General features: G+C 49.5%; 1 protein-coding gene and 1 pseudogene across 1 annotated transcript; one reads left to right on the forward strand and one right to left on the reverse strand.

The window, feature by feature from the left end:
• Window positions 1-1,877: 1,877 nt before the first annotated feature.
• NEURL1B (neuralized E3 ubiquitin protein ligase 1B) lies at window positions 1,878-26,906 on the forward strand. Its single transcript, XM_065873742.1, has 6 exons — window positions 1,878-2,093; window positions 6,267-6,381; window positions 8,253-8,798; window positions 23,346-24,065; window positions 26,166-26,291; window positions 26,662-26,906. Exons 1-6 carry the CDS (start codon window positions 1,878-1,880, stop codon window positions 26,904-26,906), a joined length of 1,968 nt encoding a protein of 655 aa, XP_065729814.1.
• Window positions 16,269-17,000, reverse strand: LOC136121659 (cleavage and polyadenylation specificity factor subunit 5 pseudogene; annotated as a pseudogene).
• Window positions 26,907-71,373: the final 44,467 nt, after the last annotated feature.

Raw genomic sequence — 71,373 nt, forward strand, 5'->3', positions numbered from 1 at the left:
AGGCCAGTCTGACAGATGAGGGGGAGAGGGAAAAGAAAGCTGGATCTTTGGAGAAGGAAGGAGAGTGGGAGGGGCACCCTTGAGTCACTTCTCTGTGGGCCTCAAAGCCAAACATGGCAGGGAAGGAATCTACTTTAGTTGAGGACCTACTGTGTGCCAGGCTCTGTTCCTTCCCTGTAGGGATAACTTCTACACTTAGCCCAAAGCACCCATAGCATCTTCTTCCTAGCCTTGGGAGCCAGGCTGGTATGGTTCTAATGCTAACTCCGCCACTTCCTGGCTGTGTGGCCTTGGGCAGCTCTCCCAGCCTCTCTGATCCTCCCTTCCTCACCAGCAGTGGGTCTGGTAGCAGTCACCTCCTTCAGCACTGTCAGGAGGATCACAGGAAGTCCGGTGGCTCCGGATGGCCCCCTGGGAGGTCTGCCTCTCTGATCATGCCCCACCTCCAATGCCCTTTTAAACCTTGGGGACATTAGGCTCTGGGGTTCCATCCCCCTGCTATGATCTGCCACTGCTTTCCTTTCTTTAGATGCTGCTTGTTGTTCCTCCCAAGTTCTGCCAACCTGCGGCCTTTGAGTCGCTCAAAACAGGCTGACTGATGACATCCACCACCACACCTGCCCCTCTCTGAGACCAAGCCAGGGTCTCCACCTCACTCCACCTCTGTCCCAGGAGGTGGCTTATGCCTCTTGTACATAGCCTACTTTTTTCTTGTAGGTCAGGGGGTAAGCGAGAGACCTTGGGAGGAATGAGGCATAAAACAGGAAGGATGCAACCTTCAGGGTCAGACGGGACCAGATTCAAAAACAGGCACTAGCCTCACAGGCTGGGTGGTCTCTGGCCAGGACGTCCGCCTCTCTGGGCCTCAGTTTCTTCACTTGGAAGCCACCTGGCAGGGTGAGGCCATGAGTGAACGGGCCGTGTGGTGAGCCCCCGGCACACACTGGGAGTGCCACAGAGGTGGGCTCCTACCCCTCGGGGCCAGCAAACACCACCCAGCCGTGGGGTTTGTGAAGAGCATTTCCTCAGCTCCAGAGGTGAGAACAGTTGGTGTTCTAGGAGAGTTTCCAGCTTCTCTTGAGCCTGAAAAGCAGGGCCAGTGGACCTATTGTTTCAAAATTGGGACAGGGGCCCTGAAGGTGCCCATCTAGGGCTGAGGAGAGTGAACAGCCAGGCTTCTGGGCACCACCCAGGCTGGGGGAGTGGCTGCTATCAGGGCAAAGAGAAGGAGGGAGCTGGCCCATCAGCTGGCTTAGCAGGCAGCTGCCAGAAGCTACCTGGAGGAGAAGCAGATGCCAAGGGTCAGGACCGTGCCAGCGGTTAGACGCTGCGTTTGAAACCTGGACTGGTTTTCCCGCTCCAGCTGTGCCAGATCGTTTTGATAGGCAGGGAAGAAAGGAACGGGCAGTTTCTATGGGAAGGCCCAGGACTTGAATCTCATTTTTCAGAGAGACGGATCCTCAGAGGCTCTTTCCCTTCTCCAAACCCTTCAGTGGCCCCCAGAGCCTTCTTGAGGACCTTAGCCTCCTCTGCTAGGCCTTTAAGACCCTTTGTGTTGTAGCTCCTGACTCCCTCTCCACCCTCCCCTTTCCCTCCTACGCTCTATGCCCTGCAGTTCCCCAAGGGCGCTCAGCTTGTTCTCACCTCCAGGCCTTTGCCTGTGCTGTTCCCTCTGCCTGAAACACGGTTCCCCATCCTTTATCATGCCCCACCCCCAGCCATTTCTTTCTCAGACTGCAGAGTGGCCCCTCTGAGAAGCATCCCCATGGCCCCAGCCCTCCGTGCTGACCACCCTGTGCAGTCATGGTGTCTTGTGTCCACGCCCCCTGCTGGTCTCTCAGCTCTGGGGTCAGGGACTCTGTGTGACTCGTCAGTGCATGCGTCCCTGCAGCCAGTGCGGCCCTGGCGTGGAGCAGATGCTCCTTAAATGTCAGATGCAGGAGGAAGTGATGTACTTGAAAAAGAATGAGGGCACGTTCCCCCCCACCCTCTGCAGCAGTGGGGTCCTAACCCTGGGAGCCGGCGCTTCTGAAGTTGGAGCTTCCTGGGTCCCTTTATCAAGAAGAGACCTCGACCGAGGGGCCCAGCAGAGGGTCGGAGCCGGCTTGGGAATCCCAACTCTGCTGAACATGCTTGGAAGGGGCGTTGGGATGACCTCACTCCCTGGGAACTCAGTGCATCTGAGCCCACTTGAGCCAAGAGGGCTGCCACTTAGACCTGGAAGGAGAGGGCTTTTCTCCCAACGAGCAGTGTCGCGTGACCTCCGGCCTCCCCCCTGGGCCTCCTTGCAGCTGCTGACAGGAGTGTTATGCCTTTCCGGCTCTACTGTGCTGACCAGGTTCTGTTTGCAGAGAATAGGAGCGGGGAGGAGCCTGGTGGCAGTTTCCAAGTGTGGGCTGGCCCCTTTCCACCCTGGGTGCTGGCTGACCAGGCCTCTGAAACAGAGAACAAAGTCCTGTTAGGCTGGAGTCTGTCTGCTGGATGCATGTCACTGCCCTTTTTGGCAGAGGTGAAGGAGGCTTGGTTATTTTTTTCTAATCCACTTTCAAACCCACCAATAGAAAAGTTACTTTCTGTTGCCAAAGGAGACTGATATCCCCGCCCTGCTTTGGGTGACGGGAAGCCTTGCCAAATGCCAGCCTTGCCTTTTCCTCTCTAAAGCCCGCGTGTGCACACACACGTGCACCCTGTTGCTTCCTACCTCTGTCACTTGAAACAGAGACTTGTTACTGGAGGTCCACAGTCTGAGTTGGGATGTTGTGCGGGTTCAGAAAGCCCCTGAAGTTGTACATCGGACTGTGTGAGTGGAGTGTGGGTGTGTTTCGGTGGGAGAGGGGCCGGTACAGCTGTCATTGTGCTCAGCAAGGCACACGACCCCCGCCCCCAAAGGCCACAGGCGGCCGCCTTGGAGAGGGGACAGGGATGGGAGGAAGGGCCCGAGCCTGGCCCTCTCCTGCCACTGCCCAGCTTTGCTGCCTTGGTTTCCTCCTCTGGAAAATGAAGGTGGTAAAACCTACCCTGCAGGGTTGTAAGAATGTAAACTCAATACACAAAGGCCTGTGCCGGCACATAACGAAGGCTCAGTAAAAGGCTAGTTAAATCCTCTAGTGAGAGGGAGGGGGTAGAATAGACTGTCCTCGCAGTTGGCAATTCCCTTTCCCGGTGGAGCGGAATCTGATGAAAATTTCAGCCAGAATGCCATCTGCTGAATGCCAGCAAGCTGGAGGCCGTCATCTCGGCAGCCAGAGAAGCTGGAGCTGTTGCTTCCTGCCATCCTCCTGGCAGTAAATGCCATTTCCTTGGGCTCTTTTTAGATCAAAGGAAAGGCTGGGTTGGGGCGATGAGCGGGCATCGTTCAGGGGTGGCACAGTGCACATTTGGGACGCTGCTGGGATGGCTTAAAAATAGGCCTCTGTCCTTGGACACCCAGGGAAAATGACCCTGGGGTTTTCAAAAGGCCTTTCCTGGCCAAGGTTACCAACCCTCCATGGGAGAAACATTGCAGGATATAATCCCCTGACCCTACAAGTAGCCATCTTCGACCCAGGAGTAAACCTTTTCTCGGCAAAGACATTAAATAAGGTAACTAAAGGGGGTGGGGGGTGGGGGGAAACCCAGTGTTAAGTGAACACCTACTACGTGCCACACACCGAGTCTGACCAGCTGGCCTCATTCGTCCTCAGAGGAATCGTGCAGGGTGGAGATGACTCTTACCAGTTTTCTAGGTCTGGTTAGGGGGCGGGGCAGAGAAGTTAAGCATGTACCTCAAGATCACACAGCTACGAAACAACAAAACCAGAATTTAAACCCCCATCTGCCTGACTCCAAGCCTGTGCTCTTTTTAACCGCCTCTCACATTGAGATTTAGAAAATAAAAGTGTGGGAGAGATGGAGTGAGGGGCTTACCCAGGGGTTGGACCTGATGTTCCCTGCAGGGGAGGGAAGGAACGTTGAGTGCACATCCATCGTGTGCTGGGACTCCTGCTGGGAGCTTTCTGTGCTCTCATCGCTCCTCCCAGCAGCCTGAGATGAGGCTCTGCATTCACACACTATTCACAGATGGTGACTTGTCCAAAGGCCCCTCAGACAAATTAGCAGCAAAGCATGGGTTCGAACCCAGAGCCCGTGAGGGCCGTTCTAAAGCACTGATGTGAGTAAATCACAGAGCAGCAGCCCGCGGAGCAGTTCTGATGTCCCCCCGCTTTCCCGAAGTACTAGCCCAAGGCTGGCAGTGGCAACATTTGTTTAGCCAGAACAGAGCTCCCTCCTCCCTGAATACTGACAGCCACTCATCACCCACCCCCCAAAATCTATACTCGTACGTTTTCGAGTGGGGCATTGCTTCCTTGCCTAAACGCTGGAAAGACCCTTCCCTCTGGTCTTGGAGGGGCTGCAGCAGCCTTTGGTTAACCATGAGGGGTGGGCCAGGACTGTCCCCTCCTTCCTACACACAGGAAGAGACTACAGAGTCTCCCCTCGGTTCCCACCGCATAGAAACTCCTTCCCCCTGCCTTGTTCTTAAGAGTCTCTAGACCGAGTTCCTGGCCAGAGAGAGGGAGGCACACCCGCACGAGGCCAGTGGAGACTCTGCCTTGCATGGGAGGAAAGGGTCTGGTCCCTGGTGTGGGCTGGGGGCCCCTCCCTGGCAGAAGGTGACACCTTCTCACCAGTGACAGGGTGTCCATTTAAATCTGGTCCTGGCACCAGCAGCCAGGAACCTCTGTGCCCATGGACTCAGCCATTTGGGGGAACAGCTGAAGTCATCTCCAGGAGGGGAACAGCAGAGGACATTTTGGCTGTCAGTGGAATATTCTGCAGTGGTGAAACAGAACAGTGAATGCTTGGGAGCCATGTGGGAAAAGATGCTTTTTATATAATGTTGAGTTAGGAAAGAAAAGGCAGGAGGCAAAATTAAATGTGTGCTCTGGTTGCAAGGAAGTTAGAAAAGGTACTCAGTACTACTTAGTGCTCAGTACTTTTGTGCTACTTATGGAGGAAAGACAGGACAGGAGGAAAGAGTGCTGGTTTGGGGTCAGACAGAGCTGGGTTCATATCTCCTTGTAGCCGCAGGAAGTTTTTTTTCCTGGAAAATAAAGACAGTAATCCTGTGGGCGAGGATTTGTATTGAGAATTAACTGCAACCTTGTATCAGAAACATCCGGCCCAAGACATGGCGCCTAGTGAGGGCACAGCCAGTGGTTCTTCCGTGGATAAGGGCCAGGCAGGATAAAGGCCAACATGAAAAATGCAATGTGAGTTAAGGTGTGAATGTGGGGAGAAGAGGCGAAATTTTCTCCTTCTTCCCAAACTTTCTCTAATATGGCTGTAGTGTTTATTGCTGTAATTTAAATGACAAAGTTCAGGTTTTCCATTGACGTCCCTGAACTAGCATGTTCTCCGAGGCCCGTGGGGTCCATGGCCACAGTTTTCTGTTTCGTGTAGAAGCTGCTTTCCCTGAGCTGAGCTAAAAGCAGACGCTGGTGTACAATTTGCAGATTGCTTTTTGTTCTTTCATTTTGAGCACTTTCAATTTGTGTAAATAACACATCCTCTTAGAGACTTTTTCACTCTGGTTTTCTTTATCTCACATCAGGACTCCGGCCTCAGAGGAGGGAAAAGTAGTGTTTATCCCTCATTCCCTGAAGGAAGTTGGATCATATAATCAAAATTAAACAAATATGTAAACTTCGCTGGTTACTTGGCTGCCTTTTATCCTAACATATAGCTGGTTTAGCAGGAAACATCCCCTTGTAGTAACAAAGCAGTATCTCTCCACACCCCAGCATCCATCGAAATCGCCAGGCCACTCTGAAGGAACAGTTGCTTAGGATCCCCAAGCCAGTTTTGTAAAGAAAGTCTCTGATTGAGAGGTAAGGTTGGAAAAACAACGGTGATGGGAGCTGAGATAAAAATAATCAAATAACGGTGGCTTGTGGTCTTTGGTGCTCTTGATCTCTAGTCCTATTTAATGTTTCCGGGAGAGGTTGCCAGCGGCGGGGACCTTGGAGAGAATCCGGCCTGTTAGACACAGGAGAGACTGCCGCCCAGGGTTGGGTGGCTGGTACAAGGCCACAGCGTGCGTGGAGAACACAGGCTCTGCTGTCCTGGGCAGCCTGTCCGGATGGTTTATACCCGGGCAGTATTTCCCCCATTCGTCTGATTTTTGTCCTGCCAGAATTGCTGTCCAGTGGTCCCTTACTCTTATCTTTGTGGTTCCGGAGATGGCCCACAGCCTGGCTCTGTGTCCACCCTCCTCTCTGCCTTAGGGGCCCCCCCTAACAGGCAGTGCCGGCCTGTTCCACCGGAGGCCCCTAGTGGCTCCCTCTCCCCGTGGTGTGCACTCTGAGCCTCCCAGGCTGGCGTTCCAGGCCTTCCTGGCTGGTCCCTATGATGCGATGGCACCCTCACCCCTCACCCCTGCAAAGCAGTGGCTGCCCAACCTCAGATACCCTCTGTCACACCTACCGTAGTACTTACCCTCCCCTCCAAGTCCAGCTTCCCCCACCTCTGCCCCTAGTGTTCCCTCTGCCTGGAATGTAGACTCCCTTAAGACCTGGCTCTGTGGACATAACCCCCTGCCCTCCGGCCCCTGGCTGAGTCTGGGGTCTCCTCTGGGCCTAACAGCCCCCCAATGCCAATGCCTAATGGGGTCTCTATTGTTATTATCGGTCCCTAATGTTCCTGTCTATTCATCTGTGTGTCTTCTCTTCCACGGAGAGACTCAGATCTCCACAAGGGCAGGATTGTATCATCACCTGTGCTCCCTCAGTGCTTCACACCAGCAGACGCATCTGCAGAAAAGATGGATGGATGGGTGGATGGATGATGGACAGATGGATGGATGAATGGACAGGTGGATGGATGAATGGATAGCTGGATGCATGCATGGATGGATGGTTGGATGGATGGATATGTAGATAGAAGGATGTATGGATAGATGGGTGGATGGATGGATGGGTGGGTGGATGGATGGATGGATGGATGGATGGATGGATGGATGGATGGAAGGATGGATGGATGGATGGAAGGACGGATGGATGGATGGAAGGATGGATGGATGGATGGATGAATAATGGACTGAGCATTTTGCCTGCAGCCCTCCTCCACCAGTTCAATGCCTAGCAGGCCTGCCTAGGGGTACAAGGAATCAACAGGTGGCCTCTGCATCCCTCTCCTACGTCAGGGGTCTACAGCCCAGCCCTTCTGTCCATCCTGTGTTGATTCCTAAACAGCAGAGAGAATAAGGTAAAATGGCTAAAAAGGCAGGACGGAGGTCACACAAACATGGCTTCAATTGAAGCTCTGCCTTTAGTGAAGCCAGCTGTGTGACTTCAGGCAAATAAATCAACCTCTCTGAAACACCATGTCTTCATCTGCATGAAGGGGATAATGGTAGTCCTTCCCTCATACGGTTATTATAAGGATTAAATGAGGAAATGCATAGTAAGTAACCAGGGATGGAGGAGGAAAGGTGGGAAGGATGATGCCCCCACCTCCAGATGGGGCCACCTGGGTTTGTGGCCAGTGTCCAGATCCTTTGAAAGGAGACTATCCCAAGATTCTCCAGGTCCTTTGGGGCAAAATTCCCATGGAAATGAATTATGAAAGGTGTATGTTCTAGAAAAGCCAGGCTTGCTTATAAAGAATGCCTTCCTCTTCTGTGGGTAATGGGGAAGGGAAGTCAGAATCCTGGCTTGGGTGTCCTTTGGAACCTCAGTATTACGATCATGTTATTAGTTGCTTATTAACCATATGCTCTGTGCCAGGCAGTATTCTAGGAACTTCATCCACATGTTCATTTAGCAGCTGTGTGAGTTAAACAATGTCCCCATTTTACAGGCAGGGAAACAGGCTAGAGAAGTGATAGGATCTCCTGCATATCACACAGCCAGGAAGTGCCAGAGAGCTGAGATTCCAGGATGCACTAGGGATCCCAAGAGTGCGCCCCAATTGCCTTGCTTTTTAATAAAAATTACACAGAGAAAAGCAACCAAAGACTCCCCACTACTCCCCAAGAATCCAAGGCCGCTGTTCCCTTTAGAGGGACTTTGCAGCCCACAAGCGGCTTTTGGAGGAAGCCTCTAGATGTGGAGGGATTTGATGGGGATGGAGAAGTCAGTTGACCCCAGCCTGGCTCTTGTGACCAGCTCATCGGTGTTGGCCTGTCTGGGAGTGAAACAGCTCTGAACAGTTTCAGAGGGGCCTAACAGTTTGCGAGGGCGCCTAACCCTCCTGCCTGTCTCTTCCCGCAGACTCGAGCCCGCCCGCGCGCCTCCTGGCCACCCGGCCTTGCTGCGGCCCTGGCCCGGAGCGGCGCCCGGTCCTGGGCGAAGCGCCGCGTTTCCATGCACAGGCCAAGGGCAAGAACGTGCGGCTGGACGGCCACTCGCGCCGGGCCACGCGGCGCAACAGCTTCTGCAACGGGGTCACGTTCACGCAGCGGCCCATCCGGCTATACGAGCAGGTGCGGCTGCGCCTGGTGGCCGTGCGCCCGGGCTGGAGTGGGGCGCTGCGTTTCGGCTTCACGGCGCACGACCCATCGCTCATGAGTGCCCAGGACATCCCCAAGTATGCCTGTCCTGACCTGGTCACGCGGCCCGGTTACTGGGCCAAGGCGCTGCCCGAGAACCTGGCGCTGCGCGACACTGTGCTGGCCTACTGGGCGGACCGCCACGGCCGTGTCTTCTACAGCGTCAACGACGGCGAGCCCGTGCTCTTCCACTGCGGTGTGGCTGTGAGCGGCCCTCTCTGGGCGCTCATCGACGTCTACGGCATCACCGACGAGGTGCAGCTCCTCGGTAGGTCGCGGCTCCCGCTGGCAGGGGGATAGGGCGGCGCCGCCAGGACGAGGCAGTGGGTCCCCGCGCGCATGAATGTGTATTTCTGTAACATTCATGAAAACCGAGGGCTCACTTTGCCAGGCGTCTTCTAAGCAGTTGACACATTTCAACTCACTTCTTTCTGGCGAAAACCTACCACCCCCGTTTTACCGATGAGAGAACTGAGGCACGCAGTGGTTAAATGACTTGCATTGCAAAGCCAGGATTGGAACCCACACGGGTGTGGTCCAGAGTCCATGGTCAGGCCCAGGTTCGTTCACCTGCTCCTTCGTTCAGTTCCATGCCCATTCACTCATTCTTTCATTCATTCCTGTGCTCATTCCTTCACTCCCTTGTTCACTTGCTTGCACACTCATTCATGCAAGTATTTGTGCATTTGCTCGCTCATTCATTCACTCATTCATATATTCACTCACTCACACGTGTTTATTCATTTGCTCGTTCATTCACTCACAATCCATTTACTGGCACAGCAGTCAAACATATGGCCTAGTCTTCCAGTATTTACAGTGCCCAGGCAGTCGGCAATATTTATCGAATCAAGGCCCACGGTTAAGGGGCTCAAGGTCCACTGGGGAAGCAGGCAGGCAAGTGTGGCTCTGGCTGTAACAGAGGAGGTGGTGAGAACTCATGGGGCTACAAGTCTGCTGCTCTTAAGACCTTATTTCTCTCTCTCTCTCTCTCTCTTTAAACTTTTTAAGAAATTGAGGTAAAAGTCACATGACAGGGTTTCCCTGGTGACGCACTGGTTGAGAGTCCGCCTGCCGATGCAGGGGACGCAGGTTCGTGCCCCGGTCCGGGAGGATCCCACGTGCCGCGGAGCGGCTGGGCCCGTAAGCCATGGCCGCTGAGCCTGCGCATCCGGAGCCTGTGCTCCGCAACAGGAGAGGCCGCAGCAGTGAGAGGCCCACGTACCGCTTAAAATTTTTTAAAAAGTCACATGACAAAAAAGTACCATTTTAAAGTGTACAGTCCGGTGGCATTCAGTTGGCAACCATCACCTGTATTTAGTTCCAAGACGTTTTCATCACTCCAAAGGGAAATTCATACCCATTGGGCTGTCACGCCCCATCCTTCCCTCCCCCCAGCGCCTGGCAACCATGGACCTGCTTTCTGTTTGCGACCTTAGCTCTTGAAGTCACAGGTGGCACCTGAGCCAACCCAGCCTCCATTTCTGGGGGAGCAAAAGGAGAGCAAGTTTCTCAGGGGACACAGCCCTATATGTCATTTACCTGCAGTGAACGCACAGATCTAAAGTTTGAGTTTTGACAGATTTATACACCTGTCCGTAAGCCAAGAAAGTTCCTGCCTGCCCCTTCTGAGGCAGCCCCCCTCTCTCCCGGGGCAGCCGCTCTTCCGATTTTTCACTGTAGATTATTGCGCCTCTTCTTGAACGTTACATGAATGGAATCATACAGTATATGCTTTTGTGTCTGGCTTCTTAATCTCAGCACAAAGTCTTTGAGATTCATCCCTGTTGATGGTGTATCAGAAGTTTGTTCCTTTTTTATTGTCCAGTAGTATTCCGTGATATGGATGCACCACAGTTTGTATATCTGAATGTTTGGGCTGTTTCTGGTCTTTCAGCCCTGCATCTTGAGGGAAAACTCTGGCCCCGGGCTCCTTGCCTACCACCACCCACACCACCATTGGGCAGGGAGGGGAGATGTATACGTTCAGGCTCCCCAGCTCTCCAGGAGAAGAAAGGCAGCAGAATTTCTGAGCAGTTAGGAGCAGAGGGTTGGGAGTCACACGGACCTCTACTCCACACCTGGCTCTCCACTTGCCAGCTATGTGGCCTTAGCCAGGTGACCGAACCCTCTCTCTGCCTCAGTTTTTTCATCTGTAAATTGAGTTCGCGATAGCACCCACCTCGTGGGAGTGTTGGGCAGGGGAACGTGAGATGGTGTATGAAAGGGATGCAGCACAGCACCTGGCACATAGAAGGCGCTCAAGAAATAACAGCTAAGAAGCAAGAATCTCTGCCCATTTGCATGGGAGCTGAAGCACATGCCTGAAATCCAGGCTTAGGCAGACCAAATTATGAAGAGCTACCCACCCTCCAAGCTGCGGCCTTACTTGGGCATTTTAACTGTGTTGCCCTACACTCTTTTCCATGGAAGATTTTGGTATTTCACCTCCAGGAAATGTAGGTTTCTAAAACCTCCTCTAGATCTCCTGTCACTCTTTTTTGGAGCTCTTTATTCCTATAGAGCAGGAAAACAATCAGGCCTCATTCACCTGTTCCCTCAGATAGCCCATGTCTCAGGGTAACAGCCGAGAAATCACAGCCACTCCATAATCAGTGCAAGTAGATTAGGATTTTTAAAAAATACAAATCGGAAGCAGCCTCTGATGACTTAATGAGACTGAACAAGCCTGTGAGGAGTCAGGGACTCTTGCTCCTGTTCATTTAACAAGCCTTTATTGAGCCCCTCCAGCATCCCACGCCCCTTGGAGGGAAGGAGAGGGCCCACTGGAACATCAGTGGCAGGTGGCAGGCATGAGCCTCAGTTTCCTTATCTGCCAGTAGTGCCTGCAGTGAGCTGGTTGACAGGGAGCAGCTAGCACAGGTGCCTCGGGGCAATGTTCACAATTACATGCAGATGGGGAAATGAGATTAGAAGGAATGCTATCTCTCCCTGATGGGATCATAGGTGAATTTCACTTTTCTTTACTACCTCTATGAGTTATCTTTTTTAATATATATGTAAAAACCCTTTTATAATCAGAAAGGGCAATAAAGCGATTTTTCTTTCTAAAGGTTATATGAGATAATGGAGAGGTCACTGACATGTGATCAAGGCTCAATAAATGTTTCCTTCCCAGGGAAAGAGGAAGTTGACATTGATTGCATCGGGGTAAAGGGGTTATGGGTGTTTTTCTTCTTCTTTTTTTCCCCCCAAGTTATCAACAATGATTTATAATCAGAAAAAAAAAAGTTATAATAAAAATAAGAAGAAAGCGAAACAGTCATGATTTTGTACGGTTTGAGCCTGGGTAATAGATACTCTGCTGTTGCCGGCACAACATGAGAACCAAAGAAATCCCACCATAAAGGGGGTCCCTCCCTCCCAGTTGCTGGAAGAACTGGGCTTCTGAGGGTGGTGTCCACAGTACCAAGTGGATAAATAAAAAGCAACTGATGTTAGTGTCAGGCAAATTCCTCTGGCTTCCTTTTCCTCAGTAGGAACAAGGGGGTAACATAGTTCCCTTAGAGGGTCTCAGCTATGAAACTTCAGAATAGGGACCCCTCATCCCTCCCTCACCTCTCTCAGACCACACTGGATAGACCCTCAACACCAAGCTAAAGCAGCATCTGGGGAAGGTTGTCAAGTTTACGATGCCCGGTTACATTTGAATTTCAGAAAAATGATGGATAATCTCTTTAGTACAAGTATACCCCATGCAATAGTTGTGACATCGTTATAAAAGAATTTGTTTTCTTTTTTTAATTTTGATTTTATATTGGAGTATAGTTGATTTACAATGTTGTGTTAGTTTCAGGCGTAAGGCAAAGTGATTCACTTATACATATATCCATTCTTTTTCAGATTCTTTTCCCATAGAGGTTATTACAGAATATTGGGTAGAGAAGAATTTGTTGTTTATCGAAATTCAAATGTAACATGGCATCCTATATTTTATCTGGCAACCCTCATCTGGGAAGTGTCCTCCCCATCTGGTGGGACAGGGGTACACTGTATTTGCCCTGGAACTTGAGCCAAAATTAAGTCTCAGAAACAAAAAGGGATTCGTAGGCCTTGCCTATTTCTCTTACCTGATGAAATTGTGCTTTCAGCCCAGCATTCCTCCTGCAGGGGGGTCCAGCTGTAGCAGAGAGCGCTGCTTCTCTGTGGCCAGACCCTCAGGTGCCCCCTCTTGTGACATTCAGTCTTTCTTCAAGATAGGGCAACTTAGCCCCTTTTAGATAAAGAATCCAGGGCTTGGAGAAGGGAAGTGACTTGCTTGTGAGTGGCAGAGCCAGGATTAGAACCCTTTAGTTCAGTGGTTCTCAGCCTTGGCTACACGTTGAGATCACCTGGGGGGCTCTGAAAACCCCACTTCCCAGGTTGCAGCCAGACCAATTAGATCAGAACCTCAGGGAGGTGGTGGTGGGGGGTTGTGGCTCCCAGGCATTCAGATTTCTTAAAGGCTCCTCGGGTGATCCCAGGGTGCAGCCAGGATTGTGATCACAATGATCGTCTTTGCATGGGTGCCTGTCCCTCCTCCCTGCCTGGTACCAGGCTGAGCTCTTCAGACCTCTCAGTTCAGGGCATGGTATCATCACACAAGCCCCTTCTCTTGTTTTGACTTTTCTGCTTCATCTCCAATCCCCGCTCCCATTCGCGCCTTCCCCTGCCCAGATAAGCATCACTCTGATGTTTGGCAGCCCTTGGGCCTGTGTGTCTTTTAAAAACATGTAGAGCTGTTTTGTATGCATAGGTAGATGGTATTGTGCTAAGGATCTTGTTCTATTTTTCTTTTTTTTTCACTTGCCCCATTTTAAGATTTATCCGTATCTGTCTCTCTGCTTCCTTGTTCTCTAATGGCCTCCCGCTTTGATGGACACCTGGGTTGCCCCCATGCAAACTGCATCGCTGGATACGTTCTCCCACAGGGCTGCCCTGTGGCTGCTAGTTTACTGTTCTCGGGGGCATCAACCAGGATGGGCTTACTGGGGCCTGGAGTGGTCCATCCTGAGAGCCTTGATTTCTCTTGATGCTCCAGGTTACTTTTTGCTGATTTTAGTAGTTCTTGGACCCAGGAGAAGAAGGTTCAGCCAGGTCATGCACACCTCTCCTGACTCCTTTTTCTCCAAGGAAGCCGTTTTCCAGAGCTCTGGAATGCAGGCCCCATGCTGTCCTGAGGCAGCCCTGTCCCTCTTCCAGGCAGCTCACTAGTGGTCAGTGTCATGGCCTCATCGTCCTTCCTCTGTCGAGCAGTAGAAGGCTGGTCAGACTGAACATGGAATGCCAGCCCAAGGCCATGGCATCGCAGGCTATGCTGTCAGAAACCTTTGGTTGCAAGTGACAGAAACCAGTTCAATCTCACTCAAGCAAAAAAAAAAAAAAAAAAAAAAAAGGGTGGGGGCGTGGGGAATTAATGTCTTCTGTGACTGAAAATTCCAGGGAACAGCTCCCTGTTAGACTGGCTTGATGCAGAGGCCCAAGAAATAGCACCCAGAATATTGGCCTGCCTTTATTTCTTGCTCAGCTGTAGTCTTTGTTGGTGTCATCCTCCACCAGGCTCTCCCTTTGGGTTGGGGGCAAGGCCACCAGCAGCTCCAGTCCCATGTCCCACGAACTAGCAGGAGAGCTGCTTTCCCACAAGGTCTAGCTAAAATCTCAAGATCTAACCTCGTTGATGTCCATGGCCAGAGGGATGGGATAGAGTGACCGGCCAAGTTAAGACTCCCTCCTCAAGGCAATGAGTGGAAATGGGGCAGGGGGAGTTCCCTCAAAAGAATAGTTGGGTGCTGAGACCAGAAGAAGCAGGGATTGGGTGCCTGATAGGCAGCAACAGTGGCTCTCCAAAGGCCTCATAAGGGAGTCATTAACCCCCCTTGAAAGCCTTGAGCCCTTTCGTTAATTTATTGGGCCTACTCTGTGCCAGACACCACGCTGAGGGCTGTACCTGGGTGATGTCTTCTGATCCTCACAAGAACCCTGTCATCCCCATCGGCAGACCCAGCCTGGATGGATAACTTGGCCGGGGTCACCTAACAGCTGGTGGTTCTAGAGTCAGTATCTGTTCACTAGTGTTATGAACAAACTGCTTGATAAAGACTTGAAGTTGTAGATCGAAATCAGAGCCTGCAGGTCTGAGTGCATCTCTCCATGCTGCAGATAAGGAAACAGAGGCCCAGAGAGGGGCAGGGATTTGCCTGAGGTCACCCAGCTGATCAGTGGCTGTGGTGGGCAAGGGGCTTTGGTCCAGGACCCGAGAGGTGCCTTGGCCTGGGACCTGTGAGCACCCACATCAGGCAGGGAGGAGCGGCTTCAGCTGGCTTCATCCGGAGACCCACTGGGGAGCAGCAGAGGGTAATCGGCTTTTGCAGTTAACGTTTTCTTTACAAACAGCCCAGATCAGCGCCCAGCTCCCAGCCCCACAGGAAGGCATTTGCCTGGTAGGGTACCCCGAAGGCTTATCCTTTCCCAGTCAGGAGTGAGAGCTCCACTCTGTGGCCACGTCCTACTAGGGGCCCCTAAAGGCCCACTCTGTGCTGGGCATGGCACCAGGCACGTGGTTACTCCTTCCACAGCTCTGCCGTTCGTCCTTCCCGTGGGCCTGTGAGGCAGGTGTGAAACTCCCCAAATTGCAGAAGGAAGCTGAGGTCACAAACCGCACTGGCCAGGGACCAGCCGAGGTCTGTCTGCCCTGGTCCAGTCTTCTCTGGTTGGCAGTAGGGAGGCATCTGGAAAAGCCCTGGCTCAGTGCCCCAACATCTTCACCTTCTCTTCTCCATCCCAACACCCCTGCCTTTCTGCCTGCCCTCTTGTGGCCATGGTAGAAGGAGCTCTGCTCCTGTCCCCTCTGCCTGTTCAGGGGCATTCTCCTGTCATTTGTCCCTTTCTCTAGCCTGTCTTTCCCTCTCCACAGAATCATCCCCATGAGCACATACAAGGGTTCTGGTAGCTCCCATCTTTAAAAGAAACTGCCCTTGACAATCTCTTCCACAGGCTACTACCATTTCTCTGCTCTCCTTCAGAGAGAAACTTTCTTAAAGGTGTTGTCTATACCACCCCCTCCCATTTCCCTCTTCAGCTCAACCCAGTGAACTTTTTTAAAAATATTTTTTAAATTTTTTTTTTTTAATTTATTTATTTATTTTTGGCTGTGTTGGGTCTTCGTTGCTGCGCACCAGCTTTCTCTAGTTGCGGCGAGCGGGGGCTACTCTTTGTTGCGGTGCGCGGGCTTCTCATTGGGTGGCTTCTCTTGTGGCAGAGCACGGGCTCTAGGAACGCAGGCTTCCGTAGTTGTGGCATATGGGCTCAGTAGTTGTGGCGCACGGGCTTAGTTGCTCCGCGGCACGTGGGATCTTCCCGGACCAGGGCTTGAACCCATGTCCCCTACGTCGGCAGGTGGATTCTTAACCACTGTGCCACCGTGAAATTTTTTTTTGATTAAAAAAATTTTTAACATGAAATTAAAAAGAAAACACAACTAGAAAGAAATCAATTCTCTTTAACATTATACAAAAAAGTATGAGTAGGCCCCAAAGGGAATGAAACATTATCACATTTGTTTACACCACCCTCTGGTTCCTCATATTATTTACTATTCAAACAACAGAAAGTATAGTTGGCAATTTAAGGACTGGGGAAGAGATATCCCCAAAGCACATTTTCTACCATGTTTATCCTGCACTGCGTATAGCTGTGCTCCCAGAGACAGCTTCTTCTACCTCTGCACTGGCAAAGGATTTCAGTTGTAGGTAAAATGGAACCTGCTCAGAAGCTGAGGGAGACAAGAAATGGTGGATCTGTAGCCTGGTGCGTCGTCAATTCAAACAATGGGGCAGCTACCAGCTTGTCATTTTTAGGTTCTGCAAACAAGGCTTTCTCTTGAAGTTAAACCAAAAGCGACTGCTTATATTCCTTAGGCTTTGTAATGTGTGCAGGAATATACGGATACTGAGGAGGTTCAACATTTGGTCGCTACTAGTTACCCATGTAGCCATCAATGACCCAGTCTGGCAGGACTCACCGTGATGCCCCAGTATCTCGGCCAGTGAGAGTTTTAGCCCTTCAACTTCATCTTCTCCTGGCTTAGGGCACCACCAGGTGCGTTGAAGAAAGTTGTTCCCGGCTGTGGCAGTAATACACGGGGTGGCCAGTGCTCGTGGACCAGCAGAAACCTTCTCACTCCAATTTTATCAAACTCCTCCCTAATGTGCTGAAACCTGGCTGCAATAGAGCCGTCCGCACCGCTTCACTGGACTTCAGCCTGCAAGCTCACCCTTCAGCCTCGTGCTGCCAAATCCAGAGCTGTCGTCTCCATCCTCCCACCAGGCCTCTCCCTGCTGCCACAGGACACCTCTCCCCGCCTCTCTGACCTGCTCGTGGCTCCGGGCCTCCAAAGCTCCTGCTTTTCCTCCTACCTCCTGAGCCTCTCCTCCTTGGCCCGCTTGCTGGCTCCTCCCCTGCCTGTCTCCATATGCTGACAGCCCCAGGATTCTATCCTAGGCCCTCTTCATTCTCTTTCCTTCTTACTTTTATTTTTTTTAATAAATTTATTTATTTATGTGTTTTTATATTTGCCTGTGTTGGGTCTTCGTTGCTGTGCGTGGGCTTTCTCTAGCTGTGGCGAGCGGGGGCTACTCTTCGTTGTGGTGCACAGACCTCCCATTGTCGTGGCTTCTCTTGTTGCAGAGCATGGGCTCCAGGCGCGTGGGCTTCAGTAGTTGTGGCACGTGGGCTCAGTAGTTGTGGCTCACGGGCTCTAGAGCACAGGCTCAGTAGTTGTGGCGCACGGGCTTAGTTGCTCCGGGGCATGTGGGATCTTCCCAGACCAGGGCTCGAATCCGTGTTCCCTGCATTGGCAGGTGGATTCTTAACCACTGCGCCACCAGGGAAGCCCTCCTTCTTCCTTTTAAATCATATACTACAACAGGCACATAGATAAGTGCCTAAACAACTGTAGAATTTAACAAACAAATGAGGCAAGGCCGTTTCTCTCATCTACCCTCTTTCTCCAGATGATAGGAGCCTGTCGCTGGGCCTTGAGTTCCATCTCTAAGCCGTTGGCTCCCAAATCCATATTCCCAGCCCTGACACCTCCCCTGAACTCCAGAGTTCCCTCCGCCTACTCACATCTCCTTCTGGCGTCCGAGAGGCTTCCCACATGGAACACGTTCACACAGCCATCCCTGTTGTCTGTGGATGGCACCACCCACGTGGTGCCTCAGCCAAAACCTCCGGGGTCATGCTGGACTCCTCTTTTCCTCCCCCGGCAATCATTCCGTCAGCGCGTCCTGTCACTTCTGCCTCCAGGACACGGCCCAAAGCAGTCCTTCTGAGACACTGGAGTGACTGATGGATGGTCCTCTCTGTCTCCAGTTCTTCCAGTCTTCATTTTCATCTTCACACACAGTTGGTTTCTCTTGGGGCATAAATTCTGCTTTACCTCCAGGCCCAGACATAGTTGACCTGAGAGAGCCAGGGAAGAGAAAGAAAGGGAAGAACTGAGCTCCATCCCAGGCCAGAGGCAGGCCCTGGAGGTGGCCCAGGGAGAGTGGGAGGTCAGGGCACCCATCCCAGCCATTCCAGCCTCCGCGCGCCTGGCCTCGGACTGCTGCTGCGTGATGGTGCTTGGTGGATGATCATGGCGGGGGGTGGGGGGGTACTTGTTGGACCCTTCCTCTCAGAGATATTGGGTCCCTGGGGACCACAGCTCCACTTGGCCTGAGGCTGAGTCCCCATGCTGGGCAGCTGTAAGAGTTGAACAAGGACAGCTGAATTTTGGAGGCAGCGTTGCTTGTCATAAGGAGCCCGGCTCTGGAGTTGCGTAGCCTGAGATGGAATCCCATTTCTGTCACCGCTGGCTGTGTGACCTTGAATAACTCACTTCATCTCTCAAAGCTTCGGTGTTTTCCCACTATGAAATGTGCCCATTTTGCAGAGCCGCGTGGGATAGTGGTAAGGATTGATAAGGGTAATGAGTGCAGGGAGGTGCTTCTGGTAGGTGCTCAAGTAAATGGTTGTGTATACTTTCATCAGCTCCAGGGAGTGGATTTGGAGACGAGTCGCAGGTTAGAGCCAGGAAGTTCTGATAAGCTTCCTTGACGGCCTCTTGATGTGGCTGGATTTCTGCCTGTAGCCAGCTGGCTGATTCTCCATAGAGAAGCTTTGAGAGGTGGATTCTGAAGGGTCGGGCCTAGGCCAGCACTCTGCTATCTTGGGCCTGTCTCACTCAGGGACAATGCCGGATAGGGACAAAGCTCCTTATATAAAGGAAGGAGACCCAAGCTTTTCCAAGGGGCTACTGTGTGCCAGGTCCCAGGTTAAGTGCTGTCACATACTCTGTAACACCAGCCTCAAAAACATAGCTTTCACCGCCTCAGAGACTTCACACATGCTGTTCCCTCTGCCTGAAATGCTTACTCTCTACCTCCCAGCCACCACTCCCTCAGCCTTCGTGTCATAGCTCCGTGATCAGAGACTGGGCTGTTCTGACCCACTCTCAGGCCCCACTTCTGACCAAGTCCCCCTTTGACATACACAGAGAATCCCAGTTCTATCACTTCCTGGCTGTGTGACTTGGAGTAACTCACCTTGCCTCTCGGGGTCTGAGTTCCCCACTGGAATGTGCCCGTCTTTCAGAGCATCGTGAGACGGCAGCTCTTGGTGGCAGTCATCACAGTTTGGAAGAAGAGTTCGTTTTCTGTCAGTTGCTTCATTAGAATCTGTCTCTCCCACTGCAATGAGAGCTCCATGGACCCAGAGGCCATGCCTGCCAGTGCCCAGCGCAGTGCTTGGCACATGGCAAGTGCTCTATACATTTTGTTAATAGATGTTTAAGGAATAATGATAATTACCATCTTTTGAGCACTTTGTGCCATGCTCTGTGCTAGACCACCGGTCCCCAACCTTTTTGGCACCAGGGACTGGTTTCGTGGAAGACAGTTTTTCCACGGACCGGGTGGTGGGGGGATGGTTTCCGGATGATTCAAGAGCATTGATTGATTATGGTCTCTGTGCGGTCAAACCTCTCTGCTAATGATAATGTGTGTTTGCAGCCGCCCCCCAGCACTTGCATCACCGCCTTGGCTCCATCTCAGATCATCAGGCATTAGATTCTCACAGGGAGCTCGCCACCTAAATCCCTCGCGTGTGCGGTTCACAGCAGGGTTGGCGCGCCTATGAGAATCTAATGCCACCGCTGATCTGACGGGAGGCAGAGCTCAGGCGGTAATGAGCGATGGGGAGCGGCTGTAAATACAGATGAAGCTTCGCTCGCTTGCCCTCTGCTGTGCGGCCTGGTTCCTAACAGGCCATGGGGACTGATAGCGGGTCCGCGGCCCAGGGGTTGAGACCCCTGTGTTAGACTCTTTATAAAAGCATCTAATTTAATCTCTATAACAACATGGGTGGGAGTGTGGGGGGCAGGTATCATCATTATTCCATTTTTTTAAAAAATTTTATTTTATCTTTTTTATACAGCAGGTTATTAGTTATCTATTTTATACATATTAGTATATACATGTCAATCCCCATCTCCCAATTCATCACACCACCACCACCGCCCCCGCCCCCACCCCTTCCCCCACTTGGTGTCCATACGTTTGTTCTCTACAGCTGTGTCTCAATTTCTGCCCTGCAAACCGGTTCATCTGTACCATTTTTCTAGGTTCCATATATATGCGTTCATATACGATATTTAAGCTGAGGAAGCTGAGACTTCAAGAGGTAAAGTGACTTACCTAAAGTCACATAGCCAAGAAGGGCTGGAGCCAAGACTCGAACCTAAGTGTAACCATCTCCAAGCCACGCTCTCAATTAGGATGCTATACGGAAGGACAGGCTCTTACGTGGAGCTGTTAGGGGCCGGGAGGAAGAGCTTTGGGGGTGGGGGACCGAAGCAGAGTGTGTTGGCAAGAGCAGAGGCCCAGGGCAAGCCATGGCTAATGCCTTTAGGCTTGGCCTTGCAGGATGACTGTAGTAGGGCAGCGAGCCCTGGGAAAATGCATTACGCCAAGAGGCTCCCAGGAACATCCACTTGTCTAAAATGCCTTTTCAAAAAAAGTGCTTGTTTTAGTCTGCTTTTATGCATGTTTTTTTTCTGATTACAAAATCAGTGCATGTTCATTAGCGAAAAATGAGAAAATCTGAAAACCATAAAGAAGCAAATTTCCACCCAGAGATAACCACCCTCAAATTTCTATGTATTTCCTTCCTATATCTTTCCTCTGTATCCCATGCATACATTTCCCACATAATTAGAATCAAATCATATATTCGGTTTTGTATCCTCAGCTGTTCATTTAATATTATATCACGGGCATTCTCCCCCCATTGTTAAATATTAATTGAAAACTTGATTTTTCAAAATTTTGGGGTTTTTGATGATAAAACTTTGCAGTGTATATGTTTACTGTAGAAAAAATACAGAAAAATCTGAAGAAAATCCCTCATAACCTCACCCACCTGAGAGATAATGACCATTAACATTTTGTTCTCTCTCTAGAACTTGATTTCCTATGCACATATAGTATTATAGACAGATACATACAGACACATGCACACATACATACTTTTTAAAAGGACCAAACTGAAATCCTACTTCTTCCCTCAGGTTATGGGGAAGCATCCACTAACGCAAGACAAATTCAAATGTCCCCAGATCCCAAGCAAGTAGTTGAGATGGGTGAAGGGGCCAGCTCAGGGCCATGGGGAAGGAGAGCAAACAACCTCAGCAAAAGGGCAAGCTGTAACCCATTGATGACAGGCGAGAATTCCGGTCCTGTGTCACTAGACCTGATTTTCCAAGAGAGGCTATAAATCCAGTGTAAAGTGAATCTCCTGACTCTTAAGTACTGGCCACTAGTTCAAAAAATATTTTGAAAGACCAAGGGGTGATTTATTCAACAAACCCCTGGAAGGGGAAAAAAGAAGAGGCAACCATAGCTTTAAAAGAGGCCAGTGACAATGAATGGGCTTTATTTGGACCTTCATTCAAAGAAACTGGGAAAAAAGCATATTCTCACACACAGTATGACAAGAAGTCTTTAAATTTTAGAGAGACATACTGAAATTTTTTGAGATAAAATGGCATGTCTAGGATTTGCTTCAAAATAATATAGGAGGGAGAACTGATGGGGGCGTCAGTGAAACAAGATGGGCCATGAATTGTAATTGTTGAATCTGGGTAAACAGCATTCATTATACTATTTGTATGTTTGGGTTTTTTTAAATAAAAAGTTAAAAAAAAGAAAAAAAAAAACCCAAACACCAGTAGGCCAACCAGACAGGTCTGTGAGCCAGCATCAGAACTTGGATGGCCAGTTTGCAAACTGCCCTGTGTGGAGCAGGGGTGGGGAGTAACATATGAGGCTCTCACCAGGGGTTAGGGCATGTTTTTTGCAAAACCATGTTTGTTATTATGATTTAATTTTATATTTGGAAAACTAAAGAGGAAGAAATATTTTTTCCCCATGATATAAATTACAGAATGGTAACAAAATCTTAGCTAGAGTGGTTTGGTTTAAAAAGTCTGAGTAACACTTTTTCTGGCTTCCTTTACTTGCTTTGGTTAACAAGAAAATTTTGATCACAAAAACAACTTCAAAATACTTTCTTTCCCTGATATCTTTGTTATTCAGAGAGGCAGTCAGTCTCTGCTAGAGACCTCATTCATTTATTCATCCAGTAAACTACATAATAATGAAGGCTATCTGCCAAGCACTCTGCTAAGCCCTGAAACTTGGTGGTGAACAGACTGTCACAGACACGGCCCTCCAGGGACTCACATTCTAGATAGGGACAGTCAACAAGTAATCTGTTGATACCAAAGTATGAAGAGCTGGATGACAAACGCTATTTTTATTTGCTTTTATACTTAATATAGATCAAGAGCATTTTTTCATGTTACTAAAAATTATTCAAAAATATTTTCATGACTGTGACTTTTAAAACACGCCCCCTTAGTTTCCTGTCCTATACAATGAGGCCATTTCGTGCAGAAACCTTACACATTCAAAGGTGGGGTAGCACCCAGGCACTGTGCTCCCTGCTGCAGACACAGCAGTGAGGACAGGCCCATGCCCCGCCTTCTTTCAGAAGCAGCATGGAACCAGACAGCCCCGGGTTCGAGTCCTGACTTTGCCACTTAGTTGCTGTGCAACCTTGGTCGTGCTCCCTAGCCCCTTTGTGCCTCAGCTCCCTTCTTTACCCAGTGGTGGGTGATAACAGTACACACCTCACAGGTTGTATGAGGACTAAATGAGAACCTGTGAAAAGGAGCTTAAAATAACCTGTCACACAGTAGGGCCACAAACCCAAGGGTTTGCTCTTTCCCTTGGAGCTTATGTTCTAGTTGGGGAAGCAGACAATAATGATTTTTAAATGCCCTTTAAATATGTGTATGTGTAGCTGGTTCACTTTATTATGAAGCAGAAACTAACACCAATTAAAAGAAAAAAAAATCTTCAAAAGTAGGAAAACCTCTGAGGGGGGTGGGAGGAAGGAAGAAGGGGGAAAGAAAAAAAGGGAGACGAGAAGACAGAAAAGAGGGAGAGGAAAGGATGGAGGGATGGGAGTACGAGAAGGAGGGAGGAAAAAGGGAGGAAGGGCCTCATCTGCCCGTCCCAAAGATAAGAATAGTCAAGTGCACTCTGGATGATGCTTGATCCAATTCTGTGCACCTGAGGATCTTAAATAACCTCACGAAGGAATCAGAAGAAGAAAGGGAGGGCTCAGGTGGGAGTGGGGGCGTGGGGAGGGCAAGGCGGGGGCTCCTGGCCGGCTGCGCCCTCACTGCCCTTCTTCTGCCCTCCCCGCGCAGAGAGCGGGTTCGCCGACACGCTGACGCCCGCGCGCCTCGGCCAGGCCCGCTTCAGCGCGTGCCTGCCGCCCAGCAGCCACGACGCAGCTAACTTCGACAACAACGAGCTGGAGAACAACCAGGTTGTGGCCAAGCTGGGCCACCTGGCGCTGGGCCGCGCCCCGGGCCCGCCGCTCGCCGACCACGCGGCCGCCGCCATCCCGTGCGGGCCCCGCGAACGCCCGCGGCCCTCGTCGTCGCCGGCGCTGCTAGAAGCCGACCTGCGCTTCCACGCGACGCGCGGGCCCGACGTGAGCCTGTCGCTCGACCGCAAGGTGGCCTGCGCGCCGCGGCCCGACGGCGGTCGCACGCTTGTCTTCTCCGAGCGCCCGCTGCGGCCCGGCGAGAGCCTCTTCGTGGAGGTGGGCCGCCCGGGGCTGGCGGCGCCCGGTGCGCTGGCCTTCGGCATCACGTCATGCGACCCGGGCGGGCTCCGGGCCGCCGAGCTGCCCACCGACCCCTACGCGCTGCTCGACCGCAAAGAGTACTGGGTGGTGGCGCGCGCCGGGCCCGTGCCGAGCGGAGGCGACGCGCTCAGCTTCACTCTGCGGCCCGGCGGCGACGTGCTCCTGGGCGTCAATGGGCGCCCGCGCGACCGCCTGCTGTGTGTCGACACCACGCAGGCGCTCTGGGCCTTCTTCGCCGTGAGCGGCGGCGCCGCAGGCCAGCTGCGCCTCCTCGGTGAGTCCCCCGACCGCGCTTTTGCGGGGCTCACCCCGGGAATCCTGGCGCCACTGGATAGGTAGCCGGAGCCACTGCTGAAGGCCAGCCGGTGGTCCCCTAAACTTGAGCGCGCATCAGAACCACCTGGCCTCCACCTAGAGTTTCCCATTCAGTGGGGGTGGGTCCTGAGAAGATGCATTTCTAACCAGTGCCCCGGGGATGCCTTTGTCGCAGTTCCCTGGACCACACTTTGTCCACACCAACCCAAGTACCTGCTGGTGTCAGAGCCTGGCAGGTAAATTGTCTGTGCAATTTTTATTTCCATTATTATGATTTATTATAAATATTTTTACATATGTAATGTATATTAAGTGTAGGAGAAAAAGAAAATACAACTACATTTAAAAGAGGAAAATGAGAATAACACCGTCCACAGAAAGTGGAACGCAGGCTTGAACCATCCCGTTTTGAGATTGAGTCTTGCCTTCATTCATGCCACAAATAGACACGCAGCACCCTCCTCCAGCTGTGGGCCAGGCCCTGAGCTCGTGGGATGGGGCACGGCAGAGGAGAGGACACAGACCGTGGAGCGCCCTCACGTCCTCACAGACACCCAAATGGAGATTTGCACGGTGTGGTGTTCGCTACAGCGGAGGGGCTTCTCTTCTCGCCCGCTTGGTGGAGCGGGGCTGGTGATCAGGGAAGGTTCCCAGAGAGCACAGCTCCATTTTCGTGTTTCAAGAAGTAAAGTCCACACGATAACAGAAACGATGAACATTTCATATGTCACCTCATTCAGTTTTATCCTCCTGAAAATTGAAGCACAGGGAGATTAAATAACTCCCAGTCACGTGGCTGGTCAGCCATGAAGATGCTGGGCAAATCAGAGAATCCCTGAGCCTCAGTTCCCTTCAGTGTAGAAAGGGAGTGATGACGTGCATCGTGGGGTTGTTGTGAGGACGAAATGATGAGGTGCATGTAATGCTTTTAAGCAGGTGCCTGCCACATGCAGCATGTTTAATAAGTAGTAATAGTCACGACAGTGACTGTTGCTGTTTGACTGAGGACAGAGGAGGAAAAGGGTAGTGGTGGTTGTAATTTGGTTGGTTTGGGGGTTTTTTTTTGTTTTGTTTTTTAAGGGACCATCAGACAATAGTCATCATTTCAGCCTGAGATGAGTTGTCCAAGTTCCCACTGGGGCTTTGCAAGAACTAAGCCTAGAGTCATTCTCTCCCCCTCCCCAGCACCTCCAGAAGAACCACGATGAGCCTTTGAGTGGTCAGGAAGAGAAGGCAGGAGAAGCTAGAAAGGAAGTGACTGCTTTTAGAGGCCAGGGACTTGCCCTCCTGATCCCCGTCTGACAGCAACCCTGGTTCTGTAATCTGTCCATCCATCCTCAAGTAGGGTAAGGGAAGGGGCATGTCTCTTCACATCAGAGATAACCCATCATTATCTGAACCAACAGTGAGTTCAGGGAAGAAGACCCATCCATGTTGAACACTAGTTGGGAGTCTTGTAGTTGCAAGTAACGAAACCCCACTCACAGTGCCCTAAGCAAAAAAGGAATTTGGGGGGGTACACACATGCCTCAGAAGTCTGGGAGTATATTGGATGGATTCAGGAACAGCTGGATCTAGGTGTTGAAAGGATGTCATCAGGATTCCACCTGAAAGCTGTACTTTCCTCTGTGTTGGCTTGACTCTCAGGCAGGCCCTACAGCACCAGGCTCATCTCCCAATGGAATGGGCCCCTTCTTTCCTAGTAGTTCTAGTAAAAGTCACAGAATTTGGCCTTGCAGGCCTTGCTTGAACCACCACTGAGACCAAGGGTGGAAGTTCTTATTGGCCTGGCCTAGATCGTGTGTGTGAGGGTGAAGTAGTGCCTCAAACAAAATTCCAGTGCTGTTTCTGAAATAAACAAGAATGGAGGCTAGGCGGCAAAGACCAGATGTCTATCACACATGTACGATTCCATCAGTTCTTAGCAGAACCCTGTGAGGTAGCTCTTGTCCTCCCATTAGACACATGAGGAAGTGAAGGTGCAAAGCAGTGGAGAGCCAGGGACTAGCAGAGCAGAGCCCGCCTCCCACTGCCCCTGATGGAGTCTCCTTGGTCTCAGGCACCCTGCAGTCCAGCCCTGCGACCACATCCCCATCAGGATCCCTCAGCGGCTCCCAGGACGATAGCGATTCCGACATGGCCTTCAGTGTCAACCAGTCCTCCTCGGCATCTGAGTCATCCCTGGGTAAGGAAGGGCAAACCTTCAGGGATGGGGGAGTGGAGGGTGCAGGGAGACAGGGGCTCGCCCTGGTGGCTATACCAGCCCTTCCTGGGGCTAAATAAGGTGGCTGCCTTTCCCCCGCATCCTTTCCTTCTTCAGCTGTAGGGAGGAGAAACATCTGGATATGGCATCCCAGAGGGTGATAATGGTGCTTGATGCTTGGGGGTAGGAGCGTAGGAAAGGGGGCAAAACCCAGGAGAATAACCAAAACTGGTGTCTCCCAAAGTTGTCCCCCCATGGATTCTGCCATAGAAGCCCTGCCTTCTTGGGATTGCCCCAGCAGAGCCCACCTGAGAACCACAGATTAAGGTCTGCCTGTTCTCCCTTTCTGCAGTGACGGCCCCCAGCTCCCCACTGAGCCCACCAGTGTCCCCCGTGTTCTCCCCACCGGCGCTGGCGGGCAGCAAGAACAGCGAGTGCGCGGTGTGCTTCGATGGCGAAGTGGACACAGTCATCTACACGTGTGGACACATGTGCCTGTGCCACGGCTGCGGCCTGCGGCTCAAGAGGCAGGCCCGGGCCTCCTGCCCCATCTGCCGGCGGCCCATCAAGGATGTCATTAAGATCTACAGGCCGTAGCCTGGCCCGCCGACGGCCTTGACCAGAGCAAGGTCACCTTTCTGAAGCCCAACCCCACCCCGGGCCGGGCAAGCACCATGGCCGCCGGGGAGTCCAAGGGCAGCAGCTGTCTTGCCTGCCGCTCTCCAGTGGTGGGCAAGGCGTGACAGTCGTGGACACGAGGCCCCCGGGGGTCTCAGTCCAAGTGAGGGTTGCTTCTGGCTCGAAAGTGCTTTGCCCCCAAAAGGCCGTCCCAAGAGCGAGCTCAGGAACTGCCTGGCAGACTGCCCTGTCCCCCGGTGACCTCTCAGCTGAGAAATGGCGTCCTGTGTGCAATGCCTTTTGCTGGGGTTGGGTTGAGTGTGTGTGAGAGAGGGGGAGGGGAGGGAGGGAGACAGTCCAGAGAGGGCGAGTGTGTGAGAATGACCTAGAGAGAACGTGTAGGTATTTATCCAGGGATCCTGGCTCTAGGAGGTTATTTAACACTAAGGAATGTGCAATCCGGAGCCCAGACGGTAGCGTGACTAGAAGTTGTTCACTTTACAGGGCTGTGACGTCAGCTGGTTTTGAATGTACAAAGCCTGCACCTAAACAGAACTCCCTCAGGTGGTATAGAAAAGGGACACTCAGATTTTCTAAGGCGAGGAAAAAATAGCTCATTGTTTACAGCTCCGAAGCGCGGCAACTCCTTGGGGAGTAGTTGGGCGGAGAACATAAGAGAACAATTTGCTTTTTCAGTTTCTAACTCAGTCTTGGAGAGGAGTTTTGACTGGGTGCTGGGGCCAGAGCTCTGGGCGGTGTCTTCTCCAGAAGCCTTGTCACCCCTTCAGCCCCAGACAGCCTAATTACAAGCACACCACCCCTTGACTCCATCCCTATATGCTTTTAGTCTGTAGCATCCTCACCGTCTCCAAGGAGAAGACAAGCAACAGTGGTTCCCTTTTCCTGGGGCAGGGGGAAAGAATCCTAGATGCCGGTGAGCCACCTGGGGTTGGAAAGGGTCACTCCGAAGCTCTCCACATTTCCTGCTGAAATACGGGGCCTGGCATTTGCCAACGGCTGTGGGTATCACCAGGATGACCTGCTGGCCCAGTAGGGGAAGGAAGCAGGACTTTGCAACCAGTCTTTGTTCTGATTCTCAGCTTATCTCCCCCTGGTGATTACTAAGATGTTAACTGATCATTAGGGTGTTAACTAGGAACTGAGACACTCGCTGAAAATGCTGACACTGGGACTATCCCCCTCCCCAGGGTTATTTGCTGGGCACTTCCTGGGACCCTGGCCCTGCCCCAACCCCCTCCTCCCCCTCCCCTCCCCCCTCCCCCCTGCCTGGGCCCATCTCTGCAGACTCCCAGACCACACCTGAGCTGATGGGCTGGGAGGCCTGCAATTCCCTTCTGGGCCCCACCTCTGCCCTGTCTTGTGCTGTACCTTTAGGGAGGTCCCTGGGCCTCTCTGTTTCTCAGTTCCCGATCTGTCCAAGAGGAAGCCTGGTACCTGCCCACTCCAGAGCTCTTGGCAGGACTGGCACATTTTAAAAGGCCCAAGACACCTTGCAAAGAGCAGGTATTGTTTTTAGTCCAATTCCTAATCTGATCCTCTGTTGAGGGAAGCAGGGAAGGGAGGACATTCAGAGTTTTTGCCTTCATGTAACAAGTGTTGGTTGCGTGTCTGGGGTCCCCCTCGTCAGATCAAGGCCCATAAGGCCAGTCAGTCCTTGCCCTTGTGATGCTCCAGGTCTTGGACCATCTGCTTCTCTTCTGCCTGGTATTCCGACCTGATCTCAACTTCAGAAACCCTCCTCTTGCCCCTTCAAGGATCCCTGATTAGTTCTTTTTCCCTTATGAACTTGGGAAACATGCCCAGGTTTTAATTTTGCAGCAGAATCTTTAGGGGAGTGACCGGCACCCCAGCATTTGCCAAGATAAGAGTTTGCAAACCTAGGCGGCGCTCGGCACCCAGCTGAATTTGGTCCGCTGGAGCCTTCCATTTCCCCCACGTGCTGGGTGTGGGCAAGGCCACGCACAGGCCCCATGTGAGAGGGCTAGTCACCCACAGGACCGTGGTTCTCCAGGCAGCAGCTCCACTGACTGGATTGAGCCATAGTCACAAGCCCCGGTGGTCTCGGCGGCCTGGGGGAGCCAGCTCCTCTCTCTTGTCCCCTCGGGTTCCAGCCAGGGTCAGTGCAACCACTGCCAGGAATCCAGGGATCGAGGGCCTGGACCCAGGGTGGACCAGGCCATGTGCCTGGTGACCTATTACCTGGGAAGAAAGGAGCTGGTGGCCTGTTTAACATGCTCTGCAGCTGCTATAAATAGCCTCCCTGTTTCCAAGAGGAATTAAGGGTGTGTTTATCTTCTAAAAACCAGACATTTCCTGATGCTCCAAACTGATTTCTTCAGCGCTGCAGAGGAGCTGCCCACACCGCCCTCTAGGTTCTGTCTGGAGAGGGGGCAGGAGGAAGAGGGAAGGGAACCACTCTCCTTTATTTGGCATCACTGTGTGCCCGGCACTGGGCTGGAGAGGTGCATCCCCATGTCAATCCTGTGAGGGAGGTCTTAGTACCGTATTGAGTCGTATCAAAGACACCACTGATGACAAAACACACCATTCTATGTACCACTAAGGGAAAAACACTGCCGATTTCAACTATAAGGTGCCACAGCTATTCGATTCATTTTACTCCGACATAAGTGGAGAAGCTGTGCTCCTAGAATCAGTGAAATACGATATTATCCCCAGTTGGCAGGTAAGAGAACTAAGGTGGTGGAAGTGAAGCAGGAGGTGACAGGACTGGGCTTCAAACCCAGGAGCCCGTGATGCCAAAACCCACGCTCTCCGCTGCTTGGCCCCGAGCCCAGAAAGCTCGAGACTGCTTGAGTTTTCTTCCTTGAAGCTCACCTGGGCAGCGCCTGGAGAGAGCTGGGCACCCGCCCCTGTGTGAGGGTTCCAGCCCCAGACTGCGGCCCCTGTGCCGCCCGGAACCCTGGGAGCACAAGTGTCCTTCCTTTCAGGCTTATCTGCCTACTGCCTACCTTCTCCTGGCAGAGCTGAGCCACGTGTGAGCTTGGGCCCAACCCAAGCCTCCTCCTGTTACATGGGGGTGCCCATCAGGGGCAACTTTGGGGAGACACTTGTCCCACCACCTTCCTGGGCCTCATGACCACCAACCCCTAAGTGTGGCCCCCAGCGCAAGGACAGGAAGACCAGAGGATGCCCCCTTTGTTGTGGTCTGGTGCCTGTTCATTCTGAACCACCAGAGAAATTGAGCTGTTTCCAAGTCAAGACAAACTCCTTTTTCTAGCCCATTCTCAGAACTGGGAGTCTTCTGGGATTTAGCTACCCAGGGCAGCTGCTCCCCTAAGTACAGCGATGCTTTTTCAGTCATCCGACAACCACTGGTCAGCGTGGCCTGTGTTCTGGACAAAGGAATGGGAACCGGGTCTAAAGACAAGGCCTGCAGGGAGCTCGCAGTCCAGAGCAGGAGGTGGGCAGATTTGTAAACTTGTATTTGACCCATCTAGTGCTGGGTCCTGTGGTAGCACTTAGTAGGTACTCATTAAAGATTTACTGAGTAAATCAGAAATCAGGTTGAGTCTTCAGGGTTTGGTAAAACACCATGTATACATGCACGCAAAGTCATTCAACAGACATTTACTGAGTGCCCACCAGGCGTGGGGTGCTGGGAGGACGGAGCTGAGAGGACAGGACCCCAGCTCTAATGTCAGAGGGAGTGATATTATGAGATATTTGGGGCAGAGTCCATGGGCTTTCCTGGTCATTCTGTTGCCTCGGGGGGTCTATCTTAGTGAGTACACAACTGCTTTCCAGACCCAGAGCCCCCTGCACACTTCAGAAAGCCTTCTCTGAATTAGGAATGCCGGGCATCTCGTAGTCACTGAGTTGCTGCCGAAATGGCCTTGGACAGAACCCTCAAGAGCCCCACCGACCGATAATCGCCTTCAGGTCTTGCCAGGGAGACACAGGGAGGTAGCTACCTGCTACTTTCAGGCCTTGGGACTGGTGGCTGGCAATCAATCCCCAAGTCGACAGAGAACCCCCAGTCAGTTCCAGAATAGGGTTGTGCAGACTCTTGGCGAATGAGAGGCAGTCACCTTCCGCTGCTCAATCCTGTCTCTGACCCGGTTCTGGCAGAAGGACTCCGGCTCAGGAACACGTGTCCTCCCGGCATCTCTCAGTATTTAATTTTCTCACCGTCTTTCCCAAGTCCCTAGTGAGATGACTTGTACAACAATTTGTCTGTGCCTTATGAAAGTGTCTGTGCACTTTTAATCCTTTTTGAAAGCAACTTTAAAAAGTGGGCCGGGGACTAGCATACGTGGTAGTGTTCTAGAAATCTGTGCTCATCACTGAAACCCTTCTGCATTGTGTATTTGATGTTGGAGTGAAGAAGTGTACGTCCCCCGCCCCACCCCACTACCTGTGTACAGACCTTTTTAAAAATGTCTCTTTTTCTGATTCAATACTGTGACCTCTCCAATACAGTCTAATCTTTGGAGATCTGTAATAAAGGTTTCAAAACCTGGGGGGAATGGGTGGGGAAGGGTTTGCACTGGTCCTGTGTGTTGTGCTCTTGCGTGTTGTGTGTTTTGATTTTTGTCTGTTTTTATCCGTTTTATATTAACATAATTTTCCTGTTTAAAAAAACAAATACAACTTTGGCTTGTTAAGAAAGTCTCTTCAGGACTCAGTTTTAAAAATCACAGTTGCCGACACAGTTGGGGAGTGGAGGTGAGGGATACAAATCATTGCCAGCCTTGAGGAGACAATTTGCAAAATGTCTATAGAACCCTGAGAATATTCAAGCCTTTTGCCAAGTAACTCCTGAGAAAATATCCCCAGGAAATAATTCTTGTTGAGGATAAGCTCTATATGTAAAGATGTTCATTGCAGCATTATTTATAATGATGAAAAACTAGAAGCAAGCCTGATGACCAACAACCAGGGTTTATAGTTGTCCCCCACCATTCTAAAATCAGGGGATTGGCTCCAGGACCACCCTGCCTTGGAGTATCCACGGATGCCCAAATCCCTTATATAAGATGGTGTCGTATTTCCATATAACATACGCACATCCTCCCATATACTTTAAATCATCTCTAGAATACTTATAATACCTAATGCAAGGCAAATGTTACATAAATAATTGCCAGCCCAGCAAATTCAAGTTTTGCTTTTTGGAACTTTCTGGAATTTTTTTCCCAAATATTTTCCATCTGGGTCTGGTTGAATCCACAGATGCGGAACCTGCTGATATGGAGGGCCAACTGTACTTGCCAAGAGCTCTTGGTTACAAGTGACAGAAACCCAACTGGAACAGGCTTTGGGGAATTAAAAGGCTCAGGTAACTGAGAAGTCCAGTATCAAAACCCAAGAACTCACTTCGGGTGCATTTCGATCCGGAATCTGAAAAGCTGCAAGAGGATGTGGTCTTTCCCCCTCTGCCTCTGCCTTCTTTTGTCCCCACTTCCCACACACGTTCTCAAGACAGCTGGCAGCAGGTCCAGATTATATCCTGCCTTTGAGCAATCCCTGCGTGGACCAAACTGGATCACGTGCCCCTTCCTTAGCCAATCATGGGAGCTGGGGAGATCCGGGGCTCTGATTGGTCAGACTCAGGACATGTGCTCACCTCCACCCAATAGCCGCACCTGTTGAATTATGGGTTGGGGGGTGGGAATCAGAGACCCCGTGGGAAAATTGAAGCAATGTTGAAGGAAAGCTGGGCAGGGAGGAACAACAGGTGTCTAAGAAAGGTTGAATAAAACATGATACAGATATATCCCTGAGAAATAGTATGGGCTGTGAAACCAGACAGCCTGGTGCTCACCTCCACATTGGGCCAGACACTTAAACTCTTTGTGCCTCAGTTTCCTCATCTGCAAAGCAAGAATAATATGAGCTCCTGGTTTTAGGATGGATGTGAGCATTATTGAGATCATGCGGGTGATGTGCTAGGCACAGCATCTGGCACTCAGCAAAGAGTTTATAACACAGGAACATGTTTACATTAAAATATACTGCGAAAATCAAGATATAAAACTGCACATGCAAAAAACAAATAACCCAATCAAAAAATGGGGGAAGATCTAAATAGACATTTCTACAAAGAAGACATACAGATGGGCAAAAAGCACATGAAAAGATACTCAACATCAGTAATTATTAGAGAAATGCAAATCAAAACTACAATGAGGTATCACCGGTCAGAATGGCCATCAAAAAATCTACAAACAATAAATGCTGGAGAGGGTGTTGAGAAAAGGGAACCCTCCTACACTGTTGGTGGGAATGTAAATTGGTGCAGCCTGTAAGAAGAACAATATGGAGGTTCCTTAAAAAATTAAAAATAGAACTGCCATGTGACCCAGCAATCCCACTACTGGGCATATACCCTGAGAAAACCATAATTCAAAAAGTACATGCACCCCAATGTTCATTGCAGCACTATTTATAATAGCCAGGACATGGAAGCAACCTAAAAGTCCATCAACAGAGAATGGGGTAAAGAAGATGTGGTACATGTATACGATGGACTATTACTCAGCCATAAAAAAGAGCAAAATAATGCCATTTGCAGCAACATGGATGGACCTGGAGATTGTCATACTGAATGAAGTAAGTCAGACACAGAAAGACAAATATCATATGATACCACTTACATGTGGAGTCTAAAGAACGGGGCTACAAATGAACTTATGTACAAAACAGAAGTCGAGTCACAGACGTAGAAAACAAGCCTATGGTTACCAGGGGATAAGGGAGTGGGGGGAGGGATAAACTGGGAGATTGGGACTGACATATATACACACTACTATATATAAAATAGATAACTAATAATAACCTGCTGTATAGCACAAGGAACTCTACTCAATACTCTGTAATGGCCTACATAGGAAAAGAATCTTAAAAAAAAAAAAGTAGATATATGTATAGGTATAACTGACTCACTTTCCTGTATACCTGAAACTAACACAACATTGTAAATCAACTATACCCCAATAAAAATTTAAAAAGCAACAACAACAACTCAAAAACAGCCCTGCACATACACTTTGATTGGATGGATGTAAAACAAACAAACAAAACAAACCACCAACAACAACCAATATCCCTAAAACCTGACCATGCATTGGAATGACCAACAGAATAGAAGCAAAATGCCCATGGGGGTTGTGTCTGGGAGATGGCATTATTGGTAACTTTTTTTCTGCCATGTTTACCAATTTTTCTGTAATGACCAGTTATTGCTTTTAATTTAAACTTCTTATTTGGAAAAATTATCTCCCTACTCTGCAAAACCCGACAGGAACAGCTGGCCCTTGCTAGAATTCATCAGGAATTCCCAGGCTGATTGTCTGCGTTTGAGATCCAAATTTAGTCACGGTGGAGATAAGGGCTTGCTGGTTTCTAGTGGAGACCAGGCCAGGCTAACCAGTTTGGTTGGGCTTCCTCCAGGCCAGGCTTTAGAGCCCAGATTTCTGGGGTGGAGCCTTGCAGTGGTATCAGGAGTGGGGGGAAGGAAGAAGAGAAGTTGCTGCCCAGGGCTGTTCTTCCTGGCTTGTTAGAACAGCCCAGCTAGGTGACATTGAATTTTGGAAACAGTAGGGTAAGAGAAATGAACCAGCATTTATCAAGCAGGAGAAACCGTGATTTTCACACATTCTCTCAATGAATCTTCACCACAATATTTGTCTCCTCATTTTACAGGGAGGAAACCAGGCTCCCTCCAAGGTAGAGGTAGTATTAGACCCCAGGTGTGCCTGTTCCAGAGTAAAGAGGCAAAATCTTTCAGAGGTACATTTTCACCCTTTCCCTTAGGTCTCAGAGGCAGAGTCTGCCCAGAACTTAATCTAAAAGCTTAATCCCTGAACCAATCTCTGTCACACACACACACACGAGATACAAAATCAGGTATGACATGGCCTTTACCCTCAAGAATCAACCAATCTGGAACGGGAAGGCAGACCCCAAAACAGACATGTTCAGACTAGTGTAGTTCTGAGGCTCCTGGGACAGATCAAATCCAAGGCATAAAAGCTCTTGATCATTTAGCGATGTAATTTAAGCATCCTTCTTTCTGCTGGATGTTCAGGCTTTTACCGATGCCTGGGCCATACTCCCAGGCACATCATATTCTTGTCTAAAGCTTCAGTGTACAAAGCCCATGCCCTGACCCTCAGCATCCCTGATGCAGCTAGCCTCAGAGGAGTTTTGCCAAAATATATATATAAAGACTTCTCTTTCCCTCATTTCCTGGGTTCCCGCAGGACAAACAATCCTTAATAGTAATAATAATAATAAACAAATCATTTAATGACCACTTACTATGTGCTAAGGACATCCATTGAATCCTCATGACAGCTCTTTGAGGTAGATCCCATCATTACTCCCATTTATGGAGAGAAAACCAAGACTCAGAGAAATTAGTAACTTTATCCCACTGTGCATGGCCTCTCAAAGACAAAAGGATTTCTTCTCTTTCTTTTTGTAATTATTTCCCAGAATCTAAACCCAGTGATTTTTCAAGGGCAAATGGGCCTGGAACATATTCACTTGTGTTTTCATTGATCCTACAAACAGCCATTCAGGTAGGTATTATTGTCCCATTTTACAGGTAAGGGAAGAGAGGCTCAGAGAGGGCAATGACCTGCCTGAATCACACAGCTCGTGAGCTGTGGAGCCCAGGTTGTGCACCACGTCTGGCTCCTTCCACGGCATCATGGCTTCTCTGTGAGTAAACTGTAGGGAGGGGGAGGGGGAGGGGAAGGAAGAGGAAAGAGAAGAAAGAAAAGGAAGGGTGGGAGAGGAGGGAAGGGGAGAGAAGCGGAAGGGAGAGAACCAGACTCAGCACCTAGAAGGGCAAGGAGAGAAAAGCTGTCAAGCCAGGTCCTCAGCTTACATAACGTCTATTAGCCCAATTCCAGGGACAGAGAATCTTTGCTTCTCCCTTCAGGCTCAAGTCTCCTGGCTCTCAGAAGCTGGTTTTGGCTCCCACACAGGGATGTGGAAAATGAACTTTCCAGGCATCCAGCTATGGGAACAGAGCCCCAACCTTGGCTGTTAAATGTACCCAGGGGAAGCTTCCAGAAGTCCCTGGGGCAGCTGCATCAGAGTGCTTTGGGCAGGCTGGTCCCCTTCCCTCAGCCCCCTCCCCTCCTGGCTATGACCTGCCCAGGTCTAAACCTTCCTCTCGGAATTCAGAGCCTCAGACTCCCCTCCTGCCTCTCCCCGATGCCAGGGAAAGGCTTCAGCCATCCTTTGAGGACTCTGGAGGAACCGCTCAGGAGTCAGCCGGACAGGCCAGAGTTCACATCCACACTCAGACCCCAACAAACTGGGGCACTTTGTCTGCCCAAGGTGCCTTCTTGGGGTGCCGTTCATCTCGAAGTCTGTGTGGCTGCGATGGGGAGGCTCCCTCTCTGCACCTCACTTCCCTGCCTCTAGGTGGGGCTGTAGAACCACTCACTCCCCAGGTCCTGAGGAGGCTGCGTTCCGGCTTGTCAGTTGCCAGCAGGGTGTCCACTATGATGGAGTCTAGCATAGGGGGATGAGAGCGCGGCTCAGGAGACAGACAAGCCTGAGGTCCAGGCCTGCCTCTGCTGTGGGGCAAGTTACTGACCCTCTCTGAGTCTCAGTTCCTGCATCTTTGAGGCGAGAGGGTGTCAGCCCCGTGGTGGACTGCTCAGGACGCTCCGTGTCAGGAAGTGGCTGGCACTTAGGAAGTGCTCAGTAGGTGGTTACCGTTTTTACCAGTACTGCAGGCCTGCTACACCACCTCCCCCATTCACCCCACTCCTCCCTGTCCCAGCTGGGCCAGGGGTCACCTCTGTCACCCCACAGTCCCCTGGGCCTCCCTCCAGGCCCCGTACTACCTCAAGGAGTGGGCCTGTGACACGGCTAGCAGTATCTACAGGTGATCAGCACAGGTTTCCCAAATAGTAGAACCTTGATTTCAACATCTCCCTCCCCCAAGTGTGGAATATCTGGCATTAGCACACCTCCTACCCACAAGGAATGAAAGCGAGGGACGAGCAGATGGCAGGGGCTCCCAGGCCTCTGAGCTGGCCCCGGCCCCTTGCCCCTTGCTTGTTTTGGCTCCCTGTCAAGAATGCTGGCCCGGGCCTGGGAGGCTGACTGACCTCAGACTCCGGAGGGGAAGTCACACTTTCGATCAACTCCCCGGAGCAGCCCTGCATTCCAGGAGGGGCGTGGGAAGGGCCAGGCTTCCCCCGGCTGAGCTGAGTGGAGAGCTGCCTGCAGCCTGGTCATCCCCGCAGCAGCCTCGGCACTGGCCCACGCCCACCTTGGCGTCCCCTAGGGGAACCTGCCCCACCAGGGAGGGATGGGGACGGGGGTCTGGGAGAAGATGCCCAAAGCCACCACAGGAAAGAAATGCAGGGAGGTGCCCAGGGAGATGTCTCTGGCTTTTCCCATCCATGCCCCAGCTTCCAGTGCTAGCTGATTTGCCTTTTCCAGTGTTATCTCCATCCCCACAAAAACAGGAATCTTCTCCATTATTCTGAGCAATTCAGGTCTCCCTCAAACCCCTGTCCCCCAACAGGTGGTCCCAAGGCTGTCTAGAGCCATCCCTCCCGGCCCAGCCTTGCTGTCTAGCCCCCTCCCCGCCCCCGGGGGTTGTTTCAGCTGGAGTTGTTTTCAGGGGCGCCAGTCCTGGGGAAGGCTTCCCTGGGGAGGTCACCCAAGAGCTGGGCTTCGGAGCATGGACAGCGGTTGGCCAGCAGAGAGGATCAGCCCAAGCATGGTCTACAGCAGAGTGCAGCGTGAGCACAGAGGCTGTGGACAGCGTGATGGGTGGGGCAAAGGTCCCTAGAGACATCTTCCTTCTGCTACAACCAGCCTCTCTTCCTCCAGAGGTTCCCACGACTCCCCTGGCTGGCAGCTCCTGGGCAGGCTTCCTCCCACAGGCCAGTCTCCAGAAGGGACAGAAGAATGGGCCAAGGGCAGTAGAGTAGCCTGGGCAGGGGGTCAGGAGAGAGAATAGCCATGTGATGCTGGGTGAGGGCTCCATCCCCTTGGGACCACGTTTTCCCCATACCCACCATGAGGCAGTGACCCTAGAAGTCCTGAGGTCCAGAGAAGGGAGACTTCTGGGCTCCTCCTTGGGGGAGATTGGCCGATTCTTTCTAGAAGATGGAGCACTGTCGTCCTCTAGTGGCTTTGGTGAGAGGCGGCAAAAACCAAAGCAGAAACTACTGGACAGGTAGTCACGGTCCAAGTGCTGATGGATCTACTACCCCGCCACACCCCACCCTCAGCAGATCCTCGGATGTCACCAGATGACCTGGGAAGCCAGGCTCCTGCGAATGGCGTTGCGGATCTGGGTAAGCTTGAGGAGGGCATGTTAGGGTGACAGGCTGTGCTGAGGTTACATCTGAGTCTGGGGTTGGGCTGGCACTGAGGTGGGGGACACGGTGAGAGTGGACTGGGGCTGGGCCCAGGACAGGTTCCTTCCCAAGACCCCACAATGCTGGGAGGAAGGTACGTGGTTCCTAACTCTGGTTCCCACCTCAGGCCACTGATCTGACTGGCTCTGTTTAACCCACACATGAAACCCTGTGTCAGGCACATTAAAATAAAACAAGAAGCCCATCAGTAAACTTGCTCAAGCCTCTTAGATAGCCTCATCCACCAGAGGGCAGACAGCAGAAGCAAGAAGAACTACAGTCCTGCAGCCTGTGGAACAAAAACCACATTCACAGAAAGATAGACAAGATGAAAAGTCAGAGGGCTATGTACCAGATGAAGAAACAAGATAAAACCCCAGAAAAACAACTAAATGAAGTGGAGATAGGCAACCTTCCAGAAAAAGAATTCAGAATAATGATAGTGAAGATGATCCAGGACCTTGGGAAAAGAATGGAGACAAAGCTCGAGAAGATGCAAGAAATGTTTAACAAAGACCTAGAAGAATTAAAGAACAAACAAACAGAGATGAACAATACAATAACTGAAATGAAAAATACACTAGAAGGAATCAATAGCAGAATAACTGAGGCAGAAAAACGGATAAGTGACCTAGAAGACAGAATGGTGGAATTTACTGCTGTGGAACAGAACAAAGAAAAAAGAATGAAAAGAAATGAAGACCGCCTAAGAGACTTCTGGGACAACATTAAACTCAACAACATTTGCATTATGGGGGTTCCAGAAGGAGAAGAGAGAGAGAAAGGACCCAAGAAAATATTTGAAGAGATTATAGTCGAAAACTTCCCTAACATGGGAAAGGAAATAGCCACCCAAGTCCAGGAAGCACAGAGAGTCCCATACAGGATAAACCCAAGGAGAAACACACCAAGACACACGGTAATCAAACTGGCAAAAATTAAAGACAAAGAAAAATTATTGAAAGCAGCAAGGGAAAAATGACAAATAACATACAAGGGAACTCCCATAAAGTTAACAGCTGATTTCTCAGCAGAAACTCTACAAGCCAGAAGGGAGTGGCATGACATATTTAAAGTGATGAAAGGGAAGAACCTACAACCAAGCTTACTCTACCCAGCAAGGATCTCATTCAGATTCGATGGAGAAATCAAAAGCTTTACAGACAAGCAAAAGCTAAGAGAATTCAGCACCACCAAACCAACTCTACAACAAATGCTGAAAGAACTTCTCTAAGTGGGAAACACAAGAGAAGAAAAGACCTACAAAAACAAACCCAAAACAACTAAGAAAATGGTAACAGGAACATACATATCGATAATTACCTTAAACGTGAATGGATTAAATGCTCCGACCAAAAGACACAGGCTCGCTGAATGGATACAAAAACAAGACCCATATATATGCTGTCTGCAAGAGACCCACTTCAGACCTAGGGACACATACAGACTGAAAGTGAGGGGATGGAAAAAGATATTCCATGCAAAAGGAAATCAAAAGAAAGCTGGAGTAGCAATACTCATATCAGATAAAATAGACTTTAAAATAAAGAATGTTACAAGAGACAAGGAAGGACACTACATAATGATCAAGGGATCAATCCAAGAGGAAGATATAACAATTATAAATATATATACTCCCAACATAGGAGCACCTCAATACATAAGGCAACTGCTAACAGCTATAAATGAGGAAATCGACAGTAACACAATAATAGTGGGGGACTTTAACACCTCACTTACACCAATGGACAGACCATCCAAAGAGAAAATTAGTAAGGAAACACAAGCTTTAAATGACACAATAGACCAGATAGAGTTAGTTGATTTTTATAGGACATTCCATCCAAAAACAGCAGATTACACTTTCTTCTCAAGTGCGCACAGAACATTCTCCAGGACAGATCACATCTTGGGTCACAAATCAAGCCTCAGTAAATTTAAGAAAATTGAAATCACATCAAGCATCTTTTCTGACAACAGTGCTATGAGACTAGAAATGAATTACAAGGAAAAAAAACATAAAAAACACAAACACATGGAGGCTAAACAGTACATTACTAAGTAACCAAGAGATCACTTGAGGAAGAAATCAAAGAGGAAATCAAAAAATACCTAGAGGAAAATGACAATGAAAACACGATGATCCTTGGGGCTTCCCTGGTGGCGCAATGGTTGAGAGTCCGCCTGCCGATGCAGGGGACACGGGTTCGTGCCCTGGTCTGGGAAGATCCCACATGCCGCGGAGCAGCTGGGCCCATGAGCCATGGCCGCTGAGCCTGTGCGCCCGGAGCCTGTGCTCCGCAACGGGAGAGGCCACAGCAGTGAGAGGCCCACGTACAGGAAAAAAAAAACAAAAAAACACGATGATCCAAAACCGATGGGATGCAGCAAAAGCAGTTCTAAGAGAGAAGTTTATAGCAATACAATCCTACCTCAAGAAACAAGAAAAATCTCAAATAAACAATCTAACCTTACACCTAAAGGAACTACAGAAAGAAGAACAAACAAAACCCAAAGTTAGCAGAAGGAAAGAAATCATAAAGAGCAGAGCAGAAATAAATGAAATAGAAACAAAGAAAATAATAGCAAAGATCAATAAAACTAAAAGCAGGTTCTTTGAGAAGATAAACAAAATTGATAAACCATTAGCCAGACTCATCAAGAAAAAGAGGGAGAGGACTCAAATCAATAGAATTAGAAATGAAAAAGGAGAAGTTACAACAGACACCGCAGAAATACAAAGCATCCTAAGAGACTACTACAAGCAACTCTGTGCCAATAAAATGGACAACCTGGAACAAATGGACAAATTCTTAGAAAGGTATAACCTTCCAAGACTGAACCACGAAGAAATAGAAAATATGAACAGACCAATTACAAGTAATGAAATTGAAACTGTGATTAAAAATCTTCCAACAAACAAAAGTCCAGGACCAGATGGCTTCACAGGTGAATTCTATCAAACACTTAGAGAAGAGCTAACACCCATCCTTCTCAAATGTTTCCAAAAAATTGCAGAGGAAGGAACACTCCCAAATTCATTCTATGAGGCCACCATCACCCTGATACCAAAACCAGACAAAGATCCTACAAAAAAAGAAAATTACAGACCAATATCACTGATGAATACAGACGCAAAAATCCTCAACAAAATACTAGCAAACAGAATCCAACAACACATACAAGGATCATACACCATGATCAAGTGGGATTTATCCCAGGGATGCAAAGACTCTTCAATATATGCAAATCAATCAATGTGATAGAGCATATTAACAAATTGAAGAAGAAAAACCATATGATCATCTCAATAGATGCAGAAAAAGCTTTTGACAAAATCCAACACCAATTTATGATAAAAACTCTCCAGAAAGTGGGCATAGAGGGAAACTAGCTCAACATAATAAAGGCCATATTTGACAAACCCACAGCAAACATCATCCTCAATGGTGAAAAACTGAAATCATTTCCTCTAAGATCAGGAACAAGACAAGGTTGCCCACTCTCACCACAATGATTCAACATAGTTGTGGAAGTCCTAGCCATGGCAATCAGAGAAGAAAAAGAAATAAAAGGGATACAAATTGGAAAAGAAGAAGTAAAACTGTCACTGTTTGCAGATGACATGATACTATACATAGAAAATCCTAAAGATGTCACCAGAAAACTACTAGAGCTAATCAATGAATCTGGTAAAGTTGCAGGATACAAAATTAATGCACAGAAATCTCTTGCATTCCTATACACTAATGATGAAAAATCTGAAAGAGAAATTAAGGATACACTCCCATTTACCATTGCAACAAAAAGAATAAAATACGTAGGAATAAACCTACCTAGGGAGACAAAATACCTGTATACAGAAAACTAAAAGACACTGATGAAAGAAATTACAGATGATACAAACAGGTGGAGAGATATACCATGTTCTTGGATTGGAAGAATCAATATTGTGAAAATGACTATACTACCCAAAGCAATCTACAGATTCAATGCAATCCCTATCAAATTACCAATGTCATTTTTTACATAACTAGAACAAAAATCTTAAAATTTGTATGGAGACACAAAAGACCCTGAATAGCCAAAGCAGTCTTGAGGGGAAAAAACGGAGCTGGAGGACTCAGACTCCCTGACTTCAGGCTATACTACAAAGCTACAGTAATCAAGTCAATATGGTACAGGCACAAAAACAGAGATATAGATCGATGGAACAGGATAGAAAGTCCAGAGATAAACCCACACACCTATGGTCAACTAATCTATGACAAAGGAGGCAAGGATATACAATGGAGAAAAGACAGTGTCTTCAGTAAGTGGTGCTGGGAAAATTGGACAGCTACATGTAAAAGAATGAACTTAGAACACTCCCTAACACCATACACAAAAGTAAACTCAAAATGGACCTAAATGTAAGACCAGACACTGTAAAACTCTTAGAGGAAAACATAGGAAGAATACTCTTTGACATAAATCACAGCAAGATCTTTTTTGATCCACCTCCTAGAGTAATGGAAATAAAAACAAAAATAAACAAATGGGACCTACTGAAACTTAAAAGCTTTTGCAAAGCAAAGGAAACTACAAACAAGATAAAAAGACAGCTCTCAGAATGGGAGAAAATATTTGCAGACGAATCAATGGACAAAGGATTAATCTCCAAAATATATAAACAGCTCATGCAGCTCAATATTTTAAAAAAACCCAATCCAAAAATGCGCAGAAGACCTAAATAGACATCTCTCCAAAGAAGACATACAGATGGCCAAGAGGCACATGAAAAGCTGCTCAACATCACTAATTATTAGAGGAATGCAAACCAAAACTACAATGAGGTATCACCTCACACCAGTTAGAATGGGCATCATCAGAAAATCTACAAACAGTAAATGCTGGAGAGGGTGTGGAGAAAAGGGAATCCTCTTGCACTGTTGGTGGGAATGTAAATTGATACAGCCACTATGGAGAACAGTATGGAGGTTCCTTAAAAAACTAAAAATAGAATTACCATATGACCCAGCAATCCCACTACTGGGCATATACCCAGAGAAAACCATAATTCAAAAAGACATGTGCACCCCAATGTTCATTGCAGCACTATTTACAATAGCCAGGTCATGGAAGCAACCTAAATGCCTATTGACAGACAAATGGATGAAGAAGATGTGGTACATACATACAATGGAATATTACTCAGCCATAAAAAGGAACGAAACTGGATCATTTGTAGAGACGTGGATGAATCTAGGGCCTGTCATACAGAGTGAAGTAAGTCAGAAAGTGAAAAACAAATATCGTATATTAACGCATATATGTGGAACCTAGAAAAATGGTACAGGTGAACCAGTTTGCAGGGCAGAAATTGAGACACAGCTGTAGAGAACAAACATGTGGACACCAAGGGGCGAAAGCGGCAGAGGGGGGTGGTGGTGTGATGAATTGGGAGATTGGGGTTGACATATATACACTAATATGTATTAAATGGATAACTAATAAGAACTTGCTGTATAAAAAAATTAATAGAAATAAATTAATTAAATAAATAAAATAAAACAAGGAAAATGCAATCGAGAGAAACCCTCGAGTCATTATGCTAAGTGAAATAAGCCAGTAAGGAAGTCTGGTCTGGGTTTGTGACAAGCTCTGCAGACGGTAAACTCAACCGTGTTTTGGGTAGAAGGGGCAGAATCTCAGCACGAGTAGCCGGCATCATGGAAGCAGTGGATGGTACTCATGGCTGGGTATGGAGTGGAACGCCCGTGGATGAGGCTGGATGGGGTGTATCAATGACAGCGCCATAGCTCTATCCCTGCCTCTGCACACGGCAGCCCTGACCGCCCAGAAACACATCCTCTCAGCTTCTGGTCAGAGCTCCTCTTTCCATCTTTACAGCTCAAGACCTGCCATTCCATGTCACTGGAACACATTTAACATGAGAATATTGATAAATTATAAAGGGAAAAAAAAGAGCTACAGACCCTATCTATAAACAGCTTGATAACCTTAAAATATACATGAATAATTGACATAGAAAAAAAGCTGGAAGGAATACGCCAAAATGTGAACAGTGGTTATCCTGATGGAGAGATGATGGTGGTGAGTGGTTTTATTTTCTTTGGCTTCTCTGCATGTAAAATAAAAAAGTTCTATCAGGAACGTATACTGTAGTATATGTATATTGTAGTTGTCTAATACAAGAAGGGTCTGGACAGTGTGCATAAAAAGAGAGCTGGCAAGACAAGACGATCTTCTAAAGAGAGTGAGCAAAGTGGAGTCCAGTGAGTAAGCCAATTTCTCTAACACAACGCAGTCTCTGCCCTCACCAGTCTCATGGTCAGGTAGTGGGGACAGACATGGAAGCAAATGGTACAGGAGTGACCAGCACTATGACTGGGGTAAGCTCAGGAGAATGTGGGAGCTCTGATCAAGGCTGAGAAGGTGGGGGAGGCTTCCAGGAGGAGGGAACCCTTGAGGAGCATCTTGAAGGGGAAACAGATGGTCTCCAGGTGCAGAAGAGGAAGAACAGCTTGCCAAGCAGAAGGAACAGTACGTGCAAAGGCCCTGAGGCAGCTTCATTCCAGGCTGGGTGGCTCATCAGGCCAATACAAACAAATAAAACCAGGAGTTTCCTGGTGGTCTGCTGGTTAGGATTCAGCGCTTTCACTGCTGTGGCCTGGGTTCACTCCCTGGTCGGGGAACTCCCGCAAGCCATGCAGTGCGGCCAAAAAACAAACAAGCAAAACCACCAAAGGTATAAGAAGGAGGCGGTTTGGAGAGGACGGTATACTCCACCTTGAGGATAGCTTTTGAATATATTTTTAAACAGTCCCTTTTATTTTCCCTTCCTACTTCACATAGAATAGAAAACACTTAAGCTCTGATTCACCTGTTAAACCACTTCCCAGAGCTGTGGTTTCCCTGAGAACTTGCAAATTGCCCAGCGAATGCTAAGAAGTTCGATCAGAAGCGGGGGCGTCTCCAGGGCTGTATATCATTCCCCACTTGTCTGCCAGGGAAGAAGTCATGCCCTGGGTTGGGGGTGACATGTGGGCTCTGTTGGCTCCGTGACCCCAGCAGAGTCGTTGGCGCTTGTTACCCTCAGTTTCTCCAGTAACCAAATAGATACATGATGGCCCCAAACAGCCTAGAAGACCTCTCACTGCATGACCTGGGTAGAGTGAAACTGTGAGACCTCAGGTGGCCTTAAAAAGCCTACCCACCTCTGCTGGAGAGAGCAGTGACACGTGTCAGGCTCAGGCTACCCCCTTCTTCATGGATGAAGGACAGAGGATGTGTGGGGTCCACCCTGACCATGCCCCACTCTGGCTCCTCCACTCCTACGACACCTGCCACCTCACTTTGTTCTGAGCTAGCCAGAGTAAACTGCCTTACAAATGTGGAAGGCTTGTACATTTTAAATATTAACTGAGTCTCCCTGACCCCCGGCACTTCCCTCCCTTACCTGGGACCTCTCCCTCCCTTCATACTCAAAGGAAAGATGCCACAGGGCAGAAAGCAACCAGGGTGCAAGGACCCAGTGCACAGTAGACACTCTAGGACCAATCTAGGGCTACCACGTGGAAAGATGGGATTGAGAATTGGCTCTGTGTTGTACACCTACTCCCATCAACATCTTGGCATGACACAAACCCCTGGAACTTGGCCACGACCTTGGTGGAAAGGTAGAGAACCCCGGTGAAATGGGGTCTCAAAATAGAAATGAAGTTGTAGGGAAAGTCAGCTCACTTCACACATGCCTGGGTTAATGGAGTGGGTCGTGTACGCATGCTTCTCTCTCCGTCTGGAATGTTGCCCCACCATACTCCAAGTGCATACACTCACACACACTTTGCCTGGATCGTACCTACTTACCTGCTCTCCATTCAAACCTCACAGTTTCCATATGACTCCTCCAGAAAGCCTTCCCTGGCAGATCCCACCCCTTACCCCGACACCGCCAGGCTGCGTTAATCTGTGATAATTTGCTTACTTCTCTATCACCTTCATTAAACCATTAGCTTCTCAAGGGCCGGGGAAATGTCTAGTTCATCTTTTATTCCGCATGCTAAGAACAGTGTCCAGCTCTTGGTAGGCGTCCCACAGATACTTCTCCACTTAAACAAATGACTACGTGGTGGGTGAGGAAGACAAGCCTGGGGAAGGTTGGGCCATGCCCAGGGACCATGACCCCTCTGTGACTGTGTTCTGAACTTTTCTTGCCTCCTACATGCTGACTCTGTCCCACTTCCCTCCTGCCCACTTTTTGGGAAGATTCTCAGAAGAAACGCAGAGTAGAGGGAAGCACAAGAGGCATGCAGGAGGAATTTGGAAGAGAGGGTCGGAGAACCTATGGGTGGAAGAGGAAGGTAGGAAATTAGTCCTTTTGATGGCGACTGAGAGATACAAGTGGAAGAATTGTACTATGTTGACACTGCGTTTTTTGTTTGCTGGACTCTGGTCTTGATCCCACAGCAATTTTCTCAGACTGGACCACATGGACCACAGCTCTATAAGCATTACATTCTTGAGAAACCCCAACAGAGAGTTCTTGCCTCTTCTTTCACTCTTCTCCCAAATCAGCAGAAGGGAAGAGAGATTTCTCTTTCCTGGCCTGCACAGCCCTTCATATCTTAGACCTATGTTAGCTCTTCATTCAGTAAAGTTTTCTCGAGCCCCCATATATCCCAGGTGTAGAATGCCCTTTACTTTCTTATGCTCTTCATCTACAGAATAATCCCTCTGATAACACTCCACCTGAGTCCCTAAAGTGGCCAGCTATTATATTTTTTCCTGCCCAGCCTTCTTCCCGGCCTAGCCAATCAGTGCTTTCCACCTCCTCTGACCTCACCTGACCCTGATCCATTGTCCACGGAGCAGCTGGAGGGATTTTCTTAAGACTTAAACCAGATTATATAATTCCTCTGTTTAAAATCCTTCAAAGATTTTCGTCTGAAGCCCAAAGCTCCTTACGGGGGGCCCACAAGGCTTTGCCACCTCAAAGTTTCCGCTTGAATGTCATTTACTCAGAATACTCTTCATGACCATGCTATGCGGAGTTTTGTTTATTTTCTCCATAGCATTTATCACGTTCTGTCGGTTTACTCTCTCTCCCTCACCCTATCAGAGGTGAGTGGAAGCAGAGACAGTTTATCTCATTCACTTTTTATCCCCAGCACCCGGCACATGGTAGGTGTTCAGTCAGTCTTTGAAGAGGGCTCCGGAAAATGACCTGAGGTGGGGGAGAGCCGAGCGGACAGACGTGCTGGGCTACTGCAGTGGTCCAGGGCAGAAAGGCAGGCGGTCTGCACTCAGGGGGTACGGGGCCAGTAGACACAAATGGACAGAGGGAGGATGTGTTTTGGGGGCAGAGATAACAGAATATGCTGATAAGTTGGGAGAAAGAAAAGGAGGAATCAAAGATGACCCCTAAGTTTCCAGCTGGAGCAGCTGTGTGGTTGGTGGTGCCAGTAGACTTGGGATGAGAGGGCAAGTTTTAGGGGAGAGCCTACACTTTATGTTTGGGACATATTTGTGCTGAGCTGTCTGTGAAACACTCAAGAGGAGGAGTTGCCTAGGCTGCTGGACATATGAATCCAGAGCTGGGGGAACAGTCTAGATTTGAAATAGAAATAGAAATCGAGATTTTATGGGCTCAGCTGGAGAGACGATGTAAGTGGAGAGAAGGAGGGAGCCCAGGACCACTGAGGATCCCTGAGATCTGAGAGCAGGAGAGGAAGAGCAGCCAGTAGAGAAGCAGGCTGGCGTGGTGTCCTGAGCTGAGGGGAGCTTCTCAAAGAGAGAAGTGAACTGTGAAGATACTGCTGGAACATTCTTATGATGAGAACAGGGACAGGTCATTAGATTAGCAATGGGGAGGCCCTGGCGAGCTTGACAAGAGCAATTTCAACAGAATGGTGGACACAGACGTCTGATGAAAGTGTCCTGGAAAGAGACCGGGGAAAGGAAGCAGAAAATGCACAGCCAATCTTTCTGCAGGTTAGGCTGTAAAGGTGAGTAGAGAAATAGGCTAGCTGGGAGTGTATAGTATCATGAGATTTTTGTTTCAACAACTGATTGATGGATGGATTGATTTGTTTTAATGGTAATTGGCATTTGAGAGTTCTTTGTGACCCAGGACTATTCTGGGCATCACCAGATGTTTAACATCCTTGGCTCCTCCCAATACAGGCCAGCAGAGTGACAACCAAAAACCACCCCCCACATTTCCCAAAGCCCCCTCACGTGCAATACCAAAACACAGCCACTAACCCATGCTGTAGCACAGAGGTGGGCAAACGGATTCTGTAAAGGGCCAGACTGTAGACTTTTTCAGCATTACAGACCATCAGCTCTCTGTCACAACCCCTCAACTCTGCTGCCGTGGTGCAGGAGCAGCAGGACCCACCTAAACGGATGGGTCTGGCTGTGCCAATAAAACTTTATCTACAAACGCAGTTGGCAGGCCAGGATTGGCCCAAGGGCCAAGGTTTGTGGACCCCTGCACTGGCATTTTGCATACTGGTGGGGACCAGTTAAAGAAGAAGGCGTTGGTGATGCTGAAGGGAGAGAAAACCAAACAAACAAGGCTCCTGAGGTAGCCAGCAGGGATCCAGAGCCCCAGAGGCATGGCGGCTGTAGTGGGGAGGACGTTTGCTTCTGTGGGGCAGATGCGGGAAGGTGGTAGGTGCGGTGGTGGCGATGTGAGTTTTGCCTCCGGAGACCTCTGTTACTCCGTGGAGTGAGCTGAGATCACCAGTTGAGAGTGTGGGAGAAGTCAGGGCTTTGAGGAAAGAGACCCAGGGGGAAAGGGACAGGAAACCTTCTAGAGAGCCACGGTGGGTGGCATGGCAGCGAGGGACCGTCTGACCGCTCGGATCATAAAACTGAGTTGAAAGTGAGTTCCGTCAGCTGGGTGGTGGGATTTATCAGCTGCTCAGGGACAGGCCCACAGAAGGCAAAGGGTTGGGTTCACCAGGGTTAGGGTTTTGCCAGGCAATTCACAGAAAAATGGCTGAAAATCAAAGACAAAGAGTGAATCTCATAAGTAGCCAGAAGGAAAAAAGACACATTAGTTTCAAAAGAGCGTTCAGGCCTTCCCTGGTGGCACAGTGGTTAAGAGTCCGCCTGCCAATGCAGAAGACACGGGTTCGAGCCCTGGTCTGGGAAGATCCCACGTTCTGTGGAGCAGCTGAGCCCGTGTGCCACGATGGCTGAGCCTGCACTCTAGAGCCCACAGGCCACAGCTACTGAGCCTGCGTGACACAACTGCTGAAGCCCAAGTACCTAGAGCCCATGCTCCACAAGAGAAGACCCTGCAATGGGAAGCCCGCGCACCGCAACGAAGAGTAGCCCCTGCTCGCCGCAACTAGAGAAAGCCCGCACGTAGCAATGAAGACCCAACATAGCCCGCCCCGAAAACTTAATTAATTAAATTTTTTAAATATATTTAAAAAATTTTTAAATAGACCAAATACAAAGAGTATCAGATTAAAACTTAAAAAAAAAAAAAACCCACAATTTAAATATAAGGATAAGAAAGGTAGAAAGTAAAAATATGGAAAGAAAAACATCATGCAAACAATAATCAAAAGTGTAGCTGTACTACGTGCTGGTAGATCCCCAAACTCTAGCTCCAGGCTCCCTTCTGTCTGTCCTTCCCTAACCAGCCATTGCAGGGGGGGCTCCCCCACCTCCACTTCCTCTCCCTTGTGGTAGCATCTTTACCCACAGCTTTAACAACTGCCCCTCCAAGGGTGATCCAGACGCCCTTTCTCATTTGGGCCACTCTCCGAGCACTGGACCCTGCAGGCACCGTCTCCTGGACAGCTTCTCCAGACCATGCTTAGGAACTGCAATCTGACCCTGGACCTCTTGAATGCCCCAGCACTCTCGCCATCAATCAATTACTCAATCTATCGATCAATTACACAGCAACCCCCTGGGCCTCATCTCCTGTTCCAGCCTGTTGTGAAGTCCTGAATCTTGCACATCATGTTGGACCCTCTCTTTCTCACCTCCCATATCCAATCCATCAACCAAGCTGCATTGACCTCACCTCCTAACTACACCAGCAATGTGTCTTCTCCTCCCCAAAGCACCCTAGCCCATGTGACCATCATCCCCCCCTCAGGAAGGCTGCAGCAGCCCCTCCCTGGTCTCCCTGCTTCCAATCCCTCCAAGTCGTCTTCATCAGAGCCTGGAGTCCTCCTGTCACTGAGATTCTGATCCTGTCACCCCCACCCCAGAACCCTCCAATAACAATGACAACAACAATAATGATATCTGCCAGCACTCAAGGGCCCTGCACTGTTGCAGGCGTGTTCCTGGTGCAGACTCATTTACTCCTCACTGGAGCCCTGCGACGGGAGCTCTGCCACCATCCCAACTATCAGAGGGAGGAAACTGAGGCACAGAGAGCTTCAGCAACTTGCCCAAGGTCACCCAGCTGGCAAAAGGCAGAGAAAAGATTCAAACCTAGGCAGCTTGGGGCCACAGCCCACACCTGTAACCTTGACACCATCCTGATGCACCCAGGACACAAGAAACCCGCTGGCTGAGGCTCAGAAGGCCCTGTGAGGTCGGCCGCCCACCGCCCCAGCTTTCCTCCCACCACGGTGCCCCCTCCCACCCACCCCGCTTGGCTAGACTCCTCCAACCTGAACGCTCCCCAGGCTTCCTCTCCACTGAGAGCCTTCGCACATGCTGTGTCCTCTGCGCAAAACTCCCCACTGATGCCCACTCCCCCTCCACCCTCTTCTCCCACTTAACTCCTAATCATGCCTCTCCTCCCAGGGGCCTTGGCTGACTCCGCCACAGGCCAGGGCCTCAGGCACACACTCCCACACACCCTGAATTGTTCCTCCGTGCATTTTTTTTTTTTTTTTTTTTGCGGTACGCGAGCCTCTCACTGCTGTGGCCTCACCCCTTGCAGAGCACAGGCTCCGGACGCTCAGGACGCTCAGGCTCAGCGGCCATGGCTCACGGGCCCAGCCGCTCCACAGCATGTGGGATCTTCCCGGGCCAGGGCACGAACCCGTGTCCTCCGCATTGGCAGGCGGACTCGCAACCACTGCGCCACCGGGAAGCCCCCTCCGTGCATTTTTAATACAAGCTGTATTTCTCCGTCAGCATGGGTATGTCCTCTGTTCTCCCAGATGGACTGACTGTAAGTGCGGCCACAGCAGCCACTGTGTCTTTGTTGGTCCCAGCGTGTCGCCGGCGAGCGCTCAGTAGGCACTCCGAAAGTGTTTGTGGAATTGGAGGGATGAATAAACGAAAGGATCAACTCCTGTTAGAGAGGGGCTGTCAGGTTCTGGGGCCGGGCTCCGGGCCTTCCTCGCCTTTGCACGCCGGCCACGAGAGGGCGCTGTCACCTGAGAAATCGCCCAGCGGACTCAGGTCTGCCCCGCAGCCTGGGGTCTCCTCCTTCAGGGGTGAGCGCGGTGGCCTCCCTAAGAAGCACTTAGAGCAGCTGGAAACTAAGACCGGGTTTGACTCCTTTCCCTGCGGCTTCCCAGCTGTGTGAGCAGTGGACGTTCAGCCTCCGTGTCCGCATCTGTCAGGTGGGGTCAGACAATCACCTGCGCCCGCCCCACGGAGCTGGTTCTTCCCTTCGCACAGACCTCAGGGTGATGGCAGAAGTCCTCGCTGCCCTTGTGAGAACCAGAGCCCAAGAACCTCAGGGAGCAGAAACGGATGTATTTGCTCCAAAACGTTTGTGGGGGAAACCAACCTGAAAAAGGACTTCTGAGTGGGCAAGAAGAATAAATCCTGGTCCCTCTCACGTGTCATTCAAACCTCACAACTCTGACACGTATGTGTTGTTGTTCCCCATGTTTGATAGAAAAGGAAACCGAGGCACAGCTGTACAGGGTGGAGCGTGGTGAGCCGCTGCTCACCCCCTGCCTGCCAGCTGACCACCCCTCCACGCCGGTGCATCTCAAAGTGTGGTCCCCTGGCAGCAGCAGCATGGTCCTGGCACGTGTTAGAAACCCATGCCCCTACCCAGAGGAATACAGTCCCCCTGGAGCCATCCATCTTCCCAAACTGTCTGAGTGATACACTCAGTGATTGCTGGCGATCTTGTAGGACCTCTGAGATACATCACGATACCAAGTGAATTGGGTTTTTGGGGGGGGTAACATTGGTTTATAACATTATCTTGGTTTCACGCATACATTACATTTCAACTTCTGAATGCACTTCAGTGCGCTCACCCCCAAAAGTTTAGTTTCCGTCTGTCACCCTTCACTCATCTTGCCTTCCCCCCACCCTCCTTCCCCTCTGGTAACCACTACTCTGTTCTCTGTATCTACGTGTTTGCTTTTGTTTGGTTTGCTTTGCTTATTTTGTTTGTTTCTTTTTATTTCACATGTGAGTGAAATCACATGATATTCGTGTTTCTCCATCTGACTTACAGCACTTAGCATAACACCCACAAGGTCCGTCCACGTTACCCCAAATGGCGAGATTTCATCTCTTTATGGCTGAATAATATTATGTTGTGTGTGTACATCTACACACACACAACACAGCTTCTTTATTCTTTCATCTATCGATGGGCACTTACGTTGTTTCCATATTTGGTTACTGGCTGCTATGAACATAAGAATGCACATATCTTTTTGAATTAGTGATTTCCTGTTCTTCGGATAGATACCCGGAAGTGGAATTGCTGGATCATATGGTAGCTCTACTTTTAGTTTTATGAGGAACCTCCAGACCTTTCCATAGCAGCTGCACCCATCTACATTCCCACCAGGAGGGTTCCCACACACGGTGGAGGAATGTGTTTCTCCACATTCTCTCCAGCACTTATTATTTCTTACCTTTTTGATAATAGCCATTCTAACAGGCACGAGGTGGTACCTCATTGTAGCTTTGATTTGCATTTCCCTAATTATCGGTGATGTTGAACATCTTTTCATGTGCCTCCTGGCTATCTGTATGTCTTTGAAAAATTTCTATTCAGATCCTCTGTTCATTTTTCCAAATGAGATTTTAAAACTAACCTGAAGAGTCCTATATTAAGGTTAACCTTGAATGACCCAGAATGATTTCATTTTGTGCCATCAGGGATAATGTCCTCCCATTGGCAGGGCAGCAGGGGTCCCTACACGTGCTATGAGAAGGGCTGAACGTGTATAAAACATCAAAGTTTGAAGAAAGAAAATTCGAAAAGACCCAGAAATAAATCCTCAATAAAATTAATGATCGGGTATTGCTAAAGATATATAACAAACCTAAAGTTCCTCGTTTAGATATTTGGAGAATTTGTACTTTTAGTTGAAGGAATCATAGGGATATGAGATGGCTTCACAAACAAACAAACAAACAAAAACAAACAAACAAAAATGCATGCTCTGAGGCCCCACCCAGGCCGCCAAACTAGAGATTTGGGGATGGGCCTGGCAACCTAAAAGCCCTCTGGGGGCTCCCTGGTGGCGCACTGGTTAAGAATCCTCCTGCCAATGCAGGGCACACGGGTTCGAGCCCTGGCCCGGGAAGATTCCACATGCCGTGGAGCAACTAAGCCCGTGAGCCACAACTACTGAGCCTGTGCTCTGCCACAAGAGAAGCCACAACAATGAGAAGCCCACGCACCGCAACGAAGAGTAGCCCCCACTCACCAAAAGTAGACAAAGCCCACACAGCAATGAAGATCCAATGCAGCCAAAAATACAAACAAACAAACAAATAAATAAAAGCCTTCTGGGGCTTTCTGAAGCACAGTCAAGTGTGGGAACCCCAGGCTGCTGCAGCTCTTCCTCCGGTGTGGGAAACGCACCTGCCCAGAGGGCAGGGGAGGACAATGAGGACGGAAGTGTTGAGGGACCACTTTGGGACCCCAAGAAAGAGGAACGGGAAGCTGAGGTAGCCCCTGGCTCACGTGAACCCCGGGAGGGCAGGACCCGCCAGCCGGAAAAGCCCCACAGCGTGTCTTGCAGCTTCTGTGATAAGTGGGACCACTCAGACAGCCCTGGGGTGCTCAGACTCCCCCTGGGGAGATCACTGACCATGATCTCTAGGCCTCTCGCCTAGGAAGAGGCCCAGGAAGCTGCCATCAGGCCCCCGCCTTTTCTCTGTACTGTGACACTGGGAACCTCAGGCGTGGAAGGAGTTGGACCAGCCAGACCAGGTGTAAGTTCTGACTCTGCCCCTCACTGGTTCTGTGACCTGATCCACTTTCTGTCCCCTCTTCGACCTTTGGATTCCTCCTGTATACAATGTAGCCATAATGAAAAACAAGAGTAGTTCTGGGAATCAGACGTGGCTGGGTAGGTGGAGGCAGCAGGAGGAAAAGGGCATAGAGCACCATCCTCAGAGCATGGAGTTTTGTCCCTGGGCTAAAGGGGAGCCTTGGAAGGGATTAGCCCAGGAGAGACACGATCAGATTTGCATTTTCCAACACCGCAGAGGCTGAGAAGGGGAGGATGCTGTACCCACTGGGGCTCCAAGTACCAGCTCCAGGCCAGACACTCAGGGTCCAAATCCTTGCCCTGCCCACTCCCCACGGCTGCAGACTTCTTTTGACTTAACCTGCCAATGCCTCTGTTTCCTCATCTGTTAAAGGAAAATGAGAGGATTATGAGAATTAAGTGAGAGAACCCACGTAAAGCTCATGGCTGGAGTAAGTGGTCAACCTAGGGTCGCCATTATTGTTGATCAGTAAGATAGTCATAATCAATGAGTGCGATAGTTCGTGAAGACCAAAAGGGACGGAGTCCCTGACGGCCCTTTGTGAGTGCCTTAGGAACAACTGTGACCCTGGTGATATAGTATAACATGACTCCCTGGCCCTTCTCGGGTGCCCCAAGCCAGGTAGGTGCCGCTGGGAGCTGATGCCCGGATTGGACTCCAGCCCCCATCCTGCCGGTGCCCTGGCCCGACCCTCCCACATGACCCAGCTTCCTGTTTGTGATGCCAAGGCTGGTGGGAGGAAATCAGTGCCCCCGCCCTGGGGCTGGAGGGCAGGAATGTGGACGTGTTGACGTCAAAGTGTGTCCTAGTTCTGGGGAAGTCGGGATGGGAAGGGCTTCCTGCAGCGTCTTTGATCCCAGGCCTGAGCTGGGGGTGTGAGCCAGCCCTGAGGAAATGCAGCCACCGAAGCACTTTTTTTCTAATGGATGGCCCCAGGGGCCAGTCAGGTTCCTACCCCAACACAGCTGTGTGGCCCCCAGGGGAAATCACCTCCCCTTTCCCAGCCTTAGTTCCCCCAGCTGTAAGGGCAATAAATGTTCATCTCAGAGCATCCTTCACTCATCAGATACATAGTTAGGGGACCCAGCCCTGCCTGGCTGACGAGGCGGGGAGGGAAGGAGGCACTGAGCCAGCAGACAGTGACCCAAAGCATTTCTGGAGATGGTTGCAAGGAGCTTTACCAGAACCAGGCTTGTGACTCAGGCTGAAGCCTGGCCTCAGGCACTTCCTGGCCCCGTGACTCAGTTTCCCCAGCTCTGCAGAGACATCATACGACAGAAAGTGTTCCTTCTCAGCCTTGCAGAGGCATTGAGGCATGGCTGGTATGTACCTGTCTGTGAGGGTCCTTCATACTACCATCTATCAAGCACTTACTGTGCCCTCAGGGCTTTACATATGGGTTTTCAATCGATTCCCAATTGAGCCCTAAGAGTTAGGGACTGGGATTAGTCCCATTTTACAGAAGGGCAAAGTGCGACTCAGAGAGGTGAAGGAAATTGCCCAAGATCACAGAGCTAGAAAGTGGCAGAGCCAGAAGAAGACCGCTGGTCTTCCTGACATCACCAACATGACCTTTGTAGAGACTTCCTAACAGTAGCAGACAGGGCCCTTGACCATGGCAAGGCCCCATTTCAGAGCATGCTGGGGAATCTTCCCCATAGAGGGGGTCTCCCACCCACTCTGCCAGCCGGAACTTCAGGCCCCCAAAATGTGAGGAGGTCACCCAGACCATCGAAACCTGTGTGCAACTTCTCCAGGTTGATCACCTGTGTCACCCAGAGCACCAGATTCAGGGCCTGGAGACAGTCTCACCCCTGCACCACACTCCCTGGAGGATGGTGGCCCAAGCTCTCCACCCCTGTGTGGTGTTGGATGAGGGAGTGCACACCCAGGGTCACTGGGAAGATGTCCTGGCTCATAGCAAGGCCTTGGGACAGCATGGGTGCCCCGAGAGGGAGGAACCATGAGTGAACTTTCCTGGGAAGGGCACCGGGAGTAGTTTCCAGAACCATCTACAGCCCTCTACTCCATTCTTCCGCCTTTCCTGCCCACCCTCTCGTTGCCTCTTTGCCTTTCTCTAAGACACTGCTCAGCCCCACTTTAGGGCCAGAGAGACCTGGGTGAGAATCCAGACTTGGCCGTCACTAGCTGTGTGACCTTAGCCATTTTTTCTTTCTCTAAGTCTCTTTCTTTCTCTCTCTGTATAAATACATCAGAATAACACCAGCCGCGTTTCACGTTGTTGGATATTAAGGCATCATGTTTTGAAAGTACCTGGTACAATGTCTGACATAGAGTAATCATTTGATAAAATCACGGCTGTGGAGATTGACATTTATTCATAAGTGTCCAGACACAGGAACGTTTCCTTGGGTGACTGTGAAGCCCTTTCCCCAGATGCCCAGTAGGTGGTAGCAGAGACTCCTTGTTAAATGAAACCTTCCTAGCCCTGGTGAGACGTTGAGCCTCCTGAGAGCATCCAGGGCTGTTAAGCCCATCAGCAGGTGCTTCTTGCGTACCCCAGCAAAGTACCCAGGCCCAGGGGCAGTGGGAATAAGGGGGAAGGGCCGTAACTTCTGGCCAATGGACAGGTCAAGAAGGAGAGTACTGACCACCTCAAAAGAAAGTTCGTTTTCAATTCTTTTGCATATATACTCAGAAGTGGGATGGAGGTATCGTATGGTAGTTCTAGTTTTAATTTCTTGAGGACCCTCCATACTGCTTTTCATAGCAGCTACACCATTTTGCATTCCCACCAACAGTACAAAAGAGTTCCAGTTTCTCCACATCCTCACCAACACTTGTTTTCTTTGTTCATTTGTTTTGTTTTGTTTCGTTGATAATAGCCATCCTGACAGGTGTGAGGTTTTGAACATTAGTGACGTTGAGCATCTTTTCATGTACCTGTTGGATATTTCTGTGTCTTCTTTGGAGAAATGTGTATTCAATTCCTTAGCCCATTTTTTAATCGGGTTACTAGTTTGAGTTTTAGGAGTTCCTTATGTCTTTTTTTTTTAAGTATTTTATTGTTGTAAGAACACTTAAGACGACACTTAAGTCAGATAAAGACAAGTATCATATGATATCACTTACATGTGGAATCTAAACAATGATACAAACGGACTTCTTTACAAAACAGAAACAGACTCACAGACTTAGAAAACAAACTTATGGTTACCAAAGGGGAAAGGGGGAAAGGGATAAATTGAGAGAAAGGGATTAACAGATACAAACTATCATACAAAAAATAGATAATCAACAAGGACCTACTGTATAGCATAGGGAATTCTACTCATTACTCTGTAATAACCTATACAGGAAAAGAATCTGAGAAAGGATAGATATATGTATATGTATAACTAAATCACTTTGCTGTACCTGAAAGTTATACAACATTGTAAATCAATTACACCCCGATATAAAATAAAAATTTGAAAAAAAAAAACCCACTTAAGGGCTTCCCTGGTGGCGCAGCGGTTGAGAGTCCGCCTGCCGATGCAGGGGACGCGGGTTCGTGCCCCGGTCCGGGAAGATCCCACATGCCGCGGAGCGGCTGGGCCCGTGAGCCATGGCCGCTGGGCCTGCGCGTCCGGAGCCTGTGCTCCGCAACGGGAGACACCACAGCAGTGAGAGACCCGCGTACAGCAAAAATAAAAAAAAAAAAAAAAAAAAAAAACCCACTTAAGATGAGATCTACCATCCTAACAGATTTTGAAGTGCACCATGCAGTACTGTCAGCTACACACACAGGCTATACAGCATATATATAGAACTCACTCATCTTGCATAACTGGAACTTTATACCTGTTGATTAGCAGCTCCACTCCCTCCCAGCCCTCAGGCCCCGGCACCCACTATTCTCCTCTCTGTCTCTATGAATTTGACTACTCTAGGGACCTCATGTTAGTGGACTCATGCAGTATTTGTCCTTCTGTGGTTGACTTATTTCACGTAGCACAATGTCCTCCAGGTTCATCCATGTTGTTGCTTATTGCAAGATTTCCTTCTTTTCTAAGGCTGAAGGATATTCCATTGTATGTATACATCACATTTTCTTTATCCATTCTTCTGTCCATGGACATTTAAGTTGTTTCCACATCTTGTCTATTGTGAATAGCGCTACAGTGAACATCAAACTAAAAAGTTTCTGCAAAGGACACAATGAACAGAGTGAAAAGGGAAAGAAAGAAAGAAAGAAAGTTCCGGTGAAAACCACCACCGAAATCTGAAAAAAGATGGTGGGGAGAAGCCCAGGAGAATGTTTGGGGCTCCTGAGCCCCAGCCACTCCTCCACAAGTCTCCACTGCCCTTCTCACCTCTCCTTCATCTCTTCCACTTCCTTCCTCCTTCCTTTCCTCTCTTCCTTCCTTCTCTCAACAAATATGCACCTGTGTACCTACTATGTGCTTTGTACTATGAGCTGGGAACACAGCAGAGAGCAAGACAAATGCTGTGCCCTCTAGAACCTCCAAACTAACCATGAGACACAGAATAGTCAGATAAACTGAAGGGACAAGAAAGATCCTTCCAGATCCTGTCAAGTATCAGGAGAAAATAAAACAGAGTGATGGGATTCAGTGCCCAAGGAGAGGGGTGAGGAGTGTGGCGGGGAGAAGGGCCAGGCTTAAGAGCATCCCCACATACAGACTCCAGGCCTGCATCTCCAAGAAGGCCCAGCGCCCAAATGACCTTCCCAAATGCAATGTGACCACATCCTGCTGTTCTTTGGACTCCTTCAGCTCCCCCCGTGGTAGAGGATGAAGCCCTAGCTCTGGACTTGACCTTCTCGCTCCTTCATTCACTGACCCCTGCGGACCTCTCCAGCCTCCTGCTTCAACCCCCAAGCCCTGCACCCTGCACCATCACCCTGAGTGTTCATATTTTCCTGAACAAACACGTGGTGCGTGCTCTCAAAGGCTGAACACTTTTACATGGGTGGAGTCCTCTGTCAGGGTCACCTTCCTGGTCTTCTTCACCCCAATAATTCCTACATGGTCTTTAACATGTAGCTCTGGGGACTTCCTTGGTGGTCCACTGGTTAAGACTCCACGCTCCCAACGCAGGGGGCCTGGGTTCGATCCCTGGCCAGGAAACTAGATCCCATATGCTACAACTAAGAATTCGCATGCCACAACTAAAAGATGCCGCCGCAACTAAAGATCCCGCACGTGGCAACGAAGATCCCGCATTCGGCAACACAGATCCCACATGCCAGAACTAAGACCCAGCACAGCCAAGTAAATAAAAAAATAAATATTAAAAAAACCAAAAAACAAAGAAAAGATGTAGCTCTGCCTTCAGCAACAATCTCTGAGCCACCCACCCGCACCTAGGCTGGTAAGGCAGTCCCACACCCCTCTGCTCCGATCACAAGCTATGCTGAGCTCTACCTTCAGGGCAATTATCACAAGGTAGCAATTGTCTGGTTACTAGTCTACCTCCCCAACTAGACTGTGAATTTCAGGAGGATGGGCTTCATGACTTATTCACCTCTAGAGCTACGGTACCTGGCACAGCACCTAGATGGAGTCTTTATTATTTGTGGAAGGGGGGAAGGAAGGAGAGAGGGAAGAGAGAGGAAGCGTAGGAGGGAGGATGAGGGGGAGGGAGAGAGGGAGGGAGGGGGAAGGAAGGATGAGAGGAAAGAGAGCATTTTACAACTGGCAAAGTGTTCTTTCACCTACATAATTTTATTGAAAAGCTGGGACAGCAAGGAAACCTGCAGGGAAGGGTCCACACATCACACCATAAGACTTTGATGATTTTTGCTAAATTTGCAGACCACTGTTTTTAACCTTAATCTTTGTTTTTAATTGGCTCACTGAACCAAATTAATCTTAAGAGGAAATGTTGCATCACTACTCTGAGCGGAAGACTAGAATCACTTCCGATCAACAAAAAGTTTTCATAAAAATGAATATAGGGGCTTCCCTGGTGGTGCAGTGGTTGAGAGTCCGCCTGCCGATGCAGGGGACGAGGGTTCGTGCCCCGGTCCGGGAGGATCCTGCTTGCCGCGGAGCGGCTGGGCCCGTGAGCCATGGCCGCTGGGCCTGCGCATCCGGAACCTGTGCTCCGCGACGGGAGAGGCCACAAGGGTGAGGGGTCCGCGTACCGCAAAAAAAAAAAAAAAAAAGAATATAACTGGCACTTACCATGTAACAGACACTCTGCTAGGCATATTACTAACTAACACTATGAACTAACATTAACTTGTTCACCCCCAGAACAATCTTATTGGGGTACCATTATATCTCAAATACGTAGATGGGGAAACTGAAGCACGGAGGTCTTAAGTACTTGCCCAATGTCACAGCTAGAAAACAGCCAAGGGTACCATTGGAAACCAGGCAGCCTGGCTCTAAGAAACAAACATAAATAAAACAATGTCTTGTCTTCCGTCTAAATACTATTGCCTTCTGCAGGCTCTGTGCCTGAAGCCTCTCTCTTTGTTACAAAAGGAGATCAGCAACTGCTAAAGTGCCATTAAAGCCACAGTAACACGAACCTGAGGCTTTCTGACTGAAGTAATCCAATGCTGGAAGGGGAATCAGAAAAAGAATGGATTTCTCACAGTGTAATTTACTGTTATTTCATGCCAAGTCTGGAAAATTGTCTCTGCTCGAGCCGGCAGTGTTACAGCCCACACTTTGGGAATCTGAAGCAGAAGGAGCTCCCGGCAGTATCACCAGGACCCTAAGCCTTTTCAGCTCAGAATATTGTCCAAAATCGTAGGAGGCAGAGCCAGAGAGGAAGTAAGCAGGGTGCAGAATCAACAGGAATGGACACAACTCTAATATTAAACAAATAAAAGCAAATTAATCTAACTGGATAGCAAATTGATATATCATTGTGATATCATGAGACCACAGAGAGGGGAAAAAGAACAAATCCAAAGAACCTCTTAACACAGCCAAAACACTGTGTTGCCCTTGACCTAAAGACAGTAGACCTGGAAAGAAGGCCTAAACTTTATGTAACAGGTTTACTGTGGTTCACCAGGTCTGAAACTGTATTGTGGTTTTTATAGCACTGAGCAAATCAGCAAATACATTGATGTTCTTGGCAGTCAGGGTTTCCAGCAAGGGACATATAAATATGGGAGGGAGAAAATTCCTGTGGTGTTGGACTGGAATTTGAGGGGGTAGTATGAGCTCATGCTGTAAATGTATTTAAACACAAATGAATGTTGATTTCCAGCTCTGTCTGCTGAAAGGGCCGGGGTCAATGACACCCCAATAAAAATGAGCCCGCCTAGCACCCAGATCTCGGTTTTCTAAATATCGTTCCCCAATAAAAGGAACCAGGGCCGGTGGCGCAGTGGTTAAGAATCCGCCTACCAATGCAGAGGACATGGGTTCGAGCCCTGGTCCAGGAAGATCCCACATGCTGCAGCGCAAACTAAGCCCGCGAGCCACAACTAATGAGCCCACATGCCTCAACTAACTACTGAAGCCCTCATGCATAGAGCCCGAGCTCCACAACAAAAAGAAGCCACTGCAATGAGAAGCCCGCACACCGCGATGAAGAGTAGCCCCCGCTCGCTAAGCCTTTGCACAGCAACAAAGACCACCGGAGCCATAAATAAATAAATAAATAAAAATTAAAAAAAAAAAGGAACCAGGGCCATTTGGGGAAATGGATGATCCCAAGTTTGGAACAAGAAAAATACAAGATGAGCCTGGAACACCAGGTTTTGGCAGAAAGTGAGGAAGTGACCAAAGAATGATGAATCAAAATGACCCAGGAGCCAGCCTGAAGAGATCACTGTTGCCAGCTATGGAGCAACTTAGGTATTGACTTGTCAGGGACAATTGAGCATTGAATAATGATGGCAGTGGATTATAATATACTGAACATAAAAAAAAGGATCCACAAATTCACCCTGATAAATATAAAATAAAGAAAAAAGAAAGGAAAGAAAGGTGAAAGGAAGGAGGGAGGAAGGAAGGGGGGTGGGGGAAGCTCTTCCTTGAAGAAGAATTCCAATTAACGAATGAAGAGGAAATGATGGATTTATAAAATCACTTGACAACCATTGTAGTAAAAACGAATTCCTTTGTCATCAATGGATGCTGGAGGATCATCAGGTTGGAATCATCAAGGAATGATGGAATTAGAAAATCATTTGGCTCCATAAATTGATTTAAGTAAGAGTCATCAGTGGGCGGGAAGTTTGTTGGGGGTGGGCAGGATGTACACCCTCAAATCATCGGGTTTCATATTACTTGCTAACCCCACAAGGGAAAAGTGTACCTTCGTTGTGGAGAAATCTGGCAGACCCCAGCTTAGCCGGGAGCTCATTTGGGACCACCGGACATCACGTGCCTCCTGATGTGATGCGCTGAGACCTGGGCAGCGCTGCTGAGAAAGCCCTGCCAAAGATGCGGGACCTGTATCTGATCCTGAGCAAACAACCTGACAAACCCACACCGAAGGACAAGGACGTTCTACAAAACAGTAGGCCTGTATTCTGCAGAAATGTCACGGTCGTGAAAGACACAGAGGGCGGAGGAACTAAATGTTCCAGATTAAAGGAGAGAAAGGAGACAGGACAACTGAATATAGGCCTCATCCTGGGCTAGATTCCAGATGGGAAAAAGAAATGCTATCAAGGGTATTATTTGGACAATTGGCAACACTGAATGTAAACTGTATATGAGATAATCATATTATATCAGGTGAATATTGTGATTTTGCAGGGGGTATGGAAGCGTTTAGGGGCAAAGAGTCATGATGTCTACAACATACTCGGAAAGGGTTAAACAAAAGAAGGAGAGGGGAGGAGGAAAATGATGGGGGAGAGAAGGAGGGGGAGGGGAGGGGCAGAAGAAGAAGATATATAGAGACATAGAGAGAGAGAGCAAGAGATGAAAGCACACGAAATGGTCAGCTTAGAGCAGGATTTCTCAACCTTGTCCTTACTGACATTATCAACCAGAAAATTCTTCTCCTTGGGCTTCCCTGGTTAAGAATCCACCTGCCAATGCAGAAGACATGGGTTTGAGCCCTGGTCGGGAAGGATCCCACATGCCGCAGAGAAACTGGAGAAACCATGTGCCACAGCAGCTGAGCCTGCCTTCTGGAGCCCATGAGCCACAACTACTGAGCCCGCGTGTCACAACTACTGAAACCCGCACGCCTGGAGCCCGTGCTCCGCAACAAGAGAAGCCACCGCAATGGGAAGCCCGCGCACTGTAACGAGGGGTAGCCCCCGCTCGCTGCAACTAGAGAAAAGCCCACGCGCAGCAATGAAGACCCAACGCAGCCAAAAATAAATAAATAAATTTTTTTTAAAAAAAGAAAGAAAGAAAATTCTTCTTTTTTTTTTTTTTAGAGTTGCACATGGCAATTTCAGGTTCACCACTTGGTTGTAAGGTTTGGGCTGGACATTAATGATGTAATCTCCAGGGCGATTAGAGGACAACCACCTAAATGCCATGAGATTTAGTACTTTGTCCTAGAGGGAACCCCCTCAGTCTCTGCTGGTGTGTGTGTGTGTGTATAATTTATTTATTTACTATATGTATAATCAAGTTGAAATATTTTGTTTGCTGAAATAGGCTATATCCTTTCTCTTTCATTTGTCTGCTGGAGAGAGATGTATTAAAAATATCCCAAGTTAAATCATGGATTTATAAATGTCTCCTTTTATATATGTAGAGGCTATATTTTTAGATGCATACACACTTATGATAGCTGTGCCTTCTTAAAAGATTTTCCCTTCAATTTCCCTTTAATTCTATGTACTTTCCCTCACGGTCTCTATTAATATAATTGCTTAAAATCTAGTCGTCTGATATTCATATTGTTACACTAGCTTTCTTTTGGTTAGTATTTGCACATTATACATTTTTCCAGGCTTTTGTTTTCAACTTTTCAGTGTGGCTTTATTTCAGTGTATTTAATTTTTTATTGAGATATTATTGACACATAATATTGTGTTAGTTTTAGGTGTACAACGTAATGACTTGGTATACACATTTATTGTGAAATGTTTGCCACAATACCTTTACTTAACATCTATCACCTCACATAGTTACAGTCTTTTTTCTTGTGATGAAAACCAGGAAGTTCCTTGTTGTGAGTGGCAGTCACCACATACTATGCACTGTAGCGTGTTTAGCAGCATCCCTAGCCTCTACCCACTAGATACCAGTAACAACCAAGAATATCTCCAGACATTGCCTCTAGACCTGTCCCCTGGGAGGCAAAATCACCCCCGACTGAGAACCACTGCTCTAGGTGAAGGTCAGAGAGGTGTTTATTGAGCCATTCTTGCAACTTTTCTGTGGATTTGAAAATTTTCCAAATAAAATTTTTGAAAGCAACAGACCACACATCAAAGTGTTGGCCGAAATAACATGAATGATGTGAGAGCTGTGAATTCCAGTTTTATTTGGGGACTTACTTAGGACTACAGCCCAGGAGACAGCCTCTCAGCTCTGAGGAACTGCTCCAAAGAGGTGGGTTTGGGGAGAGGCGGGGAGGTGAGCATGTGTGTGATTTTGGAGAAGTGGTATATATAATCATGCAAACCTCTCGGTAGAGTCTCTGCTAGTCTCAAGCAACAGATATCTCAGTTAATGATTTTAATGCTTTTCTAAGTGTGGAGAGTTGCAAGAAATTGGGTTCATAAAATTTTCTCCTGAAAATATCTAACTACGTGAAGACCTGTTCTGCCAGGTTTCCCAGAGCACAGAGTGCCTCGTTCCTGATCTCTGCCCTGAACTCCTTTCAGCGGGTGCTGAAGGTCAGTGACCGCAGCGGCGAATGACTTAATTCTTGTAGAGCCAGATAGAACATTCTTTAATTGGCGAAAGGAAGATGGCTGTGGGAGAGGGGGCCGTGTAGATGGAGGGGCCTTTACTCCTCTGGCCGAGTTGCTACAGCTCTGCGGTCCCTGTCGCCTGGGAGCTCCTTGACGGCATATGTCTTTTTCATCTCCATCACCCCACAGAGGGCCTAGCCACAGTGATACGGTCAACACTGGGCAAATTCACAACGCCATCATCTACATCTGGGGATCCATTGATTGGCCGTCAGGTTGGACGTGTCACCAGCTGACGGGGCCAGAGCCAAGAGCCAGCTGAGATGAGGTAGAACGTGGAAGCCCAGATCCGAAGCACAAAGGGTAGGCAGCAGCCTGGGTGTTCACAGAGATGCAGGAAGGTGTCTGAGAGCCAAGGCTGGGCAGGGACCAGTACGTGGCCTGGAGCTCCCAGGGGGCCCAGCGTGGAGTGTGGGGACTTTTGATGGAACAAGGCAGAGGGGGGATCTGGAGCAGGCAGCAGGGAAAGGAAGCCGATGCAGCCAGTCTTTTTTTTTTTTTTTTTTTTATTGTATTTATTTATTTTTGGCTGTGTTTATTTATTTATGGCTGTGTTAGGTCTTTGTTGCCACATGCGGGCTTTCTCTAGTTGCGGAGAGGGGGGCTACTCTTTGTTGCGGTGGGCATGCTTCCCATTACGGTGGCTTCTCTTGTTGCAGAGCACAGGCTCTAGGCGTGCGGGCTTCAGTAGTTGTGGCACAAGGGCTCGCTCAGTAGTTGTGGCTCGCAGGCTCTAGAGCGCAGGCTCAGTTGTTGTGGCGCACGGGCTTAGTTGCTCCGCAGCATGTGGGATCTTCCCGGACCAGGGCTCGAACCCGTGTCCCCTGAATTGACAGGCGGGTTCTTAACCACTGCACCACCAGGGAAGTCCTGCAGCCAGTATATTGAATGGAGACAGAAGAGCCATGCCTGAGATGGGAGGACATTAGGCCTCCAGCTGCAGCCCTCCAAAGACAGCAAGATCCCTGGCTGCAGCCCTCCACCCCTGCAGCCCCCATTGCCACCCCAAACTGGACTAATGGAACATTCCAGAAGGAGAGACTTGGACAAGAAAAAGGAGGAGGGGATGGTGGCATCTTGGGACCACAGCCCCTGCATGGAACTAGTATCTCATCTGGTCTGTGCCTGAGAGCAGACAGTTGGCTTGAATCCAGCCTTGCTGGAACATCTGTGGCAGTCCCAGAGCCCCAAAGGCGAGGTTACCAAATACTGAGGAGTCTGACCGCCCTGCCTGACCTGGCTCTCAGCACTTCTCCAACCTCCTCTCACACCACTGATTGGCTCCCTCTTATCACTGCAGCCACACTGGCCTCCTTGCTGCTCCTCACACTAATTAAAGTGGTCTCCTAGCCCCAGGGCCTTTGCACTTGCTGTTCCCTCCATCTGGAATACTTTACCTCACATCCTCTTAGGCATCCTTCCTCACTTGAATCAGCTCGAATAGTACCCTCTGAGGGAGACCCCACCTGACCACCAACCCCAGCCCTAAACCATTCTACACTGACCTTATTGCTTTCATAGCAGCTATCATTTCACCCCTGAAATGATATTTTTATTTGCTCATGTGTTAACTGTCTCTCTTGCTAGACTGTAAACTCTGTGAAGGTGGAGACTTCATCCTGTTCACAGCTATACGCTCTCTAGGACAAGATCTGGCACATAGTAGGTACTCAATAAATACTTGGATGAATGAAATACTTAGATCACTTAGAATAGTTTTCTGGGTTTTGTTTTTGTTTTTGTTTTTTGGTCACGCTGTGCGTCTTGTGGGATCTTAGTCCCCCAGTTCCCCGACCAGGGATCGAACCCAGGCCCTCAGCACTGGAAGTACGGAGTCTTAACCACTGGACCACCAGGGAATTCCCAGAACAGCCTTGCTGTTAAAATTGGGTACCCCAGGAACTTCCCTGGTGGCGCAGCGGTTAAGAATCTGCCTGCCAATGCAGGGGACACGGGTTCGATCCCTGGTCCGGGAAGATCCCACATGCCGCGAAGCAACTAAGCCTGTGAGCCACAACTACCGAGCCTGCGCTCTGGAGCCCGCCAGCCACAACTACTGAAGCCCGCGTGCCTAGAGCTCGTGCTCCGCAACAAGAGAAGCCACTGCAGTGGGAAGCCCGCGCACCGCGACGAAGAGTAGCCTCCACTCGAGGCAACCAGAGAAAGCCCACGTGCAGCAATGAAGACCTAATGCAGCTTAATTAATTAATTAATTAAAATTTGAAAATACACAACCAAGTAGATATTTGTTTAAAAAAAAAAAGTGGGTACCCCAAATGCAGATTCTGACCAGCCCTGGAAAACCCAACAACCCAACATTATCCTGGAAGAGACCCTCCCTGGAAGCCTCCAGCCTACAGAGCGCGCCTCACTGCCCCGCACTGAGGATCCATCTATGCCCCTCCTGCCCAAGGGGGCCACACAGTCCAGCCGCCATCCCTTTCTTCCTACTCTCCCAGCAATTCTGCTGGGAAACTGCCAGAGATGGGCAGCTCACTTCCGCAACGCTGGGCAAGGCACAGAATTGGGCGGGGGCATCACTGAGGGAACCCTCTTGCTCACCAGAAGGGCCCCTCCCAGCCATGGCAGGGCTAGAAAGGAGACTGTCCCTTTAGGGAGAGCACAGGTTCTCAGTCCCCTGCTGCTGCAACAAAGCTTCCAGTTCAAGATCTTAACCTTCGCTATTAAGACCTCAAAGGGCACAGGTCCTGGTTCTCAGAGTCATCAACGCTTTTCCTCAATCCTGCTCCCACCCAAATCCTTCCTGAGGTCCCCACTGCCCTCAGAGCAAGTGTAACCCCTTACCTGGCATTCAGGTGCTTCATGATCTGGAGCTGCTGCTATCCCTGGCAGCCCCGTCTTCATCCCACGCCTGCTCACCTGGCTGCTCACATCTCCAGGGCACCCGGGCCCTTTCACAGCCCCAGGAGTCTGCATGAGTTGAGCCTCTTCCAGGACATCCTCCTGGCAGGGGCGGAACTTGTCTCTCCCACGGCTGTGTTCCAAGCCATCTCTGCACACCCCGTCCCAATAGCAATAGCAAACCTGTCTTGAGCTTCCCACGAGCCCTGCATGTTCTAAGTGCTTTGCATTAACTCACTGAATCCTCACAACAAACTTACAGTAGGTGTTATTCATTCGTTCATTCATTCATTCAACAAATAGTTATGTATTTATCCTGGGCCATGCTGTTCTAGGTGCTGCGGACACAGCAGAGAACAAACCTCACGAAATTCCCTGTCCTCTGCGGCTTACATTCTGGACAACTAAAGTAAAATACAGGATTACTGAGTAGTGATTAGAGCCATATGGGAAAATAAAGCAAGGAGGGAGACAGAGAGGGCCTGGGGGGATGGGGGCTGCCCTTTAAATGTTGGAGTCAGATGACATTTAAGCAGAGACTGGAGAAAGGTCAGAAAGCGAGCTAGGCTCGTATCTGGGGAATAGCATTCCAGGCGGAGAGAACAGCCAGGGCAATGTATAAGGGCAGGAATTTCGTCGGCATCAGGAGAGTGAGCAAAGAGAGAGTAGCAGCAGTGAGGCCAGGAGATGAGGCTGGGAGGTGAGGTGAGGCCACATGGCGGGGGTGGGGGGGCGGGCAGGTGCCACCGGAAGACTTGAGTTTTCCCTCTAATTGAGACTGGGAGACACTGAGAGCACTGAGAATGAGCTCTCGGGAGCCAATGTGGAAGCAGAAAGAACAGGGAGGTGAGAGACGATGCTGGCTCTGAGCAGAGGGGTAGATGAAGGGAGGAAGGAAGATCTGGCTAGGTCTGAAGGTAATGCCAGCTGCGCTTCCTGATAGTCAGATACGGGGTTGAGGAAAAGAGAAGAGTCAAAGCTGTCTCTGAGTTATTGATCTGAGCCCCTAGAAGGATGGAGGTGCCCACTCCCTTACAGATAAGGAAATGAAGGCACAGAGAGTCAGGTAATCTGCCTGGGATCACACAGGCAATCTTTGGCGAGTTGGGATTTGAATGCAGGGCTCTGGCTTTGGAGACTTTGAGCTCCCCAATTCTCTGTGGTGTTCAGAAAATGTTGAACTTTGATAAAAGAGTTTTTGAGAGAAAGAGATACAGACAGGCAGTCAGTGCCTGGGCTGGAAATGTGATTGCTTCTAGGATTAGAGCACACAGACTTGGACTTAATACACATCCATTTCCTGGATTCCCCTGAAGGCTCTTATCACCAAGGCCTAGCTGTCCCTGTAGTTTCACTCGGGTGGCACTGGCCATGCCAGCCTGTGTGAGCCAGCCTGCTTCCTGCAGCGTCCCAGGCGCGGGAACAGCACCCACAGGCTCCTGGCACAGAGGCAGCTTCCTCGCCCCCATTCAGTCAGGGTGCCATCACCATGGAGAGCACCAACAGGGCTTTGCAATGTTTGGACAACACAGGCTGGAAGGGCTTCTCCTCATTCTGGAGTCCAGGCCCAGGTTAGCTGGGGTGTGGGCTGGGGGCAGGGCCTGGGGAATTCTGGGGCTCAGCCCAGCACCCTTCGTCTCAGTGTTTCGTCCCTCAACCCTTCAAAGGACAACTGCCAATCCCGATTTGCAGATGGGGAAACTGAGGCTCAGTGAGGCAAGGTCACCAGGCCAAGGTGAAACTTCCATGGCTCCCCACTGCCTTCTAGAAAAGCCCAAGAGCCTTGCCATGACCTGAACTGATGGGAGGCTATTGATTGAGGCTATTGGTCTTTATTATTTGCACTTACTTTGCATATTCATACATTTTGATGTGGAAACATCAGTGTGTTTGTTTTTAGAAGACCCCACCCCCATAGAATGTGTCATGTAAATACATGGTTTAGTTCCCTTTTTAAAATCTGAAAAGCTCGGACTTCCCTAGCTTCGCAGTGGTTGAGAGTCCGCCTGCCAGTGCAGGGAACACAGGTTCGATCCCTGGCCTGGGAAGATCCCACATACCGCGGAGCAGCTAAGCCCGTGTGCCAGAACTACTGAGCTCACGTGCCACAACTACCGAAGCCCGCGGGCCTAGAGCCCCTGCTCCGCAACAAGAGAAGCTGCCGCAATGAGAAGCCCGCGCACCGCAACGAAGACCCACCGCAGCCAAAAATAAATGAATGAATGAATGAATTTTTTAAAAATCTGAAAAGGTCAGATTTCTGAAACCTCTAGCCCCAAGAATTTGGGATAAGGGATTGTGGACCCTTGATACCCTAAGGCTCTTGCTATTTTCCAGGCACTAGGCTGAGCACTTTGCACCTATTTAATCCTGGCAGTAACCTAAGCAGCCACTTTATTATTATGCCCATTTAATAGACGAGGACACTGAGGCTCCAAACTGTGCAGCAACTGGCCAGGTTCACGAGTGAGGGCCAGAAGCCGAACGTCAGACTGCCACTAAGAGCCATGCACGGAGTCAACACGTGCCATTGTTTTCTCCTGCCCTCTGTGCAGTTTGCCAGCCTGGCTGGGGGCAGAGCACACAGGTTGGAGGGCTGAGTCACTGGCACTGCCCTCTAGCAGCCTATCATGTGACTGGGCAAACAGGTCTGGCACCTCCTGTCAGTCAGGGCCATCAGGGGAGGGCTTCGAATGCTGCTTAGAGCCCTTGAACTTTATCCAGAAGGCCATGGCTCCCCATGGATCTAGAGCATGAAGGATCTAGAGCATGAAAGTGACATGATCAGGATGATGCCCTAAAAGAGTGGTGCCCGAGCATGAGTGGGCATCAGATGACTTGTTAACACAGCACTGGGCCACACCCCAGCGTTCCTGATTCACTAGGTCTGGGGTGGGGCCTGGGAATTTTTATTTCTAACCGGTTCCCAGGTGACGCTGCTGGTGGTGGTTGGGGACTCCACTCTGAGAACTGCTGCTTTAGAACAGCACAGCAGGGTGGAGGGTGGCAGCAGCCCCCGAGTATCTGCTGGAATAAGGGCTGCCGCGCTGGTCACTTGATCCTCCCAACTCACAGATGACGAAGCACTGAGACTCAGCGGGGAGAGACTGCCTGCACGGGCTACACAGCTATTCTGTGTTGGAGCAGAGACTCCATCCTGGGGGCTTAG

This window comes from Phocoena phocoena, chromosome 3 (assembly GCF_963924675.1).
Source record: "Phocoena phocoena chromosome 3, mPhoPho1.1, whole genome shotgun sequence".
Classification (NCBI taxonomy): Eukaryota; Metazoa; Chordata; class Mammalia; order Artiodactyla; family Phocoenidae; genus Phocoena; species Phocoena phocoena.

Excerpts from the sequence above, each read along its gene's own strand:
- NEURL1B (XM_065873742.1), top strand. The coding sequence starts at position 1,878 with ATGCGTCCCTGCAGCCAGTGCGGCCCTGGCGTGGAGCAGATGCTCCTT. Across the intron at positions 24,066-26,165 it reads AGGCCAGCTGCGCCTCCTCG|GCACCCTGCAGTCCAGCCCT; the intron begins GTGAGTCCCCCG and ends CCTTGGTCTCAG. Across the intron at positions 26,292-26,661 it reads GGCATCTGAGTCATCCCTGG|TGACGGCCCCCAGCTCCCCA; the intron begins GTAAGGAAGGGC and ends CCCTTTCTGCAG.